The following is a 72089-nucleotide window of genomic DNA, read 5'->3' as shown; positions in this document are numbered from 1 at the left end:
GTGTTGTGCTCTTTTTCCCCTTCGACCGAGTTTATTTTTGTTCCACAGGGTTTTTTGTTACTCGGCAAGGTTTTTAATGAGGCAACGAGAGGAGCACCACGTTTGGGCGACACAAGGGGGAGTGTTCAAGTAAATCCAGAATATGTGTCTGGCCCAAACTCTAGGTTACTTAACCTAGTTGTAATAGGGTTTTGAATTAGAGATATTCTCGGAGATATTCATAGATATCCGATTAATTGTACGATTATCTTTCCTTGTACAACTCTGATTCTATGTCTTGTAATCCTCTATATAAAAAGGCCCTTATTATCAATGAAAACACGACTCAATTCTCTCCCAATTTCAGTTTTCCTTAAACACCTTCAAATTTATTATTATTATTATTATTATTATTATTATTTTTCATCCCCACCCCATCTCACTCATAATGCTAGTGAATAATTAAAAAAATGGGAAAATTTCGCAAACAGTACACCAAGTAAAGACCACTAATAATTTTTATACACAAAGTTTCAAACCAAACATTTTGGTACACGAAATCTGAAACTCGACCCACTATTAGTACACGACGTCAATTTTTGACACCAAAATGTCCATTATGCCCTCAATTCTTTTTTTTTTTAATGATTTTTTTTTCTATTATTTTTTTTTCCTTCGTTTTTATCTCTTTCTTCTTCCTTCTTCCGGGCTCACTCCCTCGCTTCCAACGCCGCCTTCCTCACCTCCACGCTCACTCCCTTGCTTCCAACGCCGCCCTTGCGAGGTGTGCTTCTCCCGCCGCTGCCGCTCCGCCTCCACGTGGTTGAGCGGCGTGTCTCGGCCCAGCTCGGGTTTCCGGCCCCGTTTCTTCAGCGCTCTTTTCATCTGGCAGTCGGAATCTGCGAAGTCCGGGTTTGGGTTCGGAGCTCCGTTCTTCTTCTTGCTAGAACCAAAAACATGTTTGTTGTCGTCATTGTACGAGCTGTGATCCTCTTGCTGCACGCCGGCAATGATGCCGATGTCAAAAATGGAGAAGTTCCGGTTGATGAACTCGAGCGGCCTTGTTTCCGGGTCGGGCTGATCCGACCCGAACAACGACTTGGCTTGCTGGATCAACCCCCAGTTCTCTTTGATCAAACCGGAGGAACCCATTTCAAGAACACCGTTGGAATTTGGGATGCAGATCAAGGTCTCGATCCCGTAGATTTGGGCCTCTTTGGCTCTCTCGCAGTTGTTGAACTGAAGCTCGTGGCCCCGCTCAGCCAGATTGAGGTCCTGGAGTCGAAGGCCTTGCAGGGAACAGAGCCGTCCCCGACGGCGAAAGATCGAGTGAGGGAGTGAGCCCGAAAGAAGGAAGAAGAAAGAGATAAAAACGAAGGAAAAAAAAAATAACAGAAAAAAAAATTATTAAAAAAAAAAAGAACTGAGGGCATAATTGACATTTTGGTGTCAAAAATTGACGTCGTGTACTGATAGTGGGTCGAGTTTCAGATTTCGTGTACCAAAATGTTTGGTTTGAAACTTTGTGTATAAGAATTATTAGTGGCCTTTACTTTGTATACTATTTGCGAAATTTTCCCTAAAAAAATACATAATTGTCAATTTGCTACCCTAGGTTTTATTTCAGCCAATTTGCTACCCTATATTTTAATTTAGCTAACTTGCTACGTATTAGTCAAAATTCTTAATTTAAGCTTTGAAAATTAACCAATTTACGTCCCTAAATTATCAAAATTAGTCATTTGCTACTCTAGATTTCAAAACTAATCAATGTTTAGATGGACTAATGAACAAATTAATATGACAAAAGGTAGTAAATTGTCTAATTTTGAGAACATATGGTAGTAGATTGGCACAAATATACTTTTTTTTTTAAATGATGGAAATTCCATTGATAATAGCGCATGCCAAGAAGGTCATTACATACTCACCCGCTGACACATAACAATGGCCAGAACAAGGATTCGTGGAGGAGCCACAGTAGTACATAGGATAGACCAAGCAAATTGGTAGAAATAAAACGTATGTTAGCAAATTAGCACTATATTAATACTTAAGATAGTAAATTGGCTATTAAGCCGAAAAAATAATGCTAGTGATATTCGAACTCGTAACTTCCAAGTTATTCATTCCTTTTCCAGGAGAGTAGCTATGGAATGGCTTTCCAAGAATTTCACTGTCACGCCCCGAATTTTGAATAATAAATTCAAATCCGAAACATGAATAATTACAATTACAAAATCCAAATCTCGAAACTTCGAGTTCATTATTACAATTCACTCTCACAAGCAATATTGTAAAGCTCAAATGAGCATAACACACCTCACAACGTACAATTGCTGTAAAACTCTAACAATTGCTCTAACCGCACGATCACCGTCCTGGTTCTCCTGTCCTGTAGGATTACCCGCTACACAATTTGAATAGTGTACCGGGAGTTGCAACAACACAAAACCCGGTAAGCTTTTTACAGCCAGTATGAGTAAACAAGAAGAACTGTTGATTTAATAAAATACATTTCCTTTAACTCAAGTATAGAAATGTAGAAACATCACAATTACAATGATCACCACAAAACCACTTCACTTTCTCACTCTCATATATATATAAATATATATATATATAAATATTATACACTTATGAGTCACTCCCCGTTACCCTCATAAGGTCACTCAACATTTGGCAGACAGACTAGAGCTCTAACTGATCGTTTCCACCTACCCGGCGCGAGGGCGTGGTTCACGATTTAATGCTATTAGTTTCCACCTACCCGGTACAAGGGCGTGGTTCACTAATAGATGCCATGGTCACCCCCGTGACCTATTGATCTCCACAGATCAATATATCTCAACAAATCAACAATTTATTGTTTCTCAACAATAAATTTAATACCTCTCACAATATTGTTGCTTTTCAACAATAAACTCAACACAACCATAACAGTACATAATATCTCACAATTTCAACAATACATATTATTTCACATAAATAATATATATATAGATAGACATTCACACAGGAATGCCCATTAATACCAACTATAGCTCACACAATGACGACAAAAAATAAATTAATTAAAAGTACTCGGTTCGTAATATGAACCACGTGAGGTTTACTCACCTCGATAATCCCGCTGCGTCTTCAATTCCGCTCAAAATACGATCCACAATCGTCCACTAACTCAAACCGTCAATCACCTAGTCAGATACGATCTTAACTTAGCAATCATTCATAAACCACACATATACGGAAATCCAACGGTCGGATTCTAATTTAATGATGATCCAAAGGCCAGATCGAATTTATATGATGATCCAACGGTCGGATCCTCACGGATCGCCCTTAGGATCATCCTCCAAAATTATCACGAAGATCCAACGGTCAGATCTTCTTGAATCACTCTAACAAACATCTCCTCAAAATTATACGAAAATCCGACGGTTAGATTCTCACGAATCGCCTTCCGAATCACTATTTCACAATTATACGAAGATCCAACAGTCGGATCTTCGCCCATGACCACACAAAGCCACTGGGACAGTCATAAGATCAACATAACAAAACTACAAGTCCATCGGACGGTCTGATCTTCACAGATCACAAATCGAACGATCGAAATCGATCGAAACTTAAAAATTCATAACTTAATCATACGATATCCAAAAATTATGAATTATATATGCAAACGATCGTATCGACACGTAGAACACAAAAATGGACAGAAACTGTCCTTGGGGTGGCCGGAGGTCGCCGGAAACCACCATCACAGTGGCGGCACCGCCACCCATCCAAAGTCAAAATTAGACAAAACTCCCAACACGAAAGTTCTTCATCTTAACTCGAATTGAAACTTTCATAACTACACCAAAGTCAGATTATAAGCCAAAAAGTAGAATTTTACCTTATAAGGTTTGAAACCCGAAGAACCCTAGTTTTGAATTCGTTCCAATTCGATCTCCACAGATGAAATCGATGCAATCCACCTTAGGGGAAATGATCTACATCCTCAGAAGTGCAGAATCCTCTCAAGAATCACGGCAAAAGGTGGCCGGAGGAGGGAGAACGACGGTGGGGAAAGGAGGTGATTTCCAGCTCGACTGCACCGTGTTCTTCGACTTGTAGCGGCTACCACGTTGGTTATTTCCCCTCGATGTCTTCTACAAAGTTGTAATATAGCTCAGGCCCAGCAAAATCCCTTTTGGAATCAACTCGATTCGAGGTTGGATGAGAGAGATATCGGCCGGTGAAGGAAGAGCAGCATCGGGCGAATTCCAGCTCGAGCTGTGCAGCTTCTCGGCCTCCTAGCACCTTCCATGGTTCTTTTCTCACTTTGATGTCTTCTAGGAAGTTTTAACTGACTTCAAGGCGAATGAAAATACTTTTGGAATCAAGTCGATCGGAGGTCTGTGGAGGGAGATATGGCCGGTGGAAGAGAGAGGAACAAATCTGGGCTCGGGAGAGAATTGGGGAGAAAATATAGGTTTCTGAAATTTCTGTCCTCCAATGCAATTTCCGGAACTTTTTTTTGTATTTATAGAATTTTCCCGATTTTCAATCGCTTATAACTTTCTCATACGAACTCCGATTTTCGCATTCCATATGTCCACGAACTCGTATCGACGCGCTCTACAACTTTCATGAATGAAGTTTTCCCAAATTCCCAATGTATAAAAAGTCACTTTTTGAGACCTCCTAAATAACGTTCGTTTTCGAAAATTAATCGTTCGAACTAATTCCATAACTTCTCCAAGCCTCGTACTCGCTCCCACTATCGTGAAATCATTTCTAAAAATCCACGGAAATTAATTTGGATTTTTCGGGGTATTACAATCTACCCTCCTTAAAGAAATTTCGTCCCGAAATTTGAGCGTAAGTCAATTCCTCTTGATTAAGGTTGACCTAACCATAGAATCTCTATCTTTTCCAAATCTGTAGTAATCTACAGAGCCTCAGCTCTTTGTATAAAAATACATTCCTATGGCCACTAAATCCTTTCATCACAAACGTAAACTCACACAACAACTGCTCAACAACACTCCACATCACATACACAAAATCGTCACATGGATCATCTCATAGATCCTCACATAGATCATCACATAGATCTTCACTTAGATCATCACTCTGTACTGGCATACAAGCACAGTAAACACTCCCACAAAGTGTTTCGCTACTCAATTAGCATCACGGTAAATCTCTATAGTAAAACTCAAGCATGCACCATTCTTCACAACAATAGTGATGCATCACTCAAAACAAATCATCCCCAAAAGCACGCCAATAAAATATGTCACCCAGTGACGATGACTTGGGCTTGCTCAATCCTTGGGCTAAGCATTAGGGCTGGCCAATTGGGCCGAAGAAATCGGACCATCCACATTTCGAACCGGCCCGAACCAAATTGGGTTTAACATTTGGGCCTACCATTCGGGCCGAACAATTGGGCTTACCATTTGGGCCTACCAATCGGGCCGAACAATTGGGCTCACTATTTGGGCCTACCAATCGGCCCACCAACTTCCAGCTCGGCTACGGTATGAAATTGTACATACCGTATATACGTATGCATACCGTACAGACCGTATATAAGTATGCATAACGTATAACTGTATATACGTATGCATACCGTACAGACCGTATATACGTATGTATACCGTACATACCGTATATACGTCCGTATATCAAGCATATACGAGATCCAAAAATATTTGTAAGAGGTAAGGTTCGAACTCCCGACCCTCGAACACGAAGGTTTTGCTCCCAACCACTGAAGCAAGAGCTGCCTTCATTAATATATGCTCACGTGTTAAATTTATTATGTCATAAGCGACATAAATAAAATAACGGGGGAGGCAAGGTTCGAAACCTTAACCTGCTGCACGAAACCTTTGTCCCCAACCACTGGAGCACAAGCTGTGCTTAATATAATGTGTACAAATGTTATACTTATTATGTCATAAGCGAACATAATAAAAATAAACGAGAGGCAAGGTTCGAACCTCTGACCTCTTGTACAAGAGCCTTGCTCTTCAACCACTAGAGCACCAGCTGCTCTCGTTACTATCCATGCAACTTCTTTTATTTATTCTATCATAAGCGATAGAATAACAACAAACTGTCGGTACACTCCACGTGCCACGACACGTCTCTTCCGTGATTTACGGAAAGCAAATCACTTTCGGCTAAAGCTGTCTGCCACAGCGTCTCGAGGTTCGGCCTGTCCCCTTACACGCTCAACACGCGCCAACAGCTTTTCCGGGTTTCGGGGCGACTTTAATCCAACGCGTGGATTCAAATTCTGAGATCGTTCATCCAACGGTGGAGATCTGCTCACCTTGTTCTATAAATAGGTGCATTCTGGAGAAAAACTGTTCACTCCAAAAGAAAAGAAATTTTCTTCCGAGCTCAAGTCTTTCTCTCTCAACTCTTCAGCCTTTCTCTTCTCAAATCCTTTCTTCATCAATTTCGATCCTTCTCTTCTGATCTTCTCTCCCATCTAGTTGATTCAATCCCATCTTTCCTCTGAACTTTCAGATCTTCAATCTTTTCCTCCAAATCTTCAATCCTTCTTTCTCAGATCTTTTCTTCCATTTGAAGATTCGATCTCATCTTTCCTCTGAGAATCTCAGATCTCCAATCACCAGTTCAACAACTCCAATCCTTCTAACAAAATCTCCCTCAAACACTAAACCATGTATTCCTCGATTTTCACATCCTCTCACTCCATGACCCAAGAGCCACGAACTCTGCAACTAATGGAGCTCCAAACCCTGCAACAAATGGAACCACAACAACAGCAACCAACAGAGGAGGGAGGAAACACCCAAGCAGCTGGAAGTAGTGCCAACATGGATTTCTGGCGAAGCCGTACCAGGTGGATTCCTACTCCAGAACAAATAAGAATCCTCAAGGATCTTTACTACGTCAAGGGATTTAAGTGCCCAACTACAGAGCACATTCACGAGATCTGCCTCCAGCTGAACCAGTATGGACATGTTGAGGGTAAGAACATTTACTTTTGGTTCCAGAACGTCAGGGCTCGAGAGAAGCAGATGAATAGGTGTAATCAGGCTGCTCCAGTGCCCATGGGAACTAGTTCTCTTGGTACTGGTGGATCCATTGATCTCAATTTTGGGTCCACTGGTTCTACTGGTGCTGGTGGATCCATCGACATCAATTTTGGGCCAGCTGGTGGATCCATTGACATCAATTTTGGGTCCACTAGTTCTACTGATGATGGTAGATCCATTGATCTCAACTTTGGTTCCACCTATTCTACTGGTAATGAAGGATTTCTTGATTTAAATTTTGTTTCATATTCTTCCTCACCCTTCAATACTAATACCAGTACAACTCTTTTGGCACAACAGGAGGACGAACATCCCTGCAACAACGAGGAGGAGATCACCAGGAGGTTGAAACTCTTCCTCTGTTCCCCGTGCACGGCGAGGACGTCTTTGGTAACCCGAAGACTACATCCGAGGAAGGTAGCGTATTTGGTTACTATTCTGGTGGCTCAGGCGGTTACAACAGTGGCTCTAACGTTTCTCTTGAGCTCAGCCTCAATCCATCCGGAGCTGCTGACTAGGCTTAGCATAGCATAGTCCTCGTTTTCCTTTTTTTTTTTTTTGTAATATAAAATCAATAAGATGGTGTGCATGTTTTCCTTTCTTTTTGTTTAACCAACGACAACACCAAGGATCGAACCTTGGTCACCCAATACTATTTTCAAAACCATAAACAACTCTACTGCACACATCTTTCATAATGATGCAATAAAAACAATCACTCAAAAAGAATCCAACAATCAATTAAGTCGCATCGAGGTCTAGCTAGTATCCTCTGAGTCAAACCAAACACAACAATTTCATCGATAGGATTAGGGATTTATAAAGCTAAACACATCCTGAGTTAGCTAGGAAAAACCCACGTCTTTAGAGTTACTCTTACAACTCTTATAGAATCTCGATAATTCCATCTATCAATTGCTTCAACAAAAACTCACCACAATTCAATCCCTAACATTTAGCGATTCAGAATTCGAATCAAACTCCATATCACATAGTAATTCACTTGAACCACCATGGATACCTAACAAAGTCACTAAAATCAATATCCGAAATTGCGTTTAACTATATCACCTAAAATCAATCACCAAAGGCACACACTCTCATCCAACATCATTCACAAGAACTGATTCTAACTCTCCCAATTAATTACACCAAAATCAACTCCCTTGCAAAACTTTAAGTGTCCCGCCTACTTAAACTTAAAACACACAACAACTTCAAATTCACTGCAGTCCATCTCCATACTATGATCCAAAACTTAAGAAAACTAGTTCACCACACAAAGGCCACAAAATTCAATTTCATTCACTTGAACAAAACTATATTCACAAGTCACGGTCAGGTCATCAACCCATGGTGTTCAAATGAATAAATTTCAAATCCAGTTTTCCTTTTGAATCGTAACGTATCGTTCCAAAATGATGCAAGCAACATCAACCACGTATATAAGACACGTCTCGCGAACTCAATTCAAATTCCGAATCATCAAAACTACTACTAATTCCAATTCTACCAACAATCCTGATTCTGAAGGAATTATAGTACTCAACGACAACCCAAAACAATGGTCTCTCATCTCTAACCATCGAGCACAAAATAAAATTCTTGTCTCGCACCTTAAACCCTGCTTAACAACTTACAAGCACAAGGAAGAAGTAACCACAATAATTTCTTTCCTAACCTCAACCCTACTAACAAACTCCACAAGGACATCTCATTACAAAACAAGATATTTAATCCTTGATACGTACATCCCATCCAAACGTCTGTACGTCCAACTTAAGAAGACAAAATTTATAACAATTCATACTCGTATCCACACTAGGTACGTGCATAGGTCAACATCATGCCTTCAACCAACACTTCAACATCCAAAAGGACCTCACTTCCATAAAACAAATCTCACCGACTCATCAGAGTTAAATCTAGAGGTCTCTATTCCTCGAAGATTACAACCTGCGGAAACTAAATTTATTCTAATACGAACTTAGAAGACAACTCTACCGTCCTACAGACATACACGCTGTCTAGACCCCATACTAAGACATACCCAATGATTATACCAGTACCGAAGAGTATATGATGGGGATCCGCTGCAGACGGGCCATCACTCGGGGAGTACTGATTATCACCAAATATGTACCTTACGCTCTGATACCAAACTGTCACGCCCCGAATTTTGAATAATAAATTCAAATCCGAAACATGAATAATTACAATTACAAAATCCAAATCTCGAAACTTCGAGTTCATTATTACAATTCACTCTCACAAGCAATATTGTAAAGCTCAAATGAGCATAACACACCTCACAACGTACAATTGCTGTAAAACTCTAACAATTGCTCTAACCGCACGATCACCGTCCTGGTTCTCCTGTCCTGTAGGATTACCCGCTACACAATTTGAATAGTGTACCGGGAGTTGCAACAACACAAAACCCGGTAAGCTTTTTACAGCCAGTATGAGTAAACAAGAAGAACTGTTGATTTAATAAAATACATTTCCTTTAACTCAAGTATAGAAATGTAGAAACATCACAATTACAATGATCACCACAAAACCACTTCACTTTCTCACTCTCATATATATATAAATATATATATATATAAATATTATACACTTATGAGTCACTCCCCGTTACCCTCATAAGGTCACTCAACATTTGGCAGACAGACTAGAGCTCTAACTGATCGTTTCCACCTACCCGGCGCGAGGGCGTGGTTCACGATTTAATGCTATTAGTTTCCATTTAATGCTATTAGTTTCCACCTACCCGGTACAAGGGCGTGGTTCACTAATAGATGCCATGGTCACCCCCGTGACCTATTGATCTCCACAGATCAATATATCTCAACAAATCAACAATTTATTGTTTCTCAACAATAAATTTAATACCTCTCACAATATTGTTGCTTTTCAACAATAAACTCAACACAACCATAACAGTACATAATATCTCACAATTTCAACAATACATATTATTTCACATAAATAATATATATATAGATAGACATTCACACAGGAATGCCCATTAATACCAACTATAGCTCACACAATGACGACAAAAAATAAATTAATTAAAAGTACTCGGTTCGTAATATGAACCACGTGAGGTTTACTCACCTCGATAATCCCGCTGCGTCTTCAATTCCGCTCAAAATACGATCCACAATCGTCCACTAACTCAAACCGTCAATCACCTAGTCAGATACGATCTTAACTTAGCAATCATTCATAAACCACACATATACGGAAATCCAACGGTCGGATTCTAATTTAATGATGATCCAAAGGCCAGATCGAATTTATATGATGATCCAACGGTCGGATCCTCACGGATCGCCCTTAGGATCATCCTCCAAAATTATCACGAAGATCCAACGGTCAGATCTTCTTGAATCACTCTAACAAACATCTCCTCAAAATTATACGAAAATCCGACGGTTAGATTCTCACGAATCGCCTTCCGAATCACTATTTCACAATTATACGAAGATCCAACAGTCGGATCTTCGCCCATGACCACACAAAGCCACTGGGACAGTCATAAGATCAACATAACAAAACTACAAGTCCATCGGACGGTCTGATCTTCACAGATCACAAATCGAACGATCGAAATCGATCGAAACTTAAAAATTCATAACTTAATCATACGATATCCAAAAATTATGAATTATATATGCAAACGATCGTATCGACACGTAGAACACAAAAATGGACAGAAACTGTCCTTGGGGTGGCCGGAGGTCGCCGGAAACCACCATCACAGTGGCGGCACCGCCACCCATCCAAAGTCAAAATTAGACAAAACTCCCAACACGAAAGTTCTTCATCTTAACTCGAATTGAAACTTTCATAACTACACCAAAGTCAGATTATAAGCCAAAAAGTAGAATTTTACCTTATAAGGTTTGAAACCCGAAGAACCCTAGTTTTGAATTCGTTCCAATTCGATCTCCACAGATGAAATCGATGCAATCCACCTTAGGGGAAATGATCTACATCCTCAGAAGTGCAGAATCCTCTCAAGAATCACGGCAAAAGGTGGCCGGAGGAGGGAGAACGACGGTGGGGAAAGGAGGTGATTTCCAGCTCGACTGCACCGTGTTCTTCGACTTGTAGCGGCTACCACGTTGGTTATTTCCCCTCGATGTCTTCTACAAAGTTGTAATATAGCTCAGGCCCAGCAAAATCCCTTTTGGAATCAACTCGATTCGAGGTTGGATGAGAGAGATATCGGCCGGTGAAGGAAGAGCAGCATCGGGCGAATTCCAGCTCGAGCTGTGCAGCTTCTCGGCCTCCTAGCACCTTCCATGGTTCTTTTCTCACTTTGATGTCTTCTAGGAAGTTTTAACTGACTTCAAGGCGAATGAAAATACTTTTGGAATCAAGTCGATCGGAGGTCTGTGGAGGGAGATATGGCCGGTGGAAGAGAGAGGAACAAATCTGGGCTCGGGAGAGAATTGGGGAGAAAATATAGGTTTCTGAAATTTCTGTCCTCCAATGCAATTTCCGGAACTTTTTTTTGTATTTATAGAATTTTCCCGATTTTCAATCGCTTATAACTTTCTCATACGAACTCCGATTTTCGCATTCCATATGTCCACGAACTCGTATCGACGCGCTCTACAACTTTCATGAATGAAGTTTTCCCAAATTCCCAATGTATAAAAAGTCACTTTTTGAGACCTCCTAAATAACGTTCGTTTTCGAAAATTAATCGTTCGAACTAATTCCATAACTTCTCCAAGCCTCGTACTCGCTCCCACTATCGTGAAATCATTTCTAAAAATCCACGGAAATTAATTTGGATTTTTCGGGGTATTACATTCACTTTGTAAACTAAACCAGCTAGACCTTAAAAATTACATGTGAGAGAAAAAGGGGGGACGAAAAAAATTGTTTAATATAAGTTTTTTATTTTATTGTATTTATTAGGAAAACATTAACATAAGTTAAAACATAGAAAAACAAAATTCATGTGCTAAGGCTCTCAGTCTGAGGGTGGAGAATAATGAGTATTCTAACTGCCTTATTAATTTTTACTCATGAATGTAAATCAACGGCAATTGAGTACGGCCGAGTACATAATCAACTAACCACCAGAACAGGACAGTAATGATACATTACTACATTGATACTAGGGGAAAATTCTAGTATATGTTGATGTATGGGCCATACATCAACTTTTTAAAATATTTTAGACCGTTGGATATAATTAAAATATGAATATATGTGACGATCTAGAATATTCAATAGTGGTGACCTGCTTACCTGTTAGCCTGTAAAAACCTTTTTTTTTTTTTCATTTTTTTTTTCAAAAATTCTCATTTACGTATCTACAATAAAATTAAAAAAACCCTAAATTGAAAAAGAGAAGAGAAGACGAAGAAAAGAGGAAGAAACTCAATCTAGTTTTGTTCCTGTTAGCCTGTGTAGTTGTCACTATTCAAGTATAAACCACAACGAGGTATAGAAATAGAATTGATTGTCCTCTCCTTTCTGTTTCATATAAATTGGATGAAGTGGTTCAAGGATTGATATTTTGTGTGATTTGAATTGGATGATGATGTGCAATATTGACCAGGATTGAAGAGGCACTACATGGAACAAAGTGAAGGGGAGAAAAGGAGAAGAAGGAGGAAGAGAGTTCGTAAGTTTTTCTATTCTTTTTTTTTTTTGGTACTTCATCTTCAAATTGACGTTGAGGTTGAGCGTTGCACACGAAATCGACAGGAGTTGTATACTACACGAAATTGAGATTTTCGTCACAGATTCTCCCGTCATTGAAGTTGAGAATTTGTGTTGTTTACCACACGGATCGAACCCGGATTGACGTGAATTGTATTCTTGAAATCTCAAGTAAGTTTCTCTTCCGTCCCATTAATGAATGACTATAAAGCTTATCATTGTGACACTACCAGATTGCTTCTTCTCATAATTGTTTCATACTTCTTTCTAACTACTACTGGCTTTGTGTTAATCCAACACTTAGCAGTGCTAACCCTGTTTATTTTATTGCTCCCTCTTTGCCAACCTCTCGTGAGACAAAAACTAAAGAGAGAATCGAAGTCTGGTTACAAGCTGGCTATTACTTTAAGATGCAATGCATTTTTACATTTTCCAAGGCCCTTTTTCTGAATGTAGCTTATATAAATACAATGTGAACATGTTTAAGATCATTAATTTACAGCTCTGTACCTGTGATTGTGGGCTCGATGAATGGGATAGTCTGCATGGTCGACTGGAATGAGTGTGTTTTTTGGGACCCTTCTTTGAACGTCTTCATTGTTTTCTCCTTTGGCTGGAAAATTTCGAAGATGATGCTAGTTTTGCTTCATCATTTTAGCACTGATCGCCAAACATTTTGTCTCTATGATCTCGGGGTTGTCTAGAGTACTTGAATGTTTATCATACACTCATTTACATCTAATTGAACCAAAATTACAATTTAGTTGAACCAAATTTACAACATTAACAACAAAGTTATCACATTTGTTTTACACATTTACATATAATTGAACCAAGTTACTACATCGACAACAATTTGTTCATAAACTTGTAAAAATATCGTAGGTGGAGTAATTACCTGTAATAGAACTAAAATTACTCAAAAAATAACTCTATTTACCACAATGACAACAAAATTGTTGTCAGATCGGTAAATGAGTGTATCACATACATACAGGTACCGTAGAATTTCCCCTATGATCTCTATGCCTTCATGCGTTATGATCAAAAGAGGAAGAGGTTCTGCGAAACTGTAATGTCTCAAACAGAGTGGAAATTTCATTATCAGTTGCTTACAGTCCATGCTTTATCTCTCTTTATGATGTTTCAAAAGGAGAGCAGGTGAAAAGGTACGTACTGTAATTTTTCTTTAGAGATATGCATGCATAAGTTTGTTATTTCTCTCTCTTACAGGCAGCTTTTTGTTTGTGGAACTTGTTATTTTGTAGGAAGATATGATTTATGTATCATGAAGAACTTATCTTGTCTCCTAATTTTGCAAATGGAAGTTTTGAATTATGGATTTGAGTCTTTGGTTATATTAGAAATGAAATTTGTTTCTCACTGATCAAATCATAACAAATTTTATTTGGTTAAAGGACTAAGCTTATTTCTGTAGGTGAGTATTGTTGACCTGAAGATCGAGCTTACCGAGCCTTTGAGTTTCATTCATCATATGCTCTAGTAGTGAACACTCTTTCAACAACTTGAGGGATTCAAGAATAATAGGACAGCGTCACTAGCTACACTGCTGCTCCATTTGAGCTTGTGTAATGCCTAAGCTCAAATGTTTATTGCATTTATTGCATTTAAGTTACTGACAAGGATTTTTAGTGCATATGATTTACTTGAACCTCTCTGTCTGCTATTAACACATTGTGGTTCATTTTGAGTTTTATCAGACTTTTGGTCAACTAATCTGTCCAGGATGTTTAAGAAGCAGATAAAACTTTATTCACTGATTACGTCAATTGATTTGGCATCCTTACGATATGTATGATGATATGCAGAGTAAGAAGATGTAAGACATCTGAGAAGCTGTTTGGCGAAAGGAGCAGTGGTTGTGCTGGTTCTAGATCATCTCCACTCGCAACCACAAGTCAGCAAAACATAACTTTGGCTATGGATGACCTGTGTCTGAAGATGGTCGAAAGAGTGCAGCTTGAGGGATATGATCATATGATGGATATATAGCAGAAGAAGAGTGGTTGTCTAATAAAAAGAAGATATTAATGTACTTGTGAACTAAGAAGATAACTCGGAGCTTCTGAAACTGGAGTGATTATTGTATAATAGCGCGAAATGTTTCCTCAGCAGTTTGTAAAATTTCTAAATATATGATGTGATCTCTATCCAAAAAACAAAAAAAACAAGAGCAATGCAACTACATTATACTACCAATGATTAAGGCAAAAATTATTCATGTCCAAATTAGTCATTCTACAAACATAAAGCACAAGGCAGTTTTGAGTTTACTTTGCCACTACTTTTGTCACTGACAGCACTTATAAAAAGTCAGTTTACCAAACACTCAGCTGCTTTGCTTTTCAGCCACTTGTTCTCAGAAATAAGCATAAGTCAGTTTTTCTTAAAAGCATAACCATACTGAACACATATAACTGGAAATTGTGAATCACATACTCAAACATGCATCAGATTCCTTAACTAAACAATTTGACATTCTGACCTCAAAGCCCGACCACAAATGACAATGAACCCAGTCTTTGAAACTTTACACAGACACTTCCCTTTGAAAGCCAAAGACTCGGATATGAGAGCTCCGATTCATATCGGAAACTAATAAAAGAAAATATATCAAAATTGACAAAACTGAGAAGACCCAATGCGCTAAATCATGATAGTTATATAACCAAGAGCTAAACTACAATACTAACATGTCAAAATTCAAACTTTCAATAGCAAAATCAATAAACATCAGTTCATCCACCTCAAAAATTACATCAAATTGACAAACTCAACAAGACCCGAATGGTAAAGTAAAAGTAAAGAACCCAAATCGAGTCTCACTAAATCGTTCCAAGAAAGTCTGCAGGGAACCACATCGAGTCTCACTGGACGGGTAATGCACCTCCATTTCGACCATCATTATACGGTTTTGTGGCGCTAGGTCCTGGAGAAAGGTTGACGAGAGATTAAGACAGATTGAAAGTTTTAGGGTTTGGGAATTCCGATTTGGGGGTTTTGGGGCTTCTTCTATTAGATTTCTCTAAATTCAAACACAAGAGAAACTAAGGATGGAGAGAAACCAAGAATTGCAGCGGAGAAGTGATAGCAGAGCTATGGTCAGGCCGACATGGCTCTGATATGCTAGAATTTCAACTATGGACAAAGAAGGAAGAAGGAAGAAGGAAGAAGGAAGAAGAAAGAAGAAAGGAAGAGGAAGGAAAAGAAAGGCAAGTCTCTTTCGAAAGAAAAAAGAAAAGTTATTTAACCATTTTCTCTTATAATAGAGGTCAAAAGTAGTAATGAAGGTTGTAATTTTGATAATGCTTCGATATTCCAAGCCTAAGTCATAAAATTGATGAAACAACGAACTGTGGTAAAAAGTGGTAATCTAGTTGTAATAAGTGTTAATACTTCAGTATTACAAGTTTTCAGAATCATTTTACTAATAAACAACGAATGTATTGCTATACTAGTAAAACTTCATAAATTTAAGTAAATTTGCGATGAGTCCTTTATAGTGTAATAAGATTGTTTATCTTGTAACTACTATCCTTTAGGAGTTATTTACTTATTTGACGATGTTTTTTTCCTGATTTTACGACAGTTGAGGTCCAAAGTAGTAACCATGGTTGTATTTGTGGTAATTGTTCAATATTACAAATTTGAGAACCATTTGACCGATAAGACAACGAATTGTTGTAGAAGTAGTAATCAAGCTCTTATTTATGGTAATTTTTTATATTACAAGTCTGAGAACCATTTTACTAATGTGACAACGGATTGTTGTCAAAGTGGTAAAAGTAGTAAATGAGGCGCGAGTTCTTAATTGTGTATTAAAGTTCTCTATTTTGTAACTAATACTTTTCTTGTGCAAATCTCAACGTCCATGAGATAATTACTCGTCTGACAGTGCATTTTACTATTAGTTACAACAATTGAGCTGTAAAGTGGTAACTATGGTCGTTTTTATGATAATTACTTGAAATATGATTCCATTTACAGAAAAATGATCATTTTACCAATGTTACAACAAATGTTTTGTCGATATGGTAAATGATCATATTAGACCTAAAACTTCTCAAGTCCTTGTTCTTGTAATCTAGTTGTTCTTTTTGTAACCAGAGTCCTTTCGTTTGTATATTATATCATCAATGAGATATTTTACAACAAACCACCACATTTGACGTATTTAGTAATAATTATAATTGCAATCAAAGTAATAATTATAATTGCAATCAAAGTAATTATTATATTTACGATCTTTATTATAAGTTTTTGAATGATTTACGTATAAAATAATTAATGAGTACTTAGTATGGTAATTTTTTTTAAAGTACACATGTCAAATTATAAGTGGATAACATGTTGACCTGTACAACAGGTTTCACCAACTAATTAAATTTAATATATATTTATTAAAAAATTGATGTATAACAAACATCAACACGTACACCTTAGACTTACCAGATACTGGGTACATACAACTTTATTCTTTAGCCGCATTATGTAGAAGAATCATCAACCTTTTTTAGATGCTTGGGAGGAGGTCGATCAATTTCGGCACAATGAATTGAAATGCGTGCTAGAAGTCGAGTTTTCCACAATCATAGTTCACGTATTTAACCATCTTAAGGAACAGGAACTTGTAAAATATGGAGTCTCTTAAGAATTTCATACCCCATCCAGATCCTCCCTGCTGCACCCATCCAGATATATATGACCCCGTGATCAACAAAGCGACGCGCCACCTTCTTTCTTCTACATATTTTCCCAGTACTTCACTCATCTTTTTCGGCACAAGTACTTGTCCATTCTGTACAAAAGAAGTCCCGATATGCCTGCCTAAGATCACCGCATCTTCTAATGCTGAGCAACCCCCTTGTGCTAGATCAGGGGTCATGGGGTGCATGGCATCACCAGCTACCGTGATGTTTTGCTTGCTTAAGTTTCCAAATACTAGGTTCCAGGGGTACCTAAACATCAACGGAGCCCATGTTAATGTTGAAAGATCTGTGTGCTGCACAACATCCAAGTATATAGGTGGGAGACAAGCTAGTGTACTGGTGGGTATGAGATACCCTCATTTACAACTATTTGAACAAAAATTTACAAGTATTTGAACCAAAATTACAACATTGAGAACAAAAGTTACCATATTCATTTACACTATTTACATATAGTTAAACAAAAATTACAACATTGACAACGAATTTGTTCAAAAGCTTGTAAAAATGTCGTAAGAGGTGTAATTACCATTATTAGAACTAAGATTACAACATTGACAACGAATTTGTTCAAAAACTTGTAAAATGTCGTAAGAGGTGTAATTACCATTATTATAACTAAAATTACACAAAGTATGACTCAAATTACAACTTTGACAACAAAATTTGTTCTCACTTTTGTAAATGTGGGTATGAGATACCCACCACTACACTAGAATTTCCCTATAGGTGGGAGGTCCTTGGCATAATTCTCAAGTACTTCTTTTTGTATATCTTCAGGGTCTTCTGCCAGGGAGGTCCCTGCAACCAATCAAAATGTAGCATAAAATTTACAGCAATTGACACTAATTAAGTTAGCCTAATCTAAGAAATAAAACATGTATTCAACCAAAACTAATTGACAATTGACGGAGAAGTCATCTTCCACAAAGGCAATTGGGTGGAAGACCCTTATTGTTGTACATATGTAATTACAGTGTTGTATACATATACTTTGTTACACAGTTTAAGGTTTCGAACCTTTTGCTGGAGATATGCTAGAGAAGAACCAATAGATCTCTTTGTCGGTGAGGGGAACGAAGCCAGCCCTTCTGCCTGATCCTACATACTGTCGCACGTTCTGCTTGAGTCCATGGCCTTGAGGATAAATAGCCAAGCCACGAACAGCTGATCGACCTGAAAAGACTGGTTCACGGAGTCCTAACCAGCGTGACACCACTGAGTGAACCCCGTCACACCCTATGAGAACCTATAATTGAAGAAAAGGACGAGACAAGTTATAGACCATTACTCCAATCTATGAATTATTCAAGATTTCACTACAAATTCCATGTCAGATTCTGTTCGAGTCCAACGAACTTAATCTATGAATTATTCAAGATTTCACTACAAATTCCATGTTAGATTCTGTATACGAGTCCAACGAACTTTACCTTTGCTTTAATGACAGTTCCATTTTCCATGTGAAGAATGGCAATGGATGAACCTTCATGTTGTTGGGTTTCGATAGCAGAGATCTTGGAAGAGAAACGGATTGAATGAACCGATAATTCATCTGCCAAAGCCTCGAGCAAGGCTTTTCGATGTACTGTTCTCGGTCCAACTGCATCCCTGTATATTTTCATGATGATTGAGGATGGCATTTAACATTCAAATCAATATATCTATTGTGTGAATTATAATCCGATGCTGAACACACAAAAATAATAAGATCTTTGCTTAATAAGCTTACCCATTGGCTTCGGTGAAAGAGACTTCTTGAACTTCTCCAGTATCAAGATCAGTTACATAATTCCTGATAAATTATAAGCTCCAAATATAAGTACATGCAAAGGTGAAATATAGCTACACATGAACACAGGTTCAGAGAAATGAACCAACACATACATAATACAGTTCATATTAAAAATAGAGACAAGCTAGTGTACTGGTGGGTATGAGATACCCTCATTTACAACTATTTTAACAAAAATTTACAAGTATTTGAACCAAAATTACAACATTGAGAACAAAAGTTACCATAATCATTTACACTATTTACATATAGTTAAACAAAAATTACAACATTGACAACGAATTTGTTCAAATGTCGTAAAAATGTCGTAAGAGGTATAATTACCATTATTAGAACTAAGATTACAACATTGACAACAAATTTGTTCAAAAACTTGTAAAATGTCGTAAGAGGTGTAATTACCATTATTAGAACTAAAATTACACAAAGTAGGACTCAAATTACAACTTTGACAACAAAATTTGTTCTCACTTTTGTAAATGTGGGTATGAGATACCCACCACTACACTAGAATTTCCCTTAAAGATAATCAGAGTAAGGACGAAAGACTTTAGGTAACATATAGAAAACTAAAGTCCCTCGGTCCCTTAAAACTAGTGTACTGGTGGGTATGGAATACCCTCATTTACAATTATTTGAACAAAAATTTACAAGTATTTGAACCAAAATTACAACATTGAGAACAAAAGTTACCATATTCATTTACACTATTTACATATAGTTAAACAAAAATTACAACATTGACAACGAATTTGTTCAAAAGCTTGTAAAAATGTCATAAGAGGTGTAATTACCATTATTAGAACTAAGATTACAACATTGACAACAAATTTGTTCAAAAACTTGTAAAATGTCGTAAGAGGTTGACGCGGGCGGAAGTAACCCTAGGTTTACAAGCAATAAACCTAAAACAAAGATTCTGGAGTCCACCAGAGATAAAAGAGAAAACTCTCAATTTTGATTGATAATATGATAAAAGATGCGTTCTGCAGCCACATACGGCTGCTTAAATAAGAGAAATAAAACCCTAGGGCAACTAACATTGAACCCTAAAGCCCATGGGTAAAAACAAAACAAACTAGAAAACCTAAAATAAAAAGAATGCAAAACTAGCCTAAAATATTAAATCCCGAATCGGATAATTAAAACGACATATTTTGGCCTAAATCCGTTAGGGCTCACTAAAGTGAGTCTTGAAGATCTCGTCGTTCCCATTCTGGAAAGGTATCATGCATCTCAAACGGACATTCTGGCCAAAAGTTAGTCAAATCTGATTCAAAATCAAAACCTGACTTTTCGCACGAGAAACCCGAAAAGTCCAAAACCAAATCTTCTTGAATATTCCAGCGGCTAGTAACCTGATTACGCGTGAGTTACCTATTTTCCAATCACTCTTCTTGATTCTACACCGCTTCTTTACTTTAGTGGTTTTTCGGCTAAACTGAGTCCATTCTCGTCCTACATCATTCTCCTCCACTATGAAAGAACTCGCCCTCGAGTTCCTCTTGTATAAAGGACAGGAATAGGTAGACAAAAGACCTGAGAAAAAATTAGACAATTGGACATGTGGATTATTGGCTGGATCTTCTGCATATTTTGATGACACAATCATGAACCCAACACCATAGATGAGTCTGTTATAGGCAACCTTAGTAGATTCTTCACAGCTCTCAAGGTTGTACTCTTGAATAACATCTCGCTCTGAATGATTTAATTTAGGCTCCAAGACTTCATTAGTACAAATAACCATGTCTTCATGAGCAATTTCATCTTTAACCTCTTCTTGGTCTTCATCCATGAATTCTTGTGGAGGTTCTTCCATTAGAAATTCTTCTGGCTTTTCTTCAATTAAACTATTAATCTCAACCGGCAAAGAAAACCTGGACTCTAACTTCTTCTCGAAAACCTTAGGAGGATAATTCTTGATGTTCTTCCTTCCAGGCTTGATTTTAATTTTGTGTGACTCCCACCTAAATAAATATGTGTCATCTTTGCAATAACCACCTTTGACGCTTTCATGCCATGGCCTTCCAAAAAGCACATTAGTGTCATCCATGTCAATCACATGACAAGTAATCTCTTCTTTATAAAATTTTCCCATAGAGACAGGAACTTTACAAACCTCTGTTACTTGTGCATATTCATCCTCCCCAAATGGAATCCAGTATGGATCACTCAGCTTCACTGTCGGTAATTGAAAATAATCCACTACTTTGTTTGCTACAAAGTTCTCTCGTAGACCACTATCAATTATTACAGAGCATACCTTGTCTTTGATGACACATGTAGTTCGGAAGTCGTCGTAATCCGGCGTTGTGAATATCCAACGTTCCATGTTTCTTCTTTTTTTTTCTCTTTTTTTTTTTTTTTTGTATTGATGAGGTTGTCCTAGGGCGAATCCCTTGGCATGTTCCTCTTCAACGAAACTTTCTTTGATAGATACTCTACGACCAGCGTCGTTGAGGTTGGTGGTAGTGAACTTCTCCCTTGGATCGTTGTCTGCTAAGAAGCGGGCGAAACCCGCTCTGATACCAACTGACGCGGGCGGAAGTAACCCTAGGTTTACAAGCAATAAACCTAAAACAAAGATTCTGGAGTCCACCAGAGATAAAAGAGAAAACTCTCAATTTTGATTGATAATATGATAAAAGATGCGTTCTGCAGCCACATACGGCTGCTTAAATAAGAGAAATAAAACCCTAGGGCAACTAACATTGAACCCTAAAGCCCATTGGTAAAAACAAAACAAACTAGAAAACCTAAAATAAAAAGGATGCAAAACTAGCCTAAAATATTAAATCCCGAATCGGATAATTAAAACGACATATTTTGGCCTAAATCCGTTAGGCCTCACTAAAGTGAGTCTTGAAGATCTCGTCGTTCCCATTCTGGAAAGGTATCATGCATCTCAAACGGACATTCTGGCCAAAAGTTAGTCAAATCTGATTCAAAATCAAAACCTGACTTTTCGCACGAGAAACCCGAAAAGTCCAAAACCAAATCTTCTTGAATATTCCAGCGGCTAGTAACCTGATTACGCGTGAGTTACCTATTTTTCAATCACTCTTCTTGATTCTACACCGCTTCTTTACTTTAATGGTTTTTCGGCTAAACTGAGTTCATTCTCGTCCTACATCAGAAACCCGAAAAGTCCAAAACCAAATCTTCTTGAATATTCCAGCGGCTAGTAACCTGATTACGCGTGAGTTACCTATTTTTCAATCACTCTTCTTGATTCTACACCGCTTCTTTACTTTAATGGTTTTTCGGCTAAACTGAGTTCATTCTCGTCCTACATCAGAAACCCGAAAAGTCCAAAACCAAATCTTCTTGAATATTCCAGTGGCTAGTAACCTGATTACGCGTGAGTTACCTATTTTCCAATCACTCTTCTTGATTCTACACCGCTTCTTTACTTTAATGGTTTTTCGGCTAAACTGAGTCCATTCTCGTCCTACATCAGAGGTGTAATTACCATTATTAGAACTAAGATTACACAAAGTAGGACTCAAATTACAACTTTGACAACAAAATTTGTTCTCACTTTTGTAAATGTGGGTATGAGATACCCACGACTACACTAGAATTTCCCAAAACTGTCTCTTAGTTGAGCAAATCTGTAGAAAATTATTGACAACCACGAAAAATAATTCACAAAAATCTCTGCTTCAATTTTGTAGTCAACAGGCTCTACATTTCTTTGTTTCTTTGTTTCTTTATTTTTTTTTTTTTTAAAATACAACTCCAAAACGAAAAATTTGCAATAAAATAAAATGCAGTATTCTCCTAAAATAAGAGCATGTCTAAATTTTTTATTTTTTATTTAAAAAGAAAGAAAAGAAAAGAGCATTTCTACTTACTTGAGAGAGGGGGTATAAGAAGCAAGCTTGTGAGAAACCCCCAAGGCATCGAGAGCACACCAGGCGTTTGGGAATAGACCCAAGGCTGCACCAGTGGCTCGCAGCCCTTCCGATCTCTCCAACACCAACGCTTCTATTCCAGCTCTCTTCAGCGCCACCGCTGTCGCCAGCCCGGCTATCCCTCCTCCGACTATCACCACATCCTCCACACTTGTGCCCATTCCCGGCCAATCTTACACGCTATATCTACCTGAGTGTATATATATATATATATATTTGTCTGGTAAGTTATATGCAAGCATCGAGTGCATAACTTGTTTAGAATATATAATGCTAGTAGCAAAAACAAAGTATGATACTGAAAGAAAAAAGTCTTGGGATGGCTGTGGCAGTATGGCTCTAACTCGGTCAACTAGAAAATTGACACGCAAGCTTGTACCTGAAGCAACTTGACCCGAATGGCCCGAAATTCTTCTATCCACCCACGTGGGTGGTCATCCCAATGTGCTGTGGCTTCCTGAGGGCTGAGGCGACTAAGCGATTTGAGTTATCAGAGTCACCATCACCGATTTTGTCCGTTAAAATTTTTATCTACTTTCTGTTTTGTGTTTCATCCTCATTTTCCTCTGTTCATTCTGGAAAACTAGTTAAACAAATGGGACGACTACGAGAGCAGTTCTTTGAAAATTCAATTGGTCTGGACCTAGAAATCTAGAGTCCACCAGAAATATTTCTTATGATAACTTTAACAAAGAACATGCCAGTGGAGGATATTCATAGTTCGTCAGAAAATAAAGACCCAAGTAAAGAAACTGCCTTGGATAAACTTCTTACTTTAATACTACTCACCTCTACTTCAGCTTGAGAATCTAAACAAGCCAAAACCAGAGGAAATTAAAAACCATATGTACAGTATATACTTGAACATGATCGTGACAACATATCCGTCTTGGAAATCCAATAGGCGCGTATGCATCATGATCTATATATAGCTTCTTAATTAATTTCTGACTTTCTGCATTTCAATTAACGTTTTGGAGGAGGCATAATTATATCATGAAAGTAATTATAATGATATAATCTCAATCAATTACCAGTCCTCTCCTCTCCCTAACCGCCCTCACCTTCACTATAAATAATTTCTCAAACCCTCACTTGTTCTTCACTCAGCTTCCGAATTTACACAAATACCATTTACGTACATAGACATATTTTCAAGCAATGGCTTTGAAGAATTTGGTTTTTCTTTCCATGGTGACACTGATCGCATCCCTCATTATGAGTGCAAGTAATGCAACTGCTACTAGGAAAATTTCTGCAGGGATCAAAACGAGCGGTGAAGGCGAAGGCGGGCTAGTGGAATGCGGAAATGCGCTGGTGGAGCTGAAATCTTGCTCGCAAGAGATTGTTGTGTATTTCCTGAATGGGAAGGCTAATATCGGCCCAGACTGTTGCAAAGCTATCGCCACCATTACACGTCACTGCTGGCCTGCAATGCTTACTTCCCTTGGCTTCACTGCAGAACAAGGTCACATCTTACGAGGCTACTGTGATGCTGCGGCTGCTGTGACTACTACTGCTCCTGCTGCGGGGCCACTTGCTCGTACAACACCTCTAATCAGTTGTTGAATAATTAATCTTGCATGTTGTTTGGTGATCGATCCTGCTTAATCATTTTATTGTTCATGCCGGCCTGTCATGTTATTTTCTTTTCATGTTTGGTTTGAGGTATGATGCCTCAATAGGGGTCTGTTTCTTAATCCTGTTTAATTTCTAAGTCATGGTGTCTTGCTGTTTACTTTGACGTTTCAACATATCTAATAAAAAAACATGCTTATACTGATCAGCCTATCTTCAAAACCCTAAACTATAAAGTAGAAATATGATATTTCTTGGAATAATTATGACATGTAAAATTGTCATAGTTGTAATTGCATTGCGCGTGATGGAGCATCTGTCCCAAAATTTCAATTTTTCAATTTGACTGAATACTCCACATTCAATTTGTGCTTCATTATATGTTGTTTGAATAAGTGCGTAGTGATATTATAGAATGAAGATTACTTGTTGGGACTCTATATCTCACTTAGGCCGAATAGGCATACAATTTATTGTTGCGGGGACTTCAAATTCTGAAGTATTTATTTTCCTGATAGTGGGTTAGTTAAGCCGTCCGAATATATGAATATTCATTTTTCTCTAAAAAAAATTCCCACGGTAATATGTAATCAAATTAGTTGCATTGCATGACTCATCTTGGAAACAGATTTCAGAGAACATTAACGGATAAAGCTGTCTCATTTCTCGATTCTCTTAATTCATTTTCTAATGAAACTAAACGTACGTACATTATGACCAAGTTTCTAACTGCATTCCAATTATCACAAAGATTTAACTCAAATCACAAATATACAATAACAATGAACAATTATGGTTTTCTCTTCTGACAAACAAATTAACTAACAAGCTTATAATGAAAATCTAGGTCAATACTTCCTTCAAACTTTGATGTCTTTCCAGCGAGACTCCATGTAAGTAGTCATTGATCTGGGCATACACTCCACATTTGAAAGCATGAGACGTTCCTCCACGACCATTTGCCTCGATTTTGAGACAGCCGTCAATGTAGACTCTGACTTTCGCAGCATCAACGTCGTGAACCACATTGATCTTGAACCATTTATCGTAGATGTTTGTAACCATTTATCAAACACCAAACATCAACTAAGCTTACGGACAGCCCTACGAGGCATCAGTATTGCACTGAGCACCTGAGTAGACCCACAAATATTTTGAACTGAGATTGACAAAACAAGCAAGCCCAAATTTAAAACTGGTTGGTGACTTGGTGCTATAAAACACCATTTAAAAAATAATAATAAATAAAAAAGCTTACCGACTATCCATTCGGCCATTACCAGTTATCAAACATCATCAGCAATGACAAATTGACAATCAATTATCAAATATCCATACTTGATCAACAACCCATTCCAAACCATTACCAATTATCAACCCATTCGGCCATTCCCAATTATCAACCCATCATCAACAACCCATTACCCATCAGCAATAACAATCAATTATCAAACATTCAACAACCCATTCCCACTACAGCAATGACAATCAATCAACCAAAAATCCAATACCTAGGATTCTGGGATTGAAGGAGTCGCAGACTCGCAGTGGAGCCGTGGAGGTGGCTCGACGGACTGCCGGGACTCGCTAATCGAACCTGGAAGGCGGAAGCAAATGGGGACAGCGCCACAGGGGGAGAAGGGGAGAGTCTGAGAGTCGACCTACAGCCCACAAAGCATCAGTATATATATATTTTGTTATTGGGCTATATCCATATATACTTGGCAGATTTTGGCCCAAATTTTCCCTTGGGCTGTAGCCCAAGTAGCCCTGATCGTGGCTACGTCCCTGACCAGAAGAGTAATCGTATCCCTGCCATCAATTCATAAAAATGAGGACTTAATGATTATTGAGCAATGTTAATGTTTGCACTTCCAATTTGTTATTTAAAATTTTGAATTACTAACGTAGGGTTGGGTGCAATTAATAGTGTTCCCTCTAGTTTAAATATTTTTATGTTTAATAATAAACGTACTAAAACTCATGGTTTTTGTTATAAACTAGAGAATAAGAGAGAGATACAATAGAGAAACAGAATATAGGTGGAGGTAGAAGTGTGTGTTTCATTCTCATTAGACCCCTTTATATAGGAGTAGTGTTTACATCATAAGGACATAACTAATGAGTATTTACAATGGACAACCACATATATATAATATTTACAACACTCCCCCTTGGATGTCCACCAATTTGTGATATGGTGTTGGACGAGCGTAATGTTGCCTCGTCAAAAACCTTGTCAGGTAACAAAAATCCAGTGGGATAAAAACAACCCTAGTCGAAGGAGAAAAAGAGTGCAACGCACATATGTCCTAGGTAGCATAATTTTGAATGCTCCCCCTGATGAGCTCCCCCTGATTGTTGCAAGCTTCAATCATGTATGTAACAAAATACATGCACCATGCATGTATATTGGATATGGTGTGTCGATTATATAGGTGAGACTATGTGTGCTTAATTTGCATAAAGGGGACTCATCATGAATTGCAATTCCTGCAAAGTTTAGGGCAATACCAATAAAACTATGATATTCTTAATGAATCTTATCTGACATGATAAGAGTAGAACCAATTTCATATGCTCAAATTATAGATAAAGATATTAGTTAAAGAATAACAATATAAAGGAACAACAATTGAACATTTACCTTTATCCGAGCATTGAAATTCAAGTATGACATACTTACCATAAATATCAATTAGTGTATTTGATAATTTCATATAGGCTTAATATGAGCTCTAGATAAATTCATAACTTCGGGGAAGTTAGAATATGTTGCAACATTGTGAGCATGATTCAAATTCGATTTCTTAGTATTTGTCATAGTACTCATTGAGGCAATAAGTCACATTGACCGTAATTGAATGAGTATATATGAACTTTAGACTTTTTGATTCCATGAGCGAGCTTTAAGCTCTTTCACTCATTCATGGACTTGCCTTTGGCAATATGAATCCATTAAGGATTTGAGTAAGCAATATGCTTATAATGACACATTTTGGGATTTGCTTTTAGCAATTTGCCTTTAAGAGCTTCATAATAACCATGACAACCTGCAATAAGCCTCTCGTCAATATAACAGCTATATGTAACACTGTACTTATAGAAAAGTTGTCATTTAGAGAAGAATGATAATCATATTCCTCTATAAAGAGAGATTTGTGTCATAGTGATTCCAATTCACTGGAATGAACACCCTCTTGTATTTTAGGGGTTATAAAGTCCAAATATTTCATCACGTTTCCAAAAATCAAATTCATTGGAATTGCCTCTTTCTAATTTGGCCAATAGTATAATTTGTCGACACAGCGAAACGTGGTATAGTATACAGCCCTTGATGACATTTAGTAGCTACTATAGATGAGATATCATCAATGATCATCAATTAGAGATCTATCACACATTCAAAATATATGCATGCATTAGCTATAATAAGCTTGATTGGTATCAAGTACTCATAATTCCTCTTTTAGGGAATGTATTGTCTCTCTATGACAAATTAATTAGAGAATGTGGATCTTTGTATAACCTCATGAAGAGCGTTATAGGGCTTGTATAATCTTCCCTTATAGGGAGCTTGAAACATTGGACTTAGTGGATATATTCCACATAAATTCACGCCGTTACATTAGTGTTTCCTCCCCCTAACGGCGGGAAAACTATCTAATTTGACCATTTGCACAATATGCGTGCAAAATTTTTGGATTTATGATATCTATTGGGGGTGGCGAGCCCAAACCAATTTTTAGGTCAAAAACTTGTAGTTAATGAGTCTCACTTTCTCAATTTCTCATCATTGATTGAGGATTTTTCTTAAAAATAAAAATGAGACATGGTGGATAAGAATCACACACCAATTCATGTCATTTTTCATAAACGATATTTCTCCCCCTAATGGCGGGAGGATTGTCTCATTATAGTGACAACTCGCAACTATGCGATAAATTATAATGTCCTTGTTAGGAAGGTTTGCAACTATTGTTGTATTATACAACAATGTAAAATATGTATGTAGATGAGTCTACATGACATAGTAGATAAAATAATGACTCATTGGTCAAGCCAAAATAATTTTCATTTGGCTCAATGAAATTTTTAGTTCATGACACAGTATACTATACTTACAATATAAGTTAGGTGAAAATTTCATCACCAATACATGCAATGATATTCCATATAGGTAACATGATATGAGCTCAGATGGAGCCATCAATCAAGATCTGCAGCTCTTGAGATGATTGTTACCTTAGCTTTTTGAAGCATCAATTATGAAAAATTATCAACAATTGCAATGGATCATATCCATAATTGCATTATATGCAAAACAAATATGTTTGTCATTATGTTTATCATAAACATTCATAGTTCAAATTGAATTTATTGATGAACACGTGGTTCATATTATTGTTTGACACTGAAAATAAATGTGAAAATTATATACTCAAATTTTGAGTCTGGGAAAGTGGTCCATATGGGTATAAGCATATAATCTAATAATAATTGTAACGTCCCGTATCTTAATTTACCTGTTTACTAGTCATCTGGACGGTAAACGACAACTATTTTCACTTTTTACTTTGTTTCGATACTTTTAGTGGCCCTAAAAGTTGACTTTTTGTTCGGGTCAAAATTTGAGAAAATTTTCTTCACAAAAATTGTAGAGGACATTAAACCGAGTCTGTGCATATGTGGTACGCTTAAATCCGAGTTCTTATACGAAAGTTATGGCCAAAATACTAAAGTTACTGTTCACGGTAACTTTCTATATATATAGAAAGTTACCAGGGTAAGTTTCCATTTCGGGAAACCTACCCCCTACCCCGACTTTCTCTCTCTTCCTCTCCCTCTCTCCCCCGCGTCGATCTCTCACTTTTTTCTCTCGATTCCCCGCCGTCCGGCCAGTTGGGGACGAGTCACAAGTCATCACCGGCGCGCCTCATCCTCCTCCACATGCTAGCAGTAGTGGGTCACGGTGATTTGGCCGGAAAAGTGGGAATCGACGGCTTGAAGAAAACTGTAGCAGATTGGGGTTTTCCGGCAATTCTTCCGATTCCGGCCATATCCGACGATGAAACCAAGTGCAATAGGAGCGCCTCGAGCCATAGAACATTTCCCCTCAAGTTTCTAGCTCCAATTCTCAGTGTGGAGATCGAATCGAAGAATTTTCGATCCTAGGGTTTGAAGAATTTTCTGGGTTTTCTTCACCGGCCGATTTCAAGTGGTTTAAGGTAAAATTGGAACTTGTTGTAGTTTAGAAAAGTGTTGGGCTTGTTGAGATGTTGTTGTACATGGAATTTGGTGGCCGGAGGTGAGGTGGCCGCCGACGCGTGGGGCGCACGCGCTGCCACTGTTGGTGGCCCGTGGAGGCGAGTCGGGTAGGTTTTTAATTCCTGTTTTAGCCCAATTAAATCCTATAAATGTTGTGGAGCTTGTATGTGAAGTTTGGTGGAAATTGAAAGAGTTTTGTATCGATTGTGTAATTCCGAAGTTTGGGATGTCGATCATTGAATTACGAGAATCCGACCGTCAGATTTCTCTCGGTTCTGCCCTAGAACCTTTAAACTAATGAGTTGGTATTAGGGGTGAAGTTGGATTAAATTGGAAAAGAAATTGGAAGTTTGAATTAGGAGGATAGATATTAGAATCGTATTTAATCGCCGAATCGGTATTCACGAATTATATTTATGTACAGGGCAACGTACCGAGCTATTGCTCGACGAAGGAACTCGTACGCGTGATCACCTAAATAGTACTGTGAGTGGACTTTTGTTTTAAATAATGATGCATGCGCTTATTTTCTTGAATTAATGCTTTATTTAATTAACATATTACTTTTCGAGCATATGAATTGATTTCGGAATTTGATTTCGGTTTATCTCGTGGATTTGCTTTCAATAATGATTTTCAGAGATTGATTACGATTTATCTCGGTTATGACTTGCGGATCTTAATTTGTTATGCTCGGATTCGAATTTATAATTTATGTTGATTTTCGACGAATTATTTTTCCGAGGTGATCTCCGGAATTTCATATTTATTTTCATTCGTCGATTTGAGATTTCTGAAAGATTTTTCGAAATGGGATTTCGATGGAATTATATTTCTTGTTTATTTATCGACTTTCGGTTTTGGCATTGGGAATGCCTTATTGATGATTCTTGATTCGGTTTTGTTTTTGAATTGCGATTTATAACTTGATCTCGCCTTTCTGCTATTGATTTGAGATACTTTTGGCGTGTGGGACACGTCGATGATATTTTCGGCTTACTGTGAGAATTTGGGGAAGCTTTATGGATTTATGTGGTTTTCGGATTTTCTTTTGCCATACTTTGGGTGACTATTATCATGCTAGCATTGATGTCCGCCTTTGTGGCGCTGGTTACTGTCTTTGTGACAGTAATGCTGAAACCCAGTATCCTAATCGCTACACTTAGTGGCGTGTGGGTATATAATGGGAGTATATGGGAGTACTTTAGCCTGGGAGGCTATCACCCGAGCCTGGAAGGCTCATTCGTATGGCTATCTTCTTCCCCTACTTATTATATTATTTTTGACTAGCGGGGCTAGCCCGATTTTTCCCTTAACCAGCGGGGCTGGCTTGTCTTTACGAGATTCTCGATTTTAAAGATAAATGTTTTACCATTGTTGCATGCATTGAGTTTTTAAAGAAATAAATGTGGGAAAGTAGAAAATCCTTTTTCTTTTCAATTATTTATTTTTGTCCACACACGCTAACGTTTTTATGTACTTTCCCCCTGGGCCCTTCGGTTTCAAATGCCCAGTTTGCAGGCGAAATTAGTTGAGGTTGGGCGTACATGGAGTTGAGGCATAGTCAACAGCATGGCTTCCGCGTTTGCCTTTGAATTAGGTTTTCCTTGTTTACCTTTCTATTAGAATTGCTCTGATTACCTGTGGGATTAATGTTATTCAAGTTGCGTTTTGTGTTATTTGAATTGGACGATGTTGTGATTTGGGGAGCAGGGTGGCTCCAGGAGAATAAGGATGAGTGATTTAGAAGTGTAAATTTCATTTCTACAGGTTTTGGGTAGTCCATTTTTAGGGGAAGTTCTGTCAAATTTTTGGTAGAATTTCTTCTAAGGTGGGCCCCGCAGGGCCACTTCGGATTTCAGGGGGAATTCGAGGCTGGTCCTGTTAATAATACAATGGAGGATCATAACCTCGTCAAATTTTATATTGTACTCAAAGCATTGGGCTCGAGTCTTCACAATTAGAAGCTTGTTCTAAAAGTGGAGTGAACAGAGGTTCACATATACTCATAAAGAGAAGGAATAAAAGTCCTAACATAAATGGAGATCAAGAAACAAGAGGTTTCGATCTATTTGATTGTATAACAATCAGTGGAGGAATTTTAAGTCCACATGTAATTGGATCAAGAAAAATGTAGTTTTGATCTCATTATAAATTGACAATTGATAGGAGCACAAAGTGTGACATTTTTAATATGTATTTTCCCTCATTTGGTTAAGTTATTCTCTTAAAATTACTAACTCTAACATAGTTTCTATTTTTAGGTACTTCAAGGTCAGAAATGGAGAAAAAGAGCAGAAATAAGCATAAATGAAGGATAAGTCATTTTAGAAACTTTCCTCTTTCATTTTAGGAAATATTTCCTATTTTGTTTTAGGGAACTTTCTTCCTTTGAACGTTCCTATTTCTGATTTTCTTGTTTTGAAGAGAGTTCATCCCATTGAGAACTCTTGACTGATGAAATCATGGAAACATGAAGGATAAGATGAAGCACAAAAATAAGGAGAAAATGAAGGAAATTTGGAGGAGAAATCACCTCTAGATGAATGGCCATGATTGCATCACAAGATAGGAGGATTCCACTATAAATAGCAGCAATTCTTGACTCCGAGATCATCACTTCTTCACGCAAAATTCAGTTCATTAGCCTAGCTCTCTTCTCTCCAAAACCCTCTCTAAAATTCAGAAAAAGCCTCTTGCCATGAAGAGCTTTAGGACTTCTCCAAGGCTGTTCGTGTTCTTGAAGGCCTAGCCCTGTGTTCTCTTGACGTTCTCCAAGCTTCCTTGAAGATCAAAAAGTGTAATCCATGGCCCTTATTTCTGTTTTCGTACTCTTTAGTATTGAATTTTAGATTTTGATTATGAACTTTGTTATTGGAGTTGGATTTTTGTAAAGAACGAGTTTATGTTAGTAATTTCCAAATTCATTTCTTTATGTTCTTGAGTTGTTTATGATATCTCTACAATCTGATTACGTGCCATCCTTTTATATCTTTAAGCATATGATTTTGGTTGAACAATAATGTTAATCTGCAGGTTAATAAAGCCAAATTTGTGTTCTAATTCACCTAATCGTTTTAGGGCAGAAATTGAAGTGGTAAAGACTATGCTCAATGGTCGAGATTATATGCTACATGTTTCGTGCGTTTGTAACTTCTTATGGATGCATACATTTTTGAATTCAGAATTCTAATTGCAATTAATGATTCATATTTAATGTTGACGGATGCTCTTCAGTATTAACGTAATGTTTTATATGAAATATTTTAAGTTATGGAGTTTTCCTAACTTAGGAGATTAAAAAGAAGAATTAAAGTGGTACTCGATCTCTTCAGACTTGTACTTCAAATTCATTTATGATATTTAGTGTTGGCACGATTTTAGGTTGTATAGATTGAAACAACTCGTTGCATGTTGATATGGTTTGAAAATTCTGATTTGAGTGTGAAGAAGTCGATCATTGTAGATAGTTTTATTTGTTTCGTTTTTATTTTAAGTAGATTAGGAACCGAATTTCAAAACCCCCATTTTATTCTTTTATTTGTTAATTGACCTTTTTGTGTAGGTGTCCCCTACAATCCTCGGACTGAACGATCCCTACTTATCCTATACTGACAACTACATTTTGCAGGGTTAAATTGTGAGACTATTTCAACTGTACCAACAATGAGAACTACATGTTCCATATGCCAAAAATAGAGGGGTACTCATATATAATATTTACAACATGGTTTTCTGGTGAGCAAATCGATCAGCCAATGCTTGCCAAAGCTCAAGCGGGCTTTTCACTATAAGGCACTCATCTTTTAGGCTATTGTCAATATAATGATGCAAGAAAATCACAGCCTTAGCACGATCTTCCACAGATGACTTATTGTCAACTTTGATGGCTCTCCAAGGTTGTTAGCCATAAGGTGAATTTTGGCATCAAGAACCCAACTCAAATAGTTATTGCCAGAAATTTCAAGAGGATAAAAGTCCAATTTTGTTAGATGCTGCGTCATCTTCTACAAAGAGAAAAGACGAGATATATCAGGATCCATAATTATTAGAATAGTATGTGCTATGAAAAATGATAGAAAAATTCATATACGAAACAAAGGTTTCGAAGTGTTCATAAATATGAACAATGGATCCCATAGGGAAAACACGAGAAAAACATTCGTGTGATGTCTATAGAGCCATAGTTCTAAGACTACTCGGTCAGCGGACTCGAGTCTTGACTATTGGAACAATAGTTCTCAAAGTCGAATATGAAATATAAATCTCAACAATTACATTATATAACAGATACATACAAATATATGTAAATTGTTTGATTGCATAAAAAAAAAATTGATGTTCATATATAATAGGAACAAAGATGATAAACATGAAACCCATATATCTGTTATGCGATAATATAAGATATCTATGTTATGTATGAAGCAATTCTTTGAGAATGAGAGAAAAACTCATAGATCATTAGCCTAGGTCATAGGCAACTATGTTGCACCATAAGGCTTGCGGATCATCATCGAGTTCAAAGAAGAAGAAGAAAAATAAGAGCAAAAGCGTGCTGATAACGTGTTATAAACTAGAGAATAAGAGATAAATAGAATAGAGAAACAGAATATAGGAGGAGGTAGAAGTGTCTGTTTCATTCTCATTAGACCCCTTTATATAAGAGTAGTATTTACATCATAATGACATAACTAATGAGTATTTACAGTAGACAGCCACATATATATAATATTTACAACAGTTTTTACTTTTTCACTTTTAATAGTTATCATTCTCCGCTTTAGGATTCAGATCGATTCAACGGTGAGTGACACAAAATCTTTAGTCACCACTACGTGACCAAGAGAAATACAACCAGTGGTGTGCATGACTTGTATAGCAATTTCGGTGCAAGGCAGGGTTTGGCTGGTGGTAGTGTGAGGTTTGTCTGTGGAGTAGACCCAACATTTATGAACTCCATCGATGAAGCAGTAGCGCTGGTCTCCAGGCACATCGTAAGGCTTCTGAATATGGTAGTAGGACCGGTTAAAAGGGAGGGAGACAAAGCCTTTTGTAGGAGAAACATCAAGTCCCCAACTCCATGCCAGAGCAAAGTGTTGAAGATTAATGAGCTGAAATATTAGATAGCCCAAGCAGAAGAAAGCTAGCGAGTGAAAAGAGTTTGCCATTGTACAGATACACCAAAATAGGTTTAATTTGCATGATGGGTTGAGATGGGATATATAGGGAGTTAGTGGGAGCTGATTATTGGATTAATGAAGGGTAGGACTGCATTTTTATTTGATTTGCAGAAGGAAAGTGAAAATTAAGCCGTATGATGACATTTCTATCATCCTAAAATGAAGGAAGATGAAGTGAGGGTAATCATGTACTGGTCATTCTGTAAGTTTTGAGGAGATCAATGTATTGTATGCCGGCTGGATTTTATTGAGACTGTCGCATTTGTTCAAATTTTTATTTTTAGTTTCTAGAGAAGCTTCTAATTTTTCAGGTAGATATGTATATGTATATGTGTATATATATAGGTGTGTGTGGGTGTGTGTGTGTGTGTGTGAGGCATCTCTTTTTTTGGCCTTTTTTAAGGGATAGCCCATTAGATTCACTTTTCGATCACATATTCACATCTCAACAATTCAAATTTTAGTAGAACATCTCTACAAGTTTTCAGCTAAATTAATAATCATTAAGGCATTTCTGAAAAATAAGTTTAATTTTAATTATTGTGCTAAACTATTTGTTTAAATATTGTTTATATATATAGTGTAGAGATGATTTTATTTGTTTATGGGTTTAAGTAAATAGAGTGTAGTCCAAAGTATTTGGCCCAAAACTCAAACCCAAGTGGCTTAACAGCTTATAGAAAGAAACTCCACGACCAAACTAGATCAAACAACGTTCTAAACTCAAAGCTTTGTCCCTTCTCTTCATCGCCTTCCTCACCTTCAGATTCTCCTCCATCTGATACACCAGCCACCGCCTTAGGAAAGTACAAAGGTCATAGCTGCCGCCATGGGCAAGTAGGAGGTGTCAACAGCCTTGGCAATCAAGTTTCAGAATTGGTGATTCCTCAAAGCTATGAAGCTAGAGCTGGAAACCCTAGAATCAGGAGCTGGAACTCTAGAAATCTGGAGGTGGCGAGTCTAGTACCTATATGGGTAAGATTTCAATTAGAATATCCAATTTTTCTTCTGTTAGACCAATCTTGCTTTCTACGTTTTCACCTCCTTTCCAGATACTATAAATAGGCTGAACCATCTATGTTTTCCATACAGTTCCTTGAGTTGCTAGATACATAGATTAACAAGGGAGAGAGAGAGAGAGAGTTTTGGTATCTTAGAAGTGGAGGAGTAAAAAGTAAGGTGTAATTCTTTTTCTGATTTGATAAGTTCTTTGTTGGTTCTGATGGTTAATACAATTTGGAAATTGGGTTATGTTTCTGCTTTAAATATCCATAGGCTATTATAAAACCTGGGGATTCATGATGATAGAAGAACTTGCAATAGATATGAAATTCAGTTAGGAATAAAGTTGTTGTTACTGGAACAGAACTAATTATTTTCTCATCTTTTATTTGATTTCACTAGTTTTCTGGAAAATAGTTTATATCTTTGCTTTGAATTTATCCAAATTAGAATTTGAAATCAGTTTGCATCTGGTTTGTTGTTTCCTTTAGTCATTAGAGTTTTTGGAAGACATAGAATAATAGAATCTGACTTGAGAAGAGTCAAGAACCAAGTAGGAAACTTATGCAGTTTTAAAGTTGAATTTAGAAAGCCTTCACTCATCCTTTAAAGTCTTGTTGAAGGTGTGGTTTCTTTTCTTTGATACTTTAGAATGTCTATTTTCAGTACTGGAAGTTTTACACAAATTGGAGTTTTAGAAAGTACATTAAAACAGAAGAGGTTAGCACACAGTAGCAGTTTCTGCAGAAAAATGTGGGACTGTAGCTGAACTTTAAAAATTCATAACTAATTCTCGAAAAATTGTTTTCAGGTGATTTAAACTCTGAGAGTTTCTTTAGGATGTCATCTACAAATCGTTAGAAGACCATGAAAACAGATTTTAAATAGATTTGTACAGTTTTTAACGTTAAGGTCACTGGGTCAGAAAACTGCAGTATTGAAGTTTGTCAAGTAAAACCTGTTTTGGTTAAAATAACTCACTGCTCAGATTTTCATAGTATTTTAGCTGAGTTTTGCTTTAATTCTTTGTGTGTGGAACTAATGAATTCTATTCTTGCAATAGGAACTTGTTTTCATCCGGATACTTAACGTGAAAATCGATCGAGGTAGGGGAAAAACTTGGGGAGCCTCTATGTTTGCATTGGATGGTTGTTTACATGATTGCATTGGATGGTTGTTTACATGATTGTATGCATTTATGTCCTCTGTTTCTCCTTGGTTGGTATGGCTGAATAGTGAACACACTTATATATTCAAAGTATTTGATGCATCAATAAGACATGAAGTATAAGGGTGGTGATGGTAATGTGAATTTGCTATTGGAATAACTATGTTGATAGTTTATCTTTTGCGTAGTTGAGTCTATAACCTCAGCAGGTACCAGATCCCAGGTATGCCCACTTGTTAATGTGCACTTAGTATAGGATATTGAAAGGGTAATTCGGGACTGGTGAAAAGGGAATGGATAAGATGACTAGCAAAAGAGGGTTAGGGGGATTGATTTTTTTGGGAGGGGGTAGTTCACATTGTTGAATACTCTGAGTCACCTTCGTGGTAAAATACATGGTATGGGACATGTAGACTCGGTTTATTTTGCAATGTGGATTATCGGGAATAGATAGTAGTTGCATCCATTCATTATTGCTATTCTAACTATGATCTTCAAAGAGGTTTTATTCTCCTACTGGGCAAAATGTATGCTCACCCCTTTTATCATTTTGCAGGTGATGGATATATAAGTTTGAAGTTATTTCACTGCAAGGGTGTTTTTAATAATGTGATATACATGTGTGTTAATTGTTAATCATGCTTGGGTTCCTAGACAAGAACTTGGAGTATAGTTGGTCTTTTGTTGTAACTGTTGGTGTAAACCCCTCTTGTAATAAAGGTTGTGTTTCAATTTCGGAAACTTGTCGAGTGTCGTTCTTTTCCAATTATTCGTATTTCGATTTGGGAAATTTATTTCCATGATTGGAGTATGAGTTGCATCTCAAAAAAAAAAAAAAAAAAAAAAAAATTTGGGATGTGACAACAAAGTTGGTCTGTCCATTGATTTAATCTGGTTCGATGCCTTAACGATCATCAATATGGCTGAATTTGCAGAAATTATCTATACATTAGGACCTAAAATCTGAATGGTCGAGATGCCAAAATGCGATCGAAAAGTGGGTCCCACAAAGAATCCCTTAAAATGGCCAAAAAAGGAATTCCTTAGCAGAATATATATAGACAAACCCAATTTTTCCAACCTGAACTAGTTTAAATAAACTCATATAGACCTAAACACTGAATGGTGGAGATGTGAATATGCGATTGAAAAGTGGGTCTAATAAGGTATCCCTTAAAATGACCAAAAAAATGGATCCCTCACTAGAAGAGCCCTATATCTATATATATATATATATATATATGTATGTGTGTGTGTGTGTGTGTGTGTGTGTGTGTGTGTGTGTACAGTCCTTCTTGGCTAAGGATGTCCTTACCTTAGCTTAGGAACGGATTTCAAGTTTTTGACCACTTTTCAATTACATATTCACATCTTAACCGTTCAGTTTTTAGGTCCTAATGTATAGATCATCTCTGCAAAATTTCAGCCAAATTGATGATCGGTAAGGCTTTCAAAACTGCAATTTACAATAATGAAACACGAACGGTTCCGGTTTGACAGATTCGGTTCGTTCATTGGTTTAATCGAGTTCGATACCTTAAAGATCATCAATTTGGATGAAAATTTGCAGAACTGACCTATACATTAGGACCTAAAAACTGAACGGTTAAGATGTGAATATATGATTGAAAAGTGGTCAAAAACTGAAAATCCGTTCCCCAAGGCTAAGGTAAGGATATCCTTGCCTGAGAAGGACTGTATATGTATATACCCGCCCATTCTGAAGCGGACGTCCGCACTATAGCGAAGTGCGGACGTCGACACAGCTGAGGCGTTCCAGGCGGCGACGGCGGCGTGCGGTTTGCAGGAGGGAGGCCGGAGGCATCCCGGACGGTTCTGGGCAGCGTTCGAGGTCGGAGGAGGTTGGGGTTGCAGGTTCTGGGCAGCAACCCGACCTGCAACTGCAGATTTTCTGCAGCGAGCTGCAACCCCGTCGCCGGTGACTCCACCGACTGCAGACCGCTCCGTCCGATCCTTGGCGTCTGTCCGGCAAGCCCCGTCACTCCGTCGCGCCTCGAGCCGAGCTGCAACGTCGACGTCCGTACTTTAACAACAGTGCGGACGTCCTCTTTGGAACGGTTCCGTATATATATATATATATATTAGTTTGATATATAAAGCAAAGTAACATCATTACAGTTGCTTAGATGTAGACTTTGTGTGCCTCATGAATAGCAGTTGTATGTTACAGTGCTTAGTTCATTCCAATGCAGCACCACAATGTAGAGGATTCCAATCGAACAAAAACAAGCAACAAAAAACCAAAAACTCTTTGCATTTATGTATGTATACAAGCATCCGCGTAGGATAATGTTCTCTTACCAATTATCTGATACGTGATCAAATTGCTACCCATTTCATCAAGAATCAAACTGATCCATATTGATAGTGCTAGAATAAAGTGGACTTAACATTATCTAATTCATTAAGTAAATGGAACAATTGATCTAGCTAAATAAATAACAAGAAATATGTAATTATAACTCTAGTTCCAGTAATCTATCGAGATGTATATCTCTTGATAGAAGTAGGACTCTCATTGATTATAACCTGATTAACATAAAGAATTGTGATAAACCTTAAGTCTCCTTCTGATAAACTTGAAGTAGATTTAAGACTCCTTATGGGATGAGTCCGAGGATAAAGTTTTGGCCAATATATAAGGAGGAGAAAGTCCCTATGTTCAACACTGCCTTTTGCATACATTTTCAGTCCCATTTTGAAGCATAAAGTATTGAAGCATAGAAGACTTTCCTCCATAGTGAAGCTGGTTTTTGACCCTTGAAGATGTCTGCCACGATGAATGCTCTTGGACAAGCTGTGGCTGCTGAGATTGAAAGTATGAATCCAGGTGGTTATTCCTAAACCGACTAGGAAAGCTTCTGGTGTGCTGTATAATTTGTTTGGTTCTTGTGCATGTGCTTTTGTTATGTGGTTTTGTGATCAATCTTGTGTGATTCATGTTTTCTAACAAATGGTATCAGAGCTTAGGATTTTCACAAAACGCATACTTCATGAACCATTGTTTTATTTAAGTAAAGAAAACAATAAAACCTGTATGAGAAAATAAAATAATTTTTCTTTTGAATCCATAAAGTAGGCCTTAAGAAACATTTGACCCGGTTTTAGCCATTAATCCAACTCATTAAGAAAATAAGCCCAAAACTCGAATTCAGATTAAAATATTAAATGTTACCGTTAAAGTATAACGGTCATTTTAGGGATCGGATTGAGTTAGGTTTTGTTACTGAGATTGAATCCTCAGTTTAGGGGATTCAAGACCCCACTTTAGAGATGTTGGATTACCAAACGGGTTAAAATTTGTTCCTGTTTTCAATTTTGCTTCCGCTAAATAATTATTGCAGCGCTGTAGCAGAGGCCAAGGTATTTTTATGAGAATCAAAAACTTGCGTTTCAGTTTTTACATTATGGAAATGGTTGTCATATGGATTACTGTTTAGCATATGGAAAGGGTTGTCATATTGCATATCGTGTATTGAATATGGACTGATGCTTCAATTGATAATGAATGTATGGATGTGATGTTCTTGATATGCAAATGCATCTGTGATTGATATCCTTGATAATTTTGATGCCTTCAATTGAGTATGAAATTTAAAGCTGACAAGAATTGAGTACAAGAAAATATAGTACAAGAATCTAGGCAATGGTATAAGAAGTTTGACTCTGTGATTTCATTATTTGGTTTTACATAAAACATAGTTGATGAATGTGTGTACATGAAATAGTTGGAAATAACTTCTTTTTTCTTATACTGTATGTGGATGATATTCTTTTGGCTAGCAGCAACATTAAGTTACTTAAAGACACCAAAACCTTTCTGTCCAATAATTTTGACATGAAAGATTTAGGTGAAGCCTCTTATGTCCTAGGTATTGAAATCAAGAGAGACAGAGCACATGGTTTATTAGGCTTATCTCAACAAAACTACATTTTAAAAGTTTTAAAGAGATTTGGGATGGAAACTTGTGCATCAGGTGAAGCTCCTATGACAAAAGGAGACAAACTGTCAAAGAATAAAAATTCTAAAAATGGGGGGAAGATGTCTGATATGGATAGCAAACCTTATGCTAGACTAATAGGCAGACTCATGTATGCACAAGTCTGTACAAGACCTGATTTAGCCTTTGCAGTTGGAATTTTGTCTAGATTTCAATCAAATCCTACTCAAGAACATTGGACTGCAGGAAAAAAGGTACTTAGATACTTACAGAGGACCAATCACACATGTTGGTATATAGGCAAGTGAAGCAACTGGAATTAGTAGGCTACACTGATTCAGATTTTGCAGGAAATTATCCAGATTCTAAGAAGTCCACATCTGGTTATGTGTTCATGCTTGCAGGAGGGGCTGTGGCATGGAAAACCATGAAACAGTCACTGATCTCTACCTCCACTATGCCAGCTGAATTCATAGCTATTTATGAAGGAATGTGTGAAGGATTATGGATTAAGAATTTTTTAATGCAGACCAAGGTTTTAAGCTCAATTGTGTCAGATGCACTTAAGATTTATTGTGATAATGAAGCTGCAGTATTTTTTGGCAAGAACAGTAAGGGGTCAAATAACTCCAAGCATATTGATTTGAAATATTACAGTGTGAGAAAGAGAGAGTAAAGCATGGTGAAGTTGTTGTTTTAAACATTGACCCAGAATCCCAACTTGCAGATCCATTCACCAAGGCCTAGTCAGTTGCAAATTTTAAGAGACATACAGAGAATATGGGAGTATTGTCTGGTTTAAGAGCTTGAGTTCAGTGGGAGTTTAGATTCATTTTTGAATTTTTATTCCTATGTAACAGTTCCAATTCAGTTTTTTTTTGTAAATGATAATGACTATTCATGCAATAGGTATTGCTTAATGTATGCGATTGACAGACTCGTAATGTATGCGATTGACATACTCGTAATGTGCGATTGACAAACTTGTAATGTATGCGATTGACATACTTGTAATGTGCGATTGATTAGTATAGCTATTATGTATTGCCTTTTGTATACATGATGTAACCCTATATAAACCTCATGGTGAGATGAATACAACACAATACAATTTTTCCAATTCTCTACAACACGTTATCAGCACGAGCCCTAACCACAAGAAAAAAAACCAAACCAGAAAATTCTTCAAAACCTGCCACTGCCACCTTCGAGCCTCACTGCCGCAGCTCCTAGCCCACGCTAGCCTCACCTGCACACCTGCCCCTGCAGCACCTACGCGCCCCTGCGCACGCATCCCTGCTGCCCCTGCAGCACCAACACACACCGACTGCATCCTTCTCTTTCCTGTGCACGTCTGTCTTCTTGCAGGCTCCGACACATCTAGTTTGGAACCTCAGATCAAACTATTTTCTTCATCAGAGTTGTTCGTCTCTGTCTCTTCCATCTGACCTCCGAATTTCAGCCTTATCGGAGTTATTTTGAGACCGGCACAACAATCAAAGTTAAAGCTGTTCAGAAGAGAATCTGCTTCGAATTTCAACACGTAAGTTTTGTAATTAAGGTTGCTGCTTTCTTGTATTTTAAATTCCTTTTATTTTTTGCACAATTTTGAAATATATGAACAGGATTTTGAGTATTTAATAAAGCGGAATTATGGGGATTCACGCTTAACGAACTAAGAGTGTTCGTATGAACTAAGAGTGTTCATAATGCTCGGACTAAGAGCGTCCGTAAGCATCAAATTGTGACCATATTAAAACATTATTGTTTGGTCTAATCCAAAAGAGATTCTTGGAAATTGTTTTCTTGGTAGCATAGCTCGGAAATCTTATTATTTTAGTTTTTGTGGAAGTTTAGCTTCGAAACTAATATATCTTCTCTTCTTATTTTCAGGATGTCGAATGAACCTAGACTCTACTTTCCCATGCTTGACTCAACAGGCTCAGATTACCACAGTTGGGTAACCGATGTTGAGAACCACCTCACTTCAAAGGGAATATTACCCATAATCCAGGCACCTAACCCGGATCGTGTGTTCGTGCGGACACCTACAAAACATGCTCAAGTAGTTATCTTGATGCGACGCCATATGGACAAGGCACTCAGATTGGAGTATATGTCGATCAAGGATGCAAGAGAGCTATGGGTAGCGCTAGAAGAGCGTTTTGGTAATGTTCAAGATTCCCTCCTCCCTGACTTGAAGGTTCAATGGAACAATCTGCGCTTTGCTGATTTCAAGTCTGTTGCTGAATATAATTCAGAAGCTCTTCGCCTATAGTCCATGTTGAGGTTTTGTGGACAACCTGTCACAGAGCAGGAGCTAATTGAGAAAACTCTCTCCACCTTCCCCGTTTCAGCCATTGTGGTATCAAAGCAATACCGCACTGAAGTCAATGCTGGACGGATCACGAGGTTTCATCAGCTTATCAATCTCATATCTGTAGCTGAGAAACATGATAACATACTCGTGAGGAATTAAAATTCAAGGCCCATTGGAACTAAGAGCGTTCATGAGGCGAATTATAATGCACCCAAAAGAGGGCGCAAGGAGCTGAACCCTAAGAATAAGGGATATGAGTGACGTATGGATCCATATAACCGCCCTAACCAGGAAAGAAACCGCAAGTTTGGTGCGGATACATGTGGTGGCAATGCCACACGTGGGAGAGGGGGTCGTGGCAACCCTGGCCGTGGTGGTGGCACCAACCCTCCTAGGGAACGCCCACAACGTGCACAATGTGCACCTCAATTAAAGGGAGGCAACCACAATGATGTGTGTCATCGATGTGGATCAAGTGAGCATTGGTTCAAGCAATGCAAGGAAAGCGAGCAACTAGCTGCAAGATACAGGGCATACAGGGACCTGAGGGAGCAAGAAATGTACCTTGCAGAAGAAGAAGAAAATGGTGGAGACGTCCATCTCACCATAGAGGACTTCAAAGCTGACGATGAAGTGCACAAGGATGCCGCAGACTTTGATTAGATTAGTCCTTTTATTTTCCAAAGAATTTTTGTAATGGCAATATGCCTTAGTCAATAAATGACAATTGTATCAACTCTTTCTTATGTGGCGCACCCAATAAAATATGATGTATAGGAAAGTCATTGAGATTAATGGTACTTAAGAGAGCCTCGCTCCACCAACATCTCTCTCTACTTTCCTGGTCATATTTGATTGGAGTTACCAAACGGTTAGAGTGACTACAATGTGTCTTCGTTTGATTTTATTTTGGATTAGACTTTTTGGGACCTTTGATGTAATCATTGGCTATCTTTATTAATAAGTATCGTATTATTATTCGATGTCATGGACATGTTTTAATTCCGAACTTTATTATTTTTCAGTATGTTTCCTGGAGAGTTGGAATGCCTTGTTGATAGTGGCACCACACATACTATATTGCGACATAGGCAACTATTTCTATGGATGACGCCTAGTCGATCTTCTGTGACTACGATGGCTGGACCATCACAATTGATTCATGGTCGAGGACCAGCTCAATTTATGTTGTCAAATGGCACAAGTATAAATGTCACCAAAGCTCTATATGCTCCTAGGGCTGGAAGGACCCTATTGAGTTTTAAAGATATAAGAGCCAATGGTTTTCATGTGGAAACACATTGTGAGAATGGACAAGAGTTCCTTTGCATCACCTCTAATGACTACGGACATAAACGAGTATTAGAGAAACTTATGTGTCGATCTAGTGGGTTGTATGCAACCACTATTCGAATTATTGAATCCAACCATATCATGAGAGATGACTTATGGGATTCTGACACATATAGGCTTTGGCATGACCGTTTGGGACACCCAGGTCGTGATATGATGATCTGTATATTAAAGACTTCACACGGACATCCATTTTTCAAAACGAAAAGAAGTCAGAACCGAAATTCTGTCCAAGGAAGGGCTAGCGTCGCCTACCCCTACGGCCCAAAAGTGGTATTGACGCCACCAATACCTCCTTGGTTCCTTTTTCTACTTCTAAAATCAATTGTGACTTCGTGGATCAACCGGATACTTCCCTGGTTGCTTCTAAAGCCCCTCTTTTGTTTTACAAAGCCTGCTCTTTAGCAAAATTAGGATCGAGACCATCTTATGCAAAGGACACTAAGGAAAATATTCCATTCTTACAAAGAATCCAAGGTGATATTTGTGGGCCTATTCAACCAACTTGCGGACCATTTAGATATTTTAGGGTGTTGGTTGATGCATCGACACGATGGTCACATGTCATGTTATTGTCCACAAGAAATGCTGCATTTGCTAAACTCCTAGCACAAATCATTAAATTAAGGGCTCACCACCCTGATCATCCCATTAAGTTAATTCGTCTTGACAATGCTGGAGAGTTTACATCAAAAACGTTTGATGAATATTGCATGTCCATTGGGATTGAGGTTGAACACCCTGTTCCTCATGTTCACACCCAAAATGGTCTCGCAGAAGCTGCCATTAAACGACTTCAAATGGTCGCTAGAGCATTGGTTATGCACACCAATCCCCCTGTTTCTGCTTGGGGCTATGCAATATTGCATGCAGCTGTGCTAATTCGTCTGAGGCCTACTGCCACTCAACCCTTTTCTGCGTCCCAGATGGTTACTAGATATGAGTGTGATGTCTCACACTTACGCATATTTGGGTGTACAGTTTATGTGCCAATTGCGCCGCCACAGCGAACCAAAATGGGTCCTCAAAGACGATTAGGCATTTATGTTGGATATGACTCTCCAACCATTATCCGCTACTTAGAACCCTTGACAGGCGATCTATTTACCGCTAGATTTGCGGATTGTCACTTTGATGAGACAGTCTTCCCGTCGTTAGGGGGAGATAGGAACAATAATGTTCAACAGGAACGACAGGAATTGTCGTGGTCTGTCCCCACTTTGTCTCATCTTGATCCCCGAACCGCACAGTCCGAAATTGAAGTGCGTAGAATTCTCGATCTTCAGAACGTAGCAGACTCTATGTCTGATGCTTTTTCTGATATCGCTAAAGTGACAAGATCACATATACCTGCTGCAAACGTGCCTGCAAGGATTGATGTCCCTAAAAATCATGGACATGGCGCCACCCCTAGGGGTATTGGGCATGGCGCCGCCACCACTAATAGTGATGGTAATGTGGCTCAGGCCGGGCTCCCAGCAAGGAAACGTGGGAGGCCCAAAGGTTCGATGGATTCTCGCCCGAGAAAGAAAGCGAGTTTAGCATAGAAAGATCCATTAATCATCGACATAAATAACCCGTCTCATGAAGATATTCTGGATTATGGTTATGTCCAAGAGACATCATTGGGGGACGCTCCAATGTTAGAACCAATTCCAGGGAATAGGGAGATCTCCATGAATTACACTAGTGTACATGAGACGTTGAATCAAGATTCTATTATCCTTGATGATATGTTTGCATATTCTATTGCTCAAGGAATTATAGAACACGATGATATCAAACCTCGCTCCGTTGAAGAATGTCAACGAAGAGTAGACTGGCCTAAATGGAAAGATGCGATCCAGGTTGAATTGGATTCACTAACAAAGAGACAGGTATTTGGGCCTATAACGCTGACACCCCCAAGTATAAAGCCTGTTGGCCATAAATGGGTTTTTGTTAGAAAGCATAATGAGAAAAATGAGGTTGTTAGATACAAAGCCCGCCATGTGGCTCAAGGTTTCTCACAACGCCCTGGAATCGACTACGAGGAGACATATTCTCCCGTAATGGACGTTATAACGTTCCGCTACCTTGTCAGTTTGGTAGTTTCCGAAAAACTTGACATGCAGCTTATGGATGTGGTTACAGCATATCTCTATGGGGATCTAGATTCAGGGATATATATGAAGGTTCCAGATGGACTTCAATTACCCAAGTCAAGTGGCTCTAAACCACGGAGTGCGTTTTCAATAAGATTGAGACGCTCACTATATGGATTGAAACAATCCGGACGGATGTGGTATAACCGTCTAAGTGACTACTTGATTGGGAAGGGATATGAGAACAATGAAATATGCCCATGCGTATTTATAAAAAGGACAAGTTCCGGATTTGCAATTGTAGCAGTTTATGTCGATGACATGAACCTAATTGGAACTCTAGATGAGTTAAAGGAAACTGCTAAGTACTTGAAATCCGAATTTGAGATGAAAGATCTTGGGAAAACACGGTTTTGTCTCGGACTAGAACTCGAGCACCGTAGCGATGAGATTATGATCCATCAGTCAACATATACTCAAAAATTACTAAGGCGCTTTAATGAAGATAAAGCAAAGCCTGTGAGTACTCCCATGATCGGTCGTAGTCTTGAGCCTGAAAAAGATCCGTTTCGTCCAAGGGATGAGGACGAAGACTTATTAGAGGCTGAAGTGCCCTATCTAAGTGCAATAGGCTCATTATTGTACTTAGCTCAATGCACAAGACCGGACATCTCATTCGCAGTAAACTTGTTAGCTCGACACAATTCTGCGCCAACACGCCGCCATTGGATTGGCATAAAGACAATCTTTCGATACTTGAGAGGTACGATTGATATGGGCTTGTTCTATCCCTACAAAGAGAAAAGAAATAACGGAAGTGTGGGATCGGACTCCACAAGGCAAAACACCACCTTTCGTGCTCCTCCTCCCCTCCATCAAAATGACAACGATGTCTTGATGGGTTTTGCTGATGCAGGGTATCTCTCTGACCCTCACAAAGGTCGCTCCCAAACGGGTTATGTCTTTACCATGGGAAGCACTGCGATATCTTGGAGGTCTATAAAGCAGACCCTTGTTGCTACTTCCTCAAATCATGCAGAGATTATCGCTCTACATGAAGCCATGCTAGAATAAATATGGCTAAGGTCTAAAGTTAGACACATTCGAGGAATTTGTGGTTTGAAGTCTACCACAGATGAACCTACATGCATTTATGAAGATAATGCAGCTTGTATTGAGCAAATAAAGTTAGGTTTCATCAAGGGCGACAACACCAAGCATATATCGCCTAAGTTCTTTTACAATCAGCAACAACAAACACTTCTAAATATTGAAGTAAATCAAATCCGTTCAGAGGATAATGTAGCGGAAGTCGTTACCTAAATCCACCTTCGAGAAACATGTGAAGAGCATCGGATTAAGAAAGTTATCTGAACTCCCATAATTGTAGAAATCAGGGGGAGACCTTGACATCAGGGGGAGGTATGATGTCTACATGTTCGATCTTGAAGAGTGAAGGACGTGTTGTGCTCTTTTTGCCCTTCGACCAGGGTTATTTTTGTCCCACATGGTTTTTGTTACCTGGCAAGGTTTTTAGTGAGGCAACGATCAAAGCGTCATCACTGAGTTTGAGCGGCACAAGGGGGAGTGTTGAAGGATGTCGACTACTCCACATTCACGTGCGTTATGTTTTTTTTCTCCTTTGACCAAGGTTGTTTTTTCCCACAGGGTTTTTATTACTTGGCAAGGTTTTTGACGAGGCAACTTAGAAGTGCATAGCAGAGGCAACACTATTGACATGGAATATCCAAGGGGGAGTGTTGTAAATGATAATGACTATTCATGCAATAGGTATTGCTTAATGTATGCGATTGACAGACTCGTAATGTATGCAATTGACATACTTGTAATGTGCAATTGATTAGTATAGCTATTATGTATTGCCTTTTGTATACTTGATGTAACCCTATATAAACCTCATGGTGAGATGAATACAACACAATACAATTTTTCCAATTCTCTACAACAGTTTTTGAATTTTCTAATATTTGTATTTTGCAATTGCAAGTTATAAATAAAGTTGAGGTATTTCAGAAACTGATTATTTATTTAAGGATGTTGTGACTATTCTGAAGTCTTGTTTTGATTATTTCATTTTGAGTATTGTGTGTTATCAGGTGAACTGCTATGCTTGCATAGATTTTCAGTTACATAAAACAACTCCAGGTTCATTGGTGTTAGAGGTTTTTGACAAGATTTTGTTTTATCAAAATCATTCTAATGGACTGTGAGCATAATGGCCTTACAGGTAGATATACTTGCCATATAGCTCTCTTGTTATCACTTAAAGCTTATGTGAATACAGTAGTTGATGTTAGTGGTTTTTAACCAATGTGTTTGTTCCAAACTTAGTTGGTTCTAAATTCTGCATTAGTTTCTGTGTTAGACCAAGCTGAATGAGATCTGAGTTTTTACATGTTTCAAGTGCACACTTCAGTTGTTGTTTAAGTCAAGTTATTGGTTCAATTGTTCAGCAAATAGACAATGTTAGTCCAAGTGGGAGAATGTTAGAATAAAGTGGACTTAACATTATCTAATTCATTAAGTAAATGGAACAATTGATCTAGCTAAATAAATAACAAGAAATATGTAATTATAACTCTAGTTCCAGTAATCTATCGAGATGTATATCTCTTGATAGAAGTAGGACTCTCATTGATTATAACCTGATTAACATAAAGAATTGTGATAAAGCTTTAGTCTCCTTCTGATAAACTTGAAGTAGATTTAGGACTCCTTATGGGATGAGTCCGAGGATAAAGTTTTGGCCAATATATAAGGAGGAGAAAGTCCCTATGTTCAACACTACCTTTTGCATACATTTTCAGTCTCATTTTGAAGCATAAAGTGTTGAAGCATAGAAGACTTTCCTCCATAGTGAAGCTGCTCGTTTCTGACCCTTGAAGATGTCTACCTCGATGAATGCTCTTGGACAAGCTGTGGCTGCTGGGATTGAAAGTATGAATCCAGGTGGTTATTCCTAAACCGACTAGGAAAGCTTTTGGTGTGTTGCATAATTTGTTTGGTTCTTGTGCAGGTGCTTTTGTTATGTGGTTTTATGATCGATCTTGTGTGATTCATGTTTTCTAACAGATGGTCTACCCACAAAACTCATACCGGTATACAAGAGAACTTTTCCCTCAATATGTATAAGGATACTCTGAAACCTTTGGCCTACTTAAAGTCATGGGTCACAAAGACTTTTGGACCAAAAAAGACCAGGGAGATTAGGAGACAAAAGCCAAAACAGTAGAGACAAGAACTTGCATTGAAGAAAACAGTAGGTGAAACTTGAATACGTTAGTATTATTATTCATTATTAAGTAAACGGAGGAAGTGGGGATCAATTTAAGTAGACTGGTACAACCATACGTTTCTAAGGCGGCAAAATTTCTTACGCTACTAGTCTGGCCGTCCACCTCCCCCAGAAACTTCCATATCACATCCCATAATTAAACACTTGCTACTTATTTAAGGCACGTACTTAACTCACAATCAAGCATGTGAAGGGAGCGATGAGCCGAAGACCTGTGGTATGTTGATTGTCTGAAATAACTAACAACGTGGAGTCATGGGTTCAAAATTTCTCACTGACATCATAAAATGGGTGGGGTTGGGGGCAAAAACAATATGAAAATAGCAATCGATAGTACATGAAAGCCAAATCTACCAAGACAAGGAGTTCCCCAGACCAATACCTGAATTCCTCAAGTCGTTTCATAGGCGGTGTCAATGTAATCCAATTTGATCAGCTCAATTTCGTAGGTAATATTTTGCTTGGGACAAAAGTCAAGCATCTCCTTCCAACAACAATAACTGCCATAAGTTTCTGTCTAGTCATGATAGTAAGAGTTATAGGTAAATATCACTTTTACCAAGATATTTACAACTTATATTGGTGCAATTTTTCAATCCATTTACATAAACAACTTATATTAGATGCGGCAGAGCACGTGCGGCTGTGAGATATTCACATGTGGGTTAACCTGCTCTAAAACCATGATAAAGTTATGTTTTGAGATTTCACATTCTCATCAAGTCTCCCATGAGTTGCACTCTTACAGGTTTCCATTATGACCCCAACTCCTACACGATCACCCTCTTTGAACTTCATCACGTTTTTCCCTGTTTTGGTCACAACTCCAACTCTTAATTTTATGCTTACAAAGTCAATTGAAATGCTTCACACATTAAAAAAGTAGAATTATGGAATATCTTGGGTTTCATTTGTCAAATATTATTAATTTATGATAACTTCATCTCCTTTGTAAAGAATCTAGAAAAAAAGATTGAGCTTACCTGGGTGGTACTCTTCATATATTTTGTTTTGGATTATTATCACAAATGGTACTTGAACTTATCTTCTATTTTATCGATGGTACCTGAACTTCAATTTTGATCACAACCAGTACCCGAACTTTTCGATTTCATTTTAAATGGTACCTAGAGCCACCTCCGGTCACTATTCCGACTAAAAACGGCATGGGAGGCAATCATAGTGATGATTTTTTAGTAATAGACTTGCCTTGAACTTGTTTTTTTTTTTTTAGATTTGGCTTTTTTGGCCGGAATAGTGACCGAATGTGGCCTTAGGTACCATTTAAAATGAAATCGAGAAGTTCGGGTACTGGTTGTGATCAAAATTGAAGTTCAGGTACCATCGATAAAATAGAAGATAAGTTCAGGTACCATTTGTGATAATAACCCTTTTGTTTTCTATTGAAACTAGTCGTACTACAAACATGTTGATCTACCTTCCAACTGATACAGTCATCAAAATATAAAGCCCTGCTTGCATGCAAATATACAAGAAGACAGTAAATTTCTTTTTCTTTCTAATAGTATTGGTTTATACACTTTTATTCATGAACAGAATGCTATATACTATCGATCAACGTCCACACTTTCTTAAAACTTTGATGTGTTTCCAACGAGACTCCATGTAATTGGAGTCATTCATCTAGGCATAGACACCACATTTGAAAGCATGAGAGGTTTCTCCACGACCATCTACTTCGATTTTGAGATATCTGTTGGAAAAGTGTGGCTTAGATTAGAGCCCTTTGGAATCACACATCAGAAAGGTGAAGAGTCATCCTTGGGTTATAAGGAATAGTACCAGACACACTAATGCCGAGGCCTTTTGTATTAAAATCCCATACCCGTTCTGCATCGGGTGGCTAAAGTGGGGGGAGTATCGGTATTATTGGATCCGTGTGTGTGGGACTCATTTTCCGGTTCCACACAATAAGTGGTATCAGAGCCAGGTTACGCTTGGGACTTGGTGTCTCATACAGTCGAGTTGCAATTTGGAGGACCTCCCGTTTGGATTGGGATCACAAGATTTGGAATTGGATGATTTGATTCGAGAGGAAAATGATTAATAATACCCATGAGGTGAGTTCTTTAGTATCTAAATGCCATTCTTTTTTTTCTGAAGAAACCTGAATATGGTTTGGTTCAGATGAAATGTTGAGATATGTAGTAGTGAGATGGTGAGGACTGATTATTAGAATAATGAAGGGCAACTAGGGCTACATTTTTAATTTGATTTGCAAAGGGCAAGTGATAAAGCTATTCTACCATCCAGAAAACAATTCATGAGGCACGCAGGGTCTACATCGATCTAAGCAAGTAAACAAACCTCTCTAAAGAAGTGAAAGGCGAACAAGAGCATATATGATCAATGGCTTCAATTTCTCTCCTTTGATGCAATGGAGTTCCCAGATTTATCAAGCTTGTCACTTTTGCCTTCTTCTTTTTTTTCCTCGTTTGGTTTTATACCATTTTGTTTTGTTGAGGGGTCTTCAAATGTACAAAAAGCGATGTTTGTTACATTCTACAGTAAGTATATTCAGCAAAATTAGTGTTGATACTTGTTAACGCATGTCACTGGCCAGAAGAAAAAAAAATCAAAAAATTGAACAAAATCAGTACTGTGGAGGGAAAATGAATGATTAACACGACCAGAAAATGTCAAAGTTAACCATCACAAACTTGGACAATATAGCAGAAGAATCAACAAAAAAAGCAGATGGGGATATTGTTCACAGTGCTAGAGAGTAAACGCATGCTAGTTGCTGTTTCAGTGTGAACCAACAGAAATAGCACTATAAGTCTTCACAGTGCCGCATCACAATCTAAAGGGAAGCAAACAACTAAGATCCAAAAACTATTTGCATCACAATCATAAGTTCACATTGTAGCATCACAATCTAAAGGGATACACATACAATAGGATAATCTTCTCTTTGTTGAAGGAAGTCGACATTATGTGTGCCTCTTCAAACTAGGGTTTTAGTCGTAGAGTTGTAATAGGAGAATGTTCTAGATTTCGTAGTTGATTCGGATTCTATTTCCTTTCATGTACTCTGTAACTCCCTATATAAAAGGCTCCTATTATCAATAATACAACACGATTCTCTCTGCAATTCCATTTTCACTTAAACACGTTATCAGCACGAGCCCTAACCCTAGCCTAAGAAAAAAAAAAAGAGAAACAAAAACCCTAAAAACTTCCCTCATCAAAACTGCCGCAAAAACCCTAGCTGCAAGCCCTAGCCGCACGCTCCGCATCCTACTGCCAAACTCACTCTCTGCCGCAGCCCTCTACAGCGTCCCCACCACTAAACTGCTGCCCCCCGCAACCCTGCACCTAGCCCACGCTGCCCCTGCAACGCATCTGCTGCCCCGCAGCCCTACTGCCCCTGCAGCCCGCGCATCAACCCTACTGTCCCTGCAACCCGCGCTCCAGCCTGCAGCCCTGCCTTCCGCCCTACAATCTGTGCTCCTGCCAGCCCGCCAGCGACGCGCCCCTGCGCTTCTGTAACCCTTGCGCAACACCCCGCAACAGCTAGCCTCACTGCTGCCCTTGCACCTGCAGCCCGCGCATCAGCCCCGCAACGCTGCCGCACCGGCAACCCGCGCATCAGCCCCGCAACGCACCAGCAGCCCCACAACGCTGCAACCCCTGCTGCCCCGCGCATCCGACCCGCTGCAAGCCTCGCTTCATCATATCCTCGGTTAGCTTCGCTCCATCACGCCTGCATCAAAACGCGCGTGACCCAAACCCTGAATCAACAAGTAAGTTTTTACGATTAAAGTTCATGCTTTCTTGTCTTTAAATTCCTTTATTTGCTGCAGGATTTTGAAATATACGAACATGGGTTCGAGTATTTAATAAGCGGAATTGTGGGGATTCACTCTAAACGAACTAAGAGCGTTCGTAATCAATGAACTAAGAGTGTTCATAATAAACGAACTAAGAGCGTTCGTAATCAATGAACTAAGAGTGTTCATAATATTCGGACTAAGAGCGTCCGCAAGCATCAAATTGTGACCATATTAAACATCAATGTTTCGGTCTAATCCAAATATTCTTGGAACTCGATTTCTTGGTAGCATAGCTCGGAAATCTTATTATTATTAGTTTTCGTGGAAGTTTAGCTCCGAAACTAATTCGTTCTTGTTTCACCCTTTTTCAGGATGTCAAACTCGAACATACTCGATTTTGTTCCATTGGATTATGCAGGCAAAAGATACCTATTGTGGGCTCAGGACGTTGAGCTCCATCTTATTTCCCGTGATCTATTGCACACAATCCAAGAGCTTTGTTCTGAAGGAACTACTCCAGACCCTCAAACTGAGATTGACAATTCCAGGGCACTTGCCCTAATGATGCGTCATATGGATAGAGACCTCCAGTTTGAGTTCATAAATGAGGATAGAGCCATAAAGCTTTGGCAAGCGCTTCGTGAACGTTATGGCAATGTTCGTGACTCCATCCTTTCGAATTTAGAAGCAGAATGGAATGATCTTCGCTTCTCTGACTTTGATACAGTCATACAATTTTATTCGGAAGCTCTCCGCATCACAGGAATGATGCGCTTCTGTGGCAAGACGATCACAGAAGAACAATTGATTGAGAAAACCCTCAATACCTTCCTTGTCTATGCTATGAGGTCCTGTGATTTATTTCGGACTCATATAAATGCAAGACGGATCACAAGCTTTCAAAAGCTTATTGAAGCTATGGAAATTGCTGAAAGGCAAGACAACGAGCTTGTGAGAAGAGAAATTGATAGGCTTCGAGATAGCTATCTAGAGCATCGTCCCATGGCTAGAGAAAGTCGCCATAGACGTCATGATCCATATGATCGAAATGCTCATGAAGGTAGTCGCCAAAGGCGACAATCACGCCACCGTAGGAGCCGTGATTTTGAGGGACTAAGGGTTGGAAACCATAGAGCCAACGTTGGCCATGGTCATAATCTTCCAACGCCTCAGGTCCTAGGGACCATGCACATTGCGCCAATGCGCCTCAATCAAGGGAGAATCCTCTTCATGGTATCTAGTTCTGATATGGAACGTCTGATCAATGGGCCTGAGTTTGCAATGTACCTAAGAAAGTAGCTGCCTCACAGTGATTAAGACATCGAGTTCAAGAAGACTTTAAATCTGGCGATGAAGACTTCTAGAATAGTATTTTATTTCCAAGAATTATGTAATGGCAGTTATGCCTTAAATCAATAAATAACATTTTGTTTTAACTCTCTCACTTGGCTCACCTAATTAAGTATGATGTCTAGGAAAGTAATTGAGATTAGTGGTACTTAAGAGAGTCTCGCTCCACCGACATCTCTTCCTACTTTCCTGGTCATATTTGATTGGAGTCACCGAACGGATTGAGTGACTACAATCTGTCTAAGTTTGACTTTTATTTTTGGATTAGACTTTGGTTAAGAAACTTTGATGTAATCATTGGTTATTAATAAAGTGTCGATTCTTTTACTTAATGTCTTGGACATACCTTAATTCGAACTTTATTTGAAAGATATAAGAGCCAATGGTTTTCATGTGGAAACACATTGTGAGAATGGACAAGAGTTCCTTTGCATCACCTCTAATGACTACGGACATAAACGAGTATTGGAGAAACTTATGTGTCTCTCTAGTTGGTTGTATGTAACCACTATTCGAGTCATTGAATCCAACCATGTCATGAGAGATGATTTATGGGATTCTGACACATATAGGCTTTGGCATGACTGTTTGAGGCACCCAGGTCGTGACATGATAATCCGTGTATTAAAAACTTCACACGGACATCCATTTTTCAGAACGAAAAGAAGTAAGAACCAAGAATTGGTTCAAGGAGCTGCACATGCGCCTCATGGCGCCATGATTGTGCAAGACTGGCCACACATGGCCGGCACCGCCTACCCCCTGCGGCCAATACATGGCATTGACGCCATGTATGGAGACTTGGCTCCTCCCTCTACTTCTCAAAGTAAATTGTGACATTCGGGCTCAACCAAAACCTTCATTGGTTGATTATAAGGCCAATCTTTCGTTCTGTAAAGCCTTTTTTTTTAGGATCAAGACCATCCTATGCAAAGGACACTAAAGAAATAATTCCATTCTTACATAGAATCCAAGGGGATTTTGTGGATCGATTCAACCAACTTGCAGACTGCTTAGATGTTTTATGGTGTTGATTAATGTACGGACACGCTGGTCACGTGTCGCGCTATCATCCACTCGTAATGCTGCTTATGATGAACTCCTAGCCCAGAACATATGGCTACGGGCTCACTACCCAGATCATCCCATTAAGTCAATTTGACTTGATAATGCTAGAGAGTTTACATCGAAAATTTTCGATGACTATTGCATATCATTGGGTATTGATATCAAGTATCATATTCCCATGTACACACCCAATTAGTCTCGCGGAAAAGCCACCATTAAAAGACTACGATGGTAGCCCGGACTTTGGTAATGCGTACCAATATTTCCACTTGGGTTATGCAATATCCCATACAGCTATGCTAATTCGTCTACGACTTATAGTAGCCACTCAACTTTTATTTGCGTTACAGCTAGTGACTGGGTTCGAGTCTAATATCTCGTACTTATGCATATTTGAGTGTGCGGTTTATGTGCCAATTGTGCCGCCACAGCACATCAACATGAGTCATTGCAACGAATGCATATATATATTTGTGTTGGACATAAGTCTCCAACTATAAGTCTGCTATGTAGAACCCTTGACAGGCGATCTTTTTTTCGCTGGATTTGCGGATTGTCACTTTGATGAGACAGTCTTCCCGTCGTTAGGGGGAGATTAGAACGTCAACGTTCAACAAGAACGACAGGAATTGTCGTAGTCTGTCCCCACTATGTCTCATCTTGATCCCCTAAAAGTGACGAGATCATATATACCTGCTGCAAACATGTCTGCAAGGATTGATGTCCCCACAGGAGGACATGGTGCCACCTAGAGGAGATGGGTACGGCACCACTACCATGGATGGTGGTATGGTGACGCCACAAGGTGGCATAATGGCGTCATAAGCCATGGGTTCCACTAGAGAGTGTAGGAGACCCATAGGTTCGATGGATTCTCGCCCTAGGACGAGAGCGAGTTTGGCACAACTTGATCCATTGATCATTGATACTCAAAATCCGTCTCATGAGAATATTCTGGATTGTGGTTATGTCCAAGAGACATCGTTGGGGGACGCCTCAATGTTAGAACCAATTCCTGAGAATATAGATATCTCTACGAACTACACTAGTGTACATGAGGACGTGGAATTATTGAGACCAATGACATCGAACCTTACTCCGTTGAAGAATGCCAACGTAGAGAAAATTGGCCTAAATGGAAAGATATGATCCAGGTTGAATTGGATTCACTAACGAAAAGGAAGGATTTCGGGCCTGAGATGCCAACACCTCCTAACATAAAACCTGTTGACATTAATAGGTCTTCGTTAGATAGCATGATGAGAAAAAGAGATGATAATCTCGCCTTATGGCGCAAGGCTTCTCACAAAACGCCCTGGAATAGACTACGAGAAGACATATTCTCTCGTAATGGATGTCATTGCACTCCACTACCTTGTCAGTTTGGTAGTTTCCAAATAACTGAACATGCAGTTTACGAATGTGGTCACTACGTATCTCTATGGGGATCTAGATACGGAATATAATGAAGGTTCTTGTGGACTTCATTTACCCAAATCAAGTGGCTCTTGACCACGGAGCGCGTTTGCAATGAGGGTGAAACGCTCACTAAAGTGACTACTTGATTGGGAAGGGATATGATGAACTATGCCCCTGCGTTTTCATGACAAGTTATGGATTTGCAATTGTCACTGTTTATGTTGATAAACATAATTGGAACATTTGAGAGTTAAGGGAAACCGCTGAACACCTGAAATCCGAGTTTGAGATGAAGGACATTGGGAGAACACGGTTTTGTATAGATTTAGAACTTGTATACTGTGTCAATAAATGCTTTGCATTTTGATAAAGTCAAAGATGCACTCCCATGGTCGTCCGTAGTCTTGACCCTAAGAGGGATACGTTTCGTCCCAGGGATGATGACGAAGACGTGTTAATTGGCAGAAGTGTCTTACCTAAGTGCAATAGGCGCATTATTGTACTTAACACAATACAAGACCGGACACCTCATTTGTTATGAACTTGTTGGCTAGATGTAGCCCTGCGCCAACGCAACGCCATTGGACTGGTATAAAGACAATCTTTCGTTACTTAAAATGTACGATAGATATGGGCTTGTTCTATCCCTACAGAGAGAAAAGAAATAACGGAAGTGTGGGATCGGACCCCACAAGGCAAAATGCCACCTTCCGTGATGTTGACACCGGTGACACCGTCCATGGTGGCCGAAGTCCTCCTCCTCCCCTCCATCAAAATGACAACGATGTCTTGATGAGTTTTGCTGATGCAGGGTATCTCTCTGACCCTCACAAAGGTCACTCCCAAACGGGTTATGTCTTTACCATGGGAAGCAGTACTGCGATATCTTGGAGGTCTACAAAGCAGACCCTTGTTGCTACTTCCTCAAATCATGCAGAGATTATTGCTCTACATGAAGCCGTGCGAGAATGCATATGGCTAAGGTCTGTAGTTAGACATATTCGAGGAACTTGTGGTTTGAAGTCTACCACAGATGAACCTACATGCATTTATGAAGATAATGCAGCTTGTATTGAGCAAATGAAATTAGGTTTCATCAAGGGCGACAACACCAAGCATATATCGCCTAAGTTCTTTTACAATCAGCAACAACAAGCACTTCTAAATATTGAAGTGAATCAAATCCGATCTGAGGATAATGTAGCGGACTTATTTACTAAGTCGTTACCTAAATCCACATTCGAGAAACATGTGAAGAGCATCGGATTAAGAAAGTCATCCGAACTCCCATGATTGTTGCAATCTGGGGGAGATATTGACATCAGGGGGAGATATGATGTCTACATGTTCGATCTCGAAGAGTGAATGACGTGTTGTGCTCTTTTTGTCCTTCGACCAGGGTTATTTTTGTCCCACATGGTTTTTGTTACCTGGCAAGGTTTTTAGTGAGGCAACGATCAAAGCGTCATCACCAAGTTTGAACGGCACAAGGGGGAGTGTTGAAGGAAGTCGACATCATGTGTGCCTCTTCAAACTAGGGTTTTAGTCGTAGAGTTGTAATAGGAGAAGGTTCTAGATTTCGTAGTTGATTTGGATTCTATTTCCTTTCATGCATGTACTCTGTAACTCCCTATATAAAGGGCTCCTATTATCAATAATACAACACGATTCTCTCTGCAATTCCATTTTCACTTAAACACTCTTACCAAATATCTCACATGAATTATCACTGTGAATTACCCATCTCATCAACAATCAGATCCATATTGACTGTCTATCAACAAAACACATAAAATTGGCTTACAAGAAAACCTTTTCCTCTATATGTTAGAAAGAAGGCAATATTCTCAAAATTTGGCCTAGTTAAAGTCATGGGGTCACATAGACAAGTTTGTTTTTCAACCCAAAAAAGACCAGAGTTATTAGGAAACAAAAGCCAAAACAGTAGAGTCAAGAACTTGAATTGAAGAAAAGAGTTGGTGAAACTTGAATCAGATATTATTATTCATCATAAAGTCAACCGAAAAAGTGGGGGATCAATTTAACAGACGGGTACAACCATAAGTTTCCAGGACAGCAATATTTCTTATGCTACCAATCCACCTCCCCCAGAAACTCCCATATCACAAACCATAATTAAACACTTGCTTATTTAATGCAGTTCAGTCACAAATCAAGCATGTGAAGGTAGCAGTTGAGGCATGAAAGCCAAGTTCACTGAGACGAGGAGTTCCCCACATCGATCACAAACCGATACCTGACATCTGATTTGGCAAGTCGCTCCATAGCTGTGTTAATGTAGTCCATTTTAATTAGCTCGATTTCGGAGGTAATATTGTGTTTGGCACAAAAGTCAAGCATCTCCTGCGTCTCTTTTATCCCTCCAACGTCGCTTCCACCAACGAGCTTCCTCCCTAAAAACATGACAATTTGGTCCTTCTGAGCATTAGTTCACGCTTTATATAATATATATATACCTTAAGAAAACCTTGGTTTGGTTCTATTGTTATAATTATAAACAAGCAACTTACTGACTTATCTTTATTCTCAGTAGAAAGAACATGGAATTTGCACATTTACATATCATTTCAGGAACAAGTTGATTTTAGACTTTATAGTGACTGTGATTTTAAAAGAGGGAAAGAAAAACAGAACATATAGAATCGTTAGTTGTTGTATACGCATACCCAGAACCAATGGAAATATAGGCAACTCCAGTGGCTTATTAGGCAAACCCACAGTAATCAGCTTCCCATTCAGCTTAAGTAGACCAATTAATGGAGCAAGGGCATGAACTGCAGATACTGTGTCAATTATGTAATCCATGGTACCCATCGCTGCCTGAACAGTAGAAGCAGAAAATAACACTGGCATTAAATATTTGACAAGGGGAACCATAACATAACCATTTTGAATTTTTCTTTGATTTATCACTAGTTCATTACCTTCAATTGTGCAGGGTCAGTTGAAACAACAAAAGAATCAGCCCCAAGTCTGTTAATAGCCTCATCCTCCTTAGCTGGGGAAGTACTGATGACAGTTACCTTCAAACCAAATGCCTTGCCAATTTTGACAGCAATATGACCTAGTCCACCTAGTCCTGCCACGCCCAAATGCTTTCCAGGCTCTGTCATGCCGTAATACTTCATCGGACTATACACAGTGATCCCGGCACATAGAAGTGGAGCGCCAGAATCTGGGGGTAAGTTATCGGGAAAGCGGAGCACAAAGCGATGGTCAACAACAATCATATCAGAATAACCACCATAAGTTTTAGTTTTGTCATGATTGAGGGCGTTATAGGTGAATATCACTTTCGGGCAATAGTTCTCCAAGTCCTGCTGGCAAGTCTCACATGTGTTGCAGGATCCCACCATAACCCCAACTCCTACACGATCACCTTCTTTGAATTTCGTCACACTTTTCCCAGTTTTGGTCACAACACCAACAATTTCATGCCTATAAAATTTATTAAAACGCTTCAACACACATTGGACAGATTTTTACAAGAATAATGCAATATTAAAGTCAGTGGTGGACAGAAGCAGAGCCCCTTTTAGATGCCAATAATAAAAACATATTAAGTTATGAGCTGAAGTGTCACATATATATTGCGTACACTAGCATTGCATGTCGTAAGTAATAGGAAACTCATAATTGTATACTGGAAGTCATTTATCTGTACAAGCGCATTCTAAAAATCAGAGAGCTGATTTAAGACTCACGAGAGAAAGATGGAAGATAAATCTTAAAACTCATTGTATTAACCAAACATCCAATCACCAGTAAATGGCTCATATTGATACAAACACAAAATTGTGAAGTAGGCTTGCATAAAGTTGTATACGGTAAACTTGCACCAGCTATTTCTAAGATAACAGAGCAAATAATCATCACACAAAACAATTAAAGCCGGAAGCTATGTAACTAGAGAAATTCAGAAACTGATGTGAGATTAATATGATTACCCAGGTACAATAGGATAGTTGGTGAACCCCCATTCGTTCTTGACAGAATGCAAGTCTGAATGGCAAACCCCACAATAGAGGACTTTTATTGTTACATCACCATCGGCATTTTCCCTGCCAATAATTCACAAAGTGACAAAACAGCTCAAGTAAATGACTGCAATCTGCTCTAGTAGTACCACAGATAATAAGTGATCCTTCTATTTCATCTATTTCCAGCACAAATTAGAGTAAACGGAAACGAATCACATGGCCACAAGGAGAGTCCTCCCCCACATTAGGTCATCTCCAACAATAGAGTCAAAAGCCAAAATGACTAAGAGACATTTTTTTCACCATCTCCAACCCAAATCAAAAGGGTGTCAAAATGGCTTTTGAGCCATACCTTGAGTCAAAATGACTAAGGAATGAAGGTAGAAAGCCAAAATGGCCTAGGGGAAGAAGGCTGGGCCCCACCTTTCACTATTCAAAATGAGCGGCTCTGATTCACTCCTCATGAATTCGATTCAAAAAGGAAGGTCAAGATTAATTGGTACCAAAAATTAAAAAATAAATATATAATTACTTAATTTATAATCTGACAGTCAGAAAAATGCGATGAATTAAATTCAACAGCTAATAATAGAGTAATGTAGTTTTAAACGAGAAAAACTTGAAAAAATAAAATAAAAATTTCTAAAAAAATTTTAAACGACGATATATTATATAAGATTATTATGTATGATATATAAATTCATATTGTAGTTAAATAATTATCTAAAATAATTAAAATTATGAAATGACTATGACTTTTGACTAAAGGGGGTTGGAGATGCAAAATATGAATGAATAGTAATGACATTAGGGGTGTCAAATTTTCCAAATGACTTTGGCTTTTGACTAAAGAGTTGGAGATGCCCCAGTACCCCAAACTTTTGAAAGCATCAACCATGCTGAAGAACAACCAAGACCAAGACCCATTGCATAACATGGTCTAAACTGTGATAAACAAGAAATATATTTTTACTTGTGATAACCGAAATCTTAGTCGGGTTCTGTCTAGTTGCTATATTAAGCAAAACCCACTATAAATTTCTTCATCAATTTACATGTAGCAATATTCTCTAGAAAAAAAAATTTAAAAACCTTCCATCATATTGTGTGAAAACATGAGCATCCAAGTACCCAATTTCAATTAACAGCATGAGTATGAGGATTAATAGAACAAGTCATTGATAGTTTAAGAGAAGGGGCCTTGCTGCAGAGAACAAAGAGCTAAACCCTTTTGGAGTGATAGCACATAGAAAACTATAAAGCTACAAGAAGAGAGAACTCTCTATACCATATAAGCTAGCCAGAACAGAGCTCAACTTATAATATTGCTTATATGCCCAGAAGAACAGAAAAATAGTTGTATATGTTTACTATTCTGGGATTGGCTTTGGATCATTCTAGTCTTTGTATTTCAAAGCAATATAATAATGAAGAAAACACTAAAGGGTCACACACAGTTCAAATATACCTTCTAGAGAAATGAAAGAGGGAAAGTGACCCAGAAGAATCTCTGGCAGCCCAACCAAAAACCTTCTGAGGGTGTTCTTCTTCTGGTGATTTTGCCATTCTCACAACTCTTCTTCCTCCCTCAGTTCCTTTTCTACTCACTGTAGTTGCACTATCAAATAGTAGGGACACAGCACTCGGGCAGTGCCTATATGCTCCATATATAGATGAAAAATAGACCGTCGTCCAGAATAAATGATTTCTAATAAATTTTATTTTTATTTTCCGTTCATGTCTTAATTTCTTTCTTCTTATGCACTTCCCTTATTTATTTCCCTAATTTTTATCTTTTCCCTCTCAAAATAGTAACTAGAAAAGAATAATTACTTTTGTCAGTTTGTCTCTTGATATGGAATTTGAATTTTCTATTTTAATATTAACTCTCAAAAAAAGAAAATGTTGAGTTTGGCCTTTGCATACATGGAGTAGAAAATACTATACCAATATGGACAATGAGTGTCCAAATTTTCTCTTATTTTTAATTTTTCATACATTTAGCCGTCTAAATCTATGATTTAACCATTTAAAAGTTAAGTTAATCATTGAACATTATGTCTGCAAAAAATCAATGTAAACAAAAAATTGTTTACTCATTTTGTTATATCATTCAAATGAATAGTTTTGGTAAAAGTTAACAGTGTTAAGATCAACCATTCATTTGTTTAATGCAATCGAATAAGTAAATAATTTTGTTTACATTGACTTTTTACAAGGATGATATTTAAAGGTTGATTTAACTTTTAAACGCTTAAATCATATTATTCTGCTGAATGTAAGCAAATAAGAGAGAGTTTGGACACACATATCCATATTGATATGAACTTCTGTTTTTCCCTCATGGAGTGGCTTACTAGCTTAGTGGTTTGGTGATCCGCAGATCTCGACCCTGGAATCCTTGGGCATGACCTCTATTCTTTTGTTACAGGGATATGGTAAAAGGCTATAGGTTGTGAGTACGATTTGCAAATTTTGTTTCCTAACTGTGCTACAAGTCCATGACCATTGTTTAAAGTGAATTTATTTAGATAGTAATTAAATTTTTTTTGTTAGATCCCCTCTTTGGGTGCATCATTACGTGTAAAGTTGCTTCTTAATTATGAATAAGGTTGACGTCCCTTATTGGTTCGGAAAAAAAAAATGCAAGGGAGGCTCTAGGATGGGCCAATTTGGTATTCGAATTCAAAATCATATATCAATAGATGAAAAGACTCAATTCCTTACTTATGTAAAGATGCAAAGTTAGCGTCTCCATTGGTCTAAAAATAAACAGTTATGTTTCTCCAAATAGTTTATTTGATTCTGGAAATATAGTCATTCGTGACTCCCACATCTAATATAAAGTTCTCTACAATCATAAAATAACCGAAGTTGAGAGCGTGACAATTCCTGCACAGCATTCTGATCACGCTGGTTACATTCAGATCAAAACGCAGCTGGTTACTCATCATGCAAATGATGAAATTTCTATAACTCTCTCATTTCATTTCTTTCAATGAAATTCTTTTAAAATTTTTTCTTTTTTGAGTACACACTATGACACTAATGACTAATGACTCACTGAAAGGGAAGAATTGGTAGTTGAAAGATTAAATAGGAGTCTTTAAGGCCCAGTAGTACCATTGCCAGTTTTGCCACCTTCCCCATGCCAACATCAATTAAGGGATTGTGGTAGCCTCAGGTTTGGATCTTGAAAAAGATCAATCTTTTTTTTTTTTGCTAAAAAAAAAAAAAAAAAACCAATCATAGCAACTCAGACATGATTGAATTCCACCAATTTTTTTTTTTTTTTTGTTGACAACTTGAAACACTCAATTAATAAAACAAAGAACCCTTGACAGAAAAACATAGAGCCAGGACCAAACTCAATGAATTCCACCAGATTTGGCGGGTCAGTTATTGTCCAGCCTTATCCAGTTATCCTTCATCTCCTCTGTCTTTCAACTGTTTCATTTATCACCACACCAATTAAGTGCATGGCGGTTTAGAGCATGTGCCACCCTGTTGGTAGTTGGTTTCACGAGTGAGGGCTTAATACAGAGAAGTTTTTGGTGAGACAGATGTGGACGTGGACGTGGACGTGCTACATAACATATCAGATTAACAAAATTTTTATTTTTATTAATGCATGTAAAGTTGTAAACTAATAATTGTTACGCCTTCGAGTTAGAACTTAGAAGTTAAACTAGAAGAAGACCAGCTCAAAACAAACTTTATGATGGCATTGGTACGAAAAAGCCATCTCCTTTTAATTCTTTTTTTTTTTACTTTTTCTTTTGATATTGGAATTATGTGGGTTTGAACTTTGAAACTTTTTTTTTTTGGTCAATGAACTTTGAAACTTATTAGGCCACGTTTGGTTCGTGGAAATGAAGTATCAGGAAAGGAAATTTGTTCCTTTCCTGCGTTTGGGATGCAAAAGGAAAGAAAATCGTTTCCTGAAGGAAGGGAAAATAAGGGGGAAAGTGGTTCCTTCCAAATCTCAAAGGAATCACTTTCCCCTCTTCTTTCCTTGCATTTATTACTCACAACATATTATTTTATTACATTATTGACAAATTTTTAACGACTTTCCTGATAACTTTCCTTACGTTACCAAACATCGGAATGGAAAGTTGTTGGGAAATTTCATTTCCCTTCCCATGGGAAATACAAAGGAATTACTTTCCTTTCCGTGAACTAAACGAGGCCTTAGAGTTGTCTATGTATTGTTTTGTGCCAAGGTAATAAATATTTAGCAAATTACCACTACCTACACTTTTAGTCCATAAATTACCATTAGCAGGCCTGTTTTTTTAAATTCCCATGCTGTACTGTTCACTTTTTGAATTATTTCTATTGGTAAGTAATTTACGAATCTGCCCTTGTGAGTTTGATAATGTGAATTAACACTGCTGAATGTCAGTAGCATTGTGAAGAAATAATATTTCTATATTCCATCTTTGTGTTTCTTAGAAACAACTCATTTATTTAATAATTCCAAAAACTATTTATAAATATTACAATATGAAACTTGAACAATATATCATTTATTTCTGGCTTTGCTGCTTGCACATACAAGTTGCATTGAATTTCACCTCGTCTCATGGTGAAGAAGTTTCTCCAGCAGGATTTCCTGGAGTATTGACCCTCAGTAGTATATTGACCCCCAGTAGTATACTGACCCTCAGTAGTGTACTGATCCCCAGTAGTATACTGACCCCCAGTAGTATACTAGCCTGGCCTTATTGCGTTTGCTCACATCAGCATTGCTTTCATTAGCTCCATCCTGCAAGTCAACCAGCAACACAGAGCATAAGGGATGACAAAGTGTGCCCAAAAATGCTTTGGCGATTACAACTCTAATCCTTTCACTTCAAATATGTTGAAACAACTCTAATCCTTTCTCTTCAAAAATCATAGCATTCAAACACATAAGAACTGTCACTAAACTTGGAGCCTAATCTCTATAGTTTCTTTCATTTCTTTCTGAGATAAAAATTGAAAAAGAAAAAACAAAAGGAAGTAGAAGATACAAGCAGCAAATTTTGCAACTAATCCATGAACTTGCAAGAACACAGAACCAAAAATAGCAACAAGTTTTTTTGTCAAACTAACATAAACATAAAACTAAAGCATTACACAACACCACCAATCCCATAAGAAACTAACATAAACACAAAACTAAAGCTACTGACCCTCAATATAAAACTGACAATCAGACTATAGCTACTGACCTGCAAACGAAATTTGCTGAGTCCTGCAGAAATAACAAACAAATTAAGATTAGTACAGCTCCACCAAATTGTGAAACAAATAAACAACACACAGTCCATTATAGATTACCCAAAACCAGTGACATCATACACAAATGCAAAGAAAGCAACAAAAAATGCTTTTCTTCTCATGTGTAATAACCCAAACCAACACTCAAATCCTAGGAGGTACTCTAGACTTCAAAAAGGCAATTGAGGGAGATTAAACGTCTAGAATTTACAACAGAAAAAAAAATCCCTAAAGACTCCCAAACACTATCTAATTGAGATACTAAAGACATGACCCACCACAAAAACTTGGCCTCTTTCACTAAGCAAACAAGGTGACTACACAAATCAACAAGCTTTTCTCCTTTGCTCAGTTCTAGCTCCCAAAAACGGAACATGCAGAAAAAATTAGTCAAAAAACCCCAAGTCCTAGCATTTTTCTATCTCCCTCGCTATTACAACAAGCAAACCTAACCAAGCCCCAAACCACGACTCCCCAATGCAACAAACTCCACAAATTACAACACAAAACAACTCTAGGGCACACAAATGCCGACACCTAAACTCAGATCCAACCAAAACAAACCGAATTCTCTCCTAATCGAAAATATACCTCTTCTTCAAAGTCATAGTCGTTCTCGACCGGCACAGCCTCGTCATCGGAGCCACGGGAGTTGTCCTCGGCGGCGTCTTCATCGTCAGAGTTGGCGGAGCGAGCGACGGCCTCTACCTCTTCCTCGTCCTCTTCGTCGTTGATCGGCTCCTCCTCCTTGGAATTGGATAGGGCTTCGTCAGAAGAGACCTGGGGCTTCGTTTTGGGGGTCAGTAGCCTCAGTAGTTCCTCTTCACCGCTAGCTTTGCCGCCGCATCCAAGATCTATTGCCTCGCCGTCGGAGCCTCGATTCGTTGCTTCGCCGTCGGAACCTTGCTTTGTTGCTTCGCCGCCGCCGGAACCTCGCTTTGTTGCTTCGCCGCTGAAATGGAGGTTTTGATTTGGGGAGAAATAGAGGTTTTGATTTTGGGGAGAAATGGATCTGTGAGAGAGAGAGAGGAGGTTTTGATTTGGGGAGAAATGGAGGTTTTGATTTTGGGGAGAAATGGATCTGTGAGAGAGAGAGAGGAGGTTTTGATTTGGGGAGAAATGGAGGTTTTGATTTTGGGGAGAAATGGATCTGTGAGAGAGAGAGGGAGAGAGCTGATGTATCGTGATAGAGTGGCAATTTTCGTAATTTCATAAAACTTTAACTATCCTTTATGTTTTTAATGCAAATGAACAGTGACCGCATGGGAACCACATGTCTAGCCTTTGCGCACGGGAAAGAAATATGAGAATTTGTAGTTAATGGTCATTACCTCATAAATATTTTAGAATATGCAAACCTAAATTTGATTTAATTAATAAACAGATTAACGGACACGCACAACTCATTTAATAAAAAAATCACTAATAATGAATAATTTCACTCATATAAACAACTTTGATTAACACATAAAACCCATAACAACTTTGATTAACACATATAACCCATTTTCAGGCTATATAAATGCACAACATATGATTGCACAAGAATCATTCACTAAAGTTTTTTTTTTTTTTTTCCAATATGCTAGAAGCAAAAAATCACTATGCATGTATAAACACTAGGGTTTCTTGAATTTTGACCCTAAAAACAAGTCACTCTTGAGTTGACGGGTCGATCGTAACCCTGTCATTGATCAATCATGTCTAGTCGGATTGAATCATTGAACCGAAAATGACTCATTTTGTAATTGTGTGAATTTCAAGTTGTATTAAATATTAATGGCCGATCAGAATTGACAGCGAGAGGCGGAGCCATTAAAGAACGCGCTTGATCCGGGGCCCAAATCAAATTTTGACCATGTCAAATATTGACTGAACTCAATACATATGGTTCCGCTGCGCTCTGCGTATACAATATAGCTACACAACTCCTTAATTATTACTCGATTTTGTCCTAGCTGCAAATACAACATACCTTCAAGTCCTCTATCTTCATTGTTTCGTCTTTTTACATGATTACATGCTAAGTAAATTATTTTACGTGTTTAGCTAGCTAGAGAGTTCTGTTGCATGCATATAATATTGACTCAATTAGCTCATATAACTGTGAAGAGTTCTTCTTAGCACAAAAGTGGTTAACAAAATTAATTTTTTTAAGAACCAAAATGAAGTGCTTGAATAATTTGTTTGTAATATGTGCAAATTTTTTTTCTAAGTACCTCACCTAGGTTAGACTTCTGGCTCCGCCTGTGTTGACTTCCTTGATCCTTGGACCTCATTCACCATTGTGAAGGAAAATCTCATCAACAAACTAGGTTTAATCATCGAACCATCTTGTTACAACAATCTCCTATTTGTTAAATCAGGTTTGAATTGAATTCAAATCAAAATGTGATCTATTCAAACTAAAGGTCTATGTACAAGAAATCGTAAAAGAGATTAAAAAATCACGAAAAACAAGTTAATGCTGGTGACATTGTTCTTATAAATTTATTTCGTAGAATATTGCTTCATTGTATGCCAGAAAAAGAATTGAATCAGGAAGTCGATCAATAATGATAACTTAGCAACGATCAATCTTGTCCAATTGTACACAATCAGTGGTTAGAGCACCCACTACCTAATGACGAAGTCATGGGTTTGAGTCATCATAGGAGTATGAGTGAAATCCTTTGATCCTCTTTTAAAATAAAAATTAAAAAAAAAGTTTCCCACAGTCATAGTGCATATATCTAACAATTTTTGGGCAAAGAAATTACTTGTAATACATGACATCCCTCAAGAATTTCTTACCCCAGCCAGACCCTGCTTGTTGCACCCATCCTGATATATAAGATCCCGCAATCAACAAAGCAACGTGCCACCTTCTTTCTTCTACATATTTATCAATTGCGACGGCCATCTCTTTTGGCACCAGAACTCGTCCATTTTGTACAAAGGATTGCCCTATGTGTCTGCCTAAGACCACGGCATCTTCTAATGCTGAGCCACGTACATCGGGTGCATGGCATCGCCGGCCACCGTGATGTTTTGCTTGCTTAAGTTCTCAAATACAACATGCCATGGATATCTGAATTTCAGCGGAGCCCATGTCAACGTTGAAAGATCCTAGTGCTGCACAACGTTTAGGTATAAAGGTGGGAGGTCCTTGGCATAATTCTCAAGTACTTGTTTTTTAATTTCTTCGGGATCCTTTTACAAGCTTACACCTGCATTAATGAATGAAAATAAAAAATACAATCTTGAGCTTGGTCAATACAAAGTTGCTTTTGCATTTTGCGTCGATCTATAAAAATTAAAGGGGGAAAATCCTCAAATGGTACCTGAACTATGGTCCAATGCACATATTGGTACCTAAACTTTCAAAACTACCCTCATAGTACCTGAACTATTGCTTCGTTTCTCCATATGGTACTTCCATCCCGTTAACTTTGCCTATTAATTTTTTTTTTTTTTGGGAGATGAATGTCATCCTATAAGAATGAGACACGTAGGCAAAGTTAACAACAGATTGGATGGAAGTACCATATGAAGAAACAGAGCAATAGTTCAGGTACCATCAGGGTAGTTTTGAAAGTTTAGGTACCAAAATGTGCATTCGACAATAATCCAGGTACCATATGAGGATTCTTCCCAAATTAAAGCATTCAACCCAAGATTTATTGACAAGCAGGCTATGGTTAATCTTATATCCGATCCCCTAAGATACACCTCATTTGATACTATGTTAGGTTTGAAGTATGGGAAAAAGTCACAAACAGTGTCTGAACTTTGGCCCACTAATAACATTCATAGCTCAAGTTTCTAAAATATCAAATTGGTACCTGGACTTTTAAGCCCGACAAAACATAGATACCTGAAATCACTTTCGCCGTTAACCCAGTTAACTTTTCAAGGGTAAACTCATCCTTTCCCTACCAGTTGTCCTCTCCGCTCATAATTTCCCAGAAGTCGACAAAGAAACTTGGCACTAGGAAGAGGAATGAAGGACTGGATTTTGCACAAGGGTTTTGGGTCTGCATTTTCAAACCCCAAAATAGAAAGATGGGTTTCTGCAAATGTGGTGTGATGAAGCTTTTAGAGCCAAAAAGATGGGTTCTTTGTAACTGAGCCAAACACTCTTCTTCCCTTGGAGCTTCCAAAGCACAATTGAAGAGGTAAGAGATGAAAGGAAAGTGGTAGAGTCCATAGTCTGATCATCCATGTGGACAATCACACCTCCATGCTCATCATTCCTACCCCCAGTAGCTTACCCATTCATCCAATTCCAATTCCAATTCATGGATCATCAGACATATTCATAATATTCTTCAACTTCGTACCCAATTACAAGCTTCGTTGGAGGAAACTCAACTCTAACAATCGAACCCAATTCTTCAACTTGTTCAATTTCCTTGGAGTGCTTGTCCTCACCTTTATCTTTATCTCCCTTCACCCTCATTTCTCAATTCGCAAACACCCCTAATTCTAAAATAGATTCCCCCGCTCCAAATTCCCAATCTTTTTTTATAAAGATTGAAAGTATAGCAACCCAAAAGCTTCAAATCATCATGAATCAGAGATGAAATTTCAATTCTCTTATTGATGATTCGAGTCTTTAGGGTTGTGAGAGTTGTAAGAGAGTTTGACTTATCCAAATTGAAGAAAAGGGATAGGATTGACGACTGTAGGAAAAGGACGAGTTTATCCTTGAAAAGTTAACGGGGTTAACGACGAAAGTGATTTCAGGTATCTATGTTGGGTCGAGCTTAAAAGTCCAGG

General features: G+C 38.2%; 4 protein-coding genes across 5 annotated transcripts; 2 read left to right on the top strand and 2 right to left on the bottom strand.

Annotated features, from left to right (window-relative positions):
* Positions 1-17153: 17153 nt before the first annotated feature.
* On the bottom strand, positions 17154-23500 carry LOC133731243 (monooxygenase 2-like). Of its 2 annotated transcripts, XM_062158670.1 has the most exons (6): positions 23132-23500; positions 19209-19271; positions 18910-19087; positions 18497-18725; positions 18214-18277; positions 17154-17800 (listed from the first exon to the last, which is right to left on the bottom strand). In XM_062158670.1, the coding sequence occupies exons 1-6, from the start codon at positions 23350-23352 to the stop codon at positions 17335-17337; spliced, it is 1221 nt and encodes a 406-aa protein (XP_062014654.1). In that variant the 5' UTR covers positions 23353-23500; the 3' UTR covers positions 17154-17334. The 2 variants fall into 2 exon arrangements, with proteins under 2 accessions (XP_062014654.1, XP_062014650.1); XM_062158666.1 differs by lacking the exons at positions 17154-17800; positions 18214-18277; positions 18497-18725; positions 18910-19087; positions 19209-19271 and adding an exon at positions 19281-22725 and having other exon boundaries at positions 23132-23271.
* A 728-nt stretch (positions 23501-24228) lies between these two features.
* On the top strand, positions 24229-24863 carry LOC133744598 (egg cell-secreted protein 1.2-like). The gene has a single exon (XM_062172681.1). It carries the CDS (start codon positions 24353-24355, stop codon positions 24758-24760), a length of 408 nt encoding a protein of 135 aa, XP_062028665.1. The 5' UTR covers positions 24229-24352; the 3' UTR covers positions 24761-24863.
* A 10516-nt stretch (positions 24864-35379) lies between these two features.
* On the top strand, positions 35380-37904 carry LOC133725516 (uncharacterized). The gene is made up of 3 exons (XM_062152801.1): positions 35380-35422; positions 35894-36195; positions 37286-37904. Exons 1-3 carry the CDS (start codon positions 35380-35382, stop codon positions 37406-37408), a joined length of 468 nt encoding a protein of 155 aa, XP_062008785.1. The 3' UTR covers positions 37409-37904.
* A 22131-nt stretch (positions 37905-60035) lies between these two features.
* LOC133724507 (probable cinnamyl alcohol dehydrogenase 9) lies at positions 60036-63710 on the bottom strand. Its single transcript, XM_062151259.1, has 5 exons — positions 63529-63710; positions 62028-62141; positions 61005-61518; positions 60747-60900; positions 60036-60473 (listed from the first exon to the last, which is right to left on the bottom strand). The coding sequence occupies exons 1-5, from the start codon at positions 63624-63626 to the stop codon at positions 60274-60276; spliced, it is 1080 nt and encodes a 359-aa protein (XP_062007243.1). The 5' UTR covers positions 63627-63710; the 3' UTR covers positions 60036-60273.
* Between the last annotated feature and the right edge of the window lie 8379 nt (positions 63711-72089).

The sequence above is a fragment of the Rosa rugosa genome, chromosome 1 (genome assembly GCF_958449725.1).
Source record: "Rosa rugosa chromosome 1, drRosRugo1.1, whole genome shotgun sequence".
NCBI lineage: Eukaryota > Viridiplantae > Streptophyta > Magnoliopsida > Rosales > Rosaceae > Rosa > Rosa rugosa.
The sequence above is the reverse complement of the archived record's forward strand: the minus strand, read 5'-3'. Positions and strand labels throughout refer to the sequence as shown.

Coding starts and splice junctions, on each gene's coding strand:
- LOC133731243 (XM_062158670.1), bottom strand. CDS start 23,352: ATGGGCACAAGTGTGGAGGATGTGGTGATAGTCGGAGGAGGGATAGCC. Junction 19,272..23,131: donor TCTTATACCCCCTCTCTCAA/GTAAGTAGAAAT, acceptor ATAATTTATCAG/GAATTATGTAACTGATCTTG. Junction 19,088..19,208: donor TCTTTCACCGAAGCCAATGG/GTAAGCTTATTA, acceptor GAAAATATACAG/GGATGCAGTTGGACCGAGAA.
- LOC133744598 (XM_062172681.1), top strand. CDS start 24,353: ATGGCTTTGAAGAATTTGGTTTTTCTTTCCATGGTGACACTGATCGCA.
- LOC133725516 (XM_062152801.1), top strand. CDS start 35,380: ATGAAGGAAGATGAAGTGAGGGTAATCATGTACTGGTCATTCT. Junction 35,423..35,893: donor AATCATGTACTGGTCATTCT/GTAAGTTTTGAG, acceptor GTGGCTTAACAG/CTTATAGAAAGAAACTCCAC. Junction 36,196..37,285: donor CGAGTCTAGTACCTATATGG/GTAAGATTTCAA, acceptor TTCTTGCAATAG/GAACTTGTTTTCATCCGGAT.
- LOC133724507 (XM_062151259.1), bottom strand. CDS start 63,626: ATGGCAAAATCACCAGAAGAAGAACACCCTCAGAAGGTTTTTGGTTGG. Junction 62,142..63,528: donor CTCTTTCATTTCTCTAGAAG/GTATATTTGAAC, acceptor AATTATTGGCAG/GGAAAATGCCGATGGTGATG. Junction 60,474..60,746: donor TATATTTCCATTGGTTCTGG/GTATGCGTATAC, acceptor TCATGTTTTTAG/GGAGGAAGCTCGTTGGTGGA.